The sequence below is a fragment of the Amblyomma maculatum genome, chromosome 7, assembly GCF_055883805.1.
Source record: "Amblyomma maculatum isolate TAMU_Amacu chromosome 7, ASM5588380v1, whole genome shotgun sequence".
Classification (NCBI taxonomy): Eukaryota; Metazoa; Arthropoda; class Arachnida; order Ixodida; family Ixodidae; genus Amblyomma; species Amblyomma maculatum.
The window spans coordinates 67265128-67337216 of NC_139350.1; the positions used below are offsets into that span (position 1 = coordinate 67265128).

A 72089-nucleotide genomic window follows, 5' to 3' on the forward strand; every position below is an offset into this window, starting at 1 on the left:
AAAAACGAGTTTTGTTCCATTCTGTGCGTCATATTCTGTGGATTTGCTCGACTGACGATGAGTCAACGTAAGGGTTTTGTGCTTAGTTTCATTGATTTGTGCTGAGGCACCAAATACAAGATTACTGGGTCTTCCCCACTTATCTGCTTCTTCTGACATGCTAATGATGTTTTGTCCACAAGTGGCGATCTTGTTTCCGAATTGCTTAATATTTGTTGTTCACACCTTGAGTTTTTTTTTTATGCTTCAATAGCTGTAAGTCACGTCTGTTTGAGCTTTGCAAATTAACACAGCGCAATGAAACAGGAAACGAGAAGAGGAGAACACACAAGACGAGACGGGTGCTGTCTTGTGTGTTGTCTTCTTCTCGTGTCCGGTTTCTTTGTCCTGCGTTAATATGTGAAAAAAAAAAAAACTAAGAATGAACCATTTATCTCAGACTAAGATCCTGATTGATTTCATTAGTCGTTGAGGAGGTGAGTAGGCAATTCCTCGCTCGTACGTCAGTGGTCATGGAGAAAAAAGGATATTTGAAGCACCATGGCCAAGGTAATGGCAACAAAAAACCCGTCATAATCGCGGTAGCAATCGGCAAGTAAACTTTTACTGCCCTATATCACAATGAAGATAGTTTCTTAGTCGTGTTTCGCGGATTGCTGGCGCTTATATATACCACTGGTATCTGATACCTTCCCGGCGTATATTATCAAGTTTGTTGTGATTGTTTCTGTAGACACCATTTTATACTCGTTTGTGCCGGTGGTGATCGCCATAGTGGTTTCATCGGTAAAGCAGGGATACCGATTCAAGGCTTGGGTGGTGGTGGTGACGGTCGCACCTCCTGCTACAGCTGCTGTTCGGACCGGCGCCATGGCGCCGCTGCGGGCCTCGGCTCACCGGCATCGGCGGGAAGAACACGTTGAAGACTGATTGCGCAGCTCAAACTCATTTAGAACCTGCAAGGGACCATGTTGTTCATCCTGAACCGCCGCTTCGGGAACAAGCAAGATTCAATGCATTTAGAGTATAATTCCAACACATCCTCAACTGGTATAGCAGCGAGCACCACCATGGAAACAGTCGCATTTCATCGTCATCTCCTTATTCCTTCCGCGAGTCTAGGAAGGAAAAGACTTAGTCTTCATCTTCTCGTGACAATATTCAGACCTGCCACTGAGGCTAAAGCCACCATGTGCAGTAAATCTGGCGGCTCTTAAGAAACAGCCTGCTGCCTCGAGACACATTATCAGTTCTGATCAAAAGTCTCGTTTCTAGCATTTTTAGCGAGCTTGCAGGTTTACTTTTATAATATAAATGTCGTATTAGAACAAAGAGCTCCGTTCTGGAAGCTTTAACATTTAGTACTAGAAAATTACGTCAGCTCTGTCGCTACTATCTAAGCTATTCTCAAAATTTGAAGGGGTCACCCTCAGGCAAAACAAAAAATGGTGTCTGAAACCAGAAAACCAGCTAAGTTCTATTACTAATGTGCATATACGGCTAAGACCAGTAGAAATTGTTGAAGCAGTTATCACCTTGACGATCCTGCTCTCCGGACGGTCAGAATGATGTCGGAATTTACGCTGGACGTTGGGAGTCGATGCCAAAGTTTTCCGTCAGATTAATTCGAAAGTTAGCACTACGATTACTGTCTCTTTGCCTGAACTCTTGTGTGAAGCTACACGAGCCGACAGAATGAGAGTAGCCTATATATTCTAGTTTGGCTACGCATTGAACATTCAATTTTGTTAGTCTTTCCTTTGCAATTTTTATGGTACAAGAATTGGATTATCTATTGAAGGGAGAAGGTCGTCTTCTGGACCGATTGCTGATACAGGGGCATTTTAATTGTGGCATTAAAGAGAAGTCATGAAATCGTTCTTTCTGCCTTACATGTATAACGGACAGAACAGCCGTGTTTGAAATTACTACTACCGGCTATACGGAAACTACGATCTCCAAGCCGCTGTGACTGACTTAGTGATGGAACTGCCGCTAAATGTCCATTGTTCCCTTTGTTTGCCCCCAAAAAGGAACAATCAACTCACTTACATATTCGACTATTCCTTCACACGAAGTTTAACCATGCCTTTTCAAGAACGGCGAAAAGCAAGGTGCCCGTGTGCTGTGCGATGTCAGTGCACGTTAAAGAACCCCAGGTGGTCGAAATTTCCGGAGTCCTCCACTACGGCGTCTCTCATAGCCTGAGTCGCTTTGGGACGTTAAACCCCACGAACCAAACCAAACCTTTTCAAGAACAGGATGCAACAATTGCGCTTGACATTTGAGTGGGAGCCATGCCGCTGTAATTCTTCTCTCCATATCACTATCCAAATAATTCCTTAGACACATATTTTCGCTCCTCATATTTAAAAAAAATGGTGACAGGAGAACCATTCTTAAAGGTTATTTCCAGTCGCTGTTTGCGCGCCGATGACTCAAGCGAAAAGAAACAGCGGCAACAAGTGTTTCTTGTCAATAGCAAAGAATACAAGGTGAAAACCTCAGGAGGACATTATGTCCGCATACCCGAACAAAGAAATCAATCGCGCTGCTTGTTTGCTAGCCCGAATGAGAAGCGAGTGGTTACAGCTGTAAGAATTATTATGAACCAACATAGTGTGGCTAAAATATCAGGCGCAGTAATCCATTGTCTTCCTGAGCCATCTTGACATTTGGTTTCGGATCTGAGAAGCACTTTTTATTTCCATTGCCAAATAAATGAATCAGAGCCTCATCCTGAATATATGCAGCTGTTATACGTTCATAACTTCCGATGGCTTCAGAGGTTCTGCACCATTTCTAGCATATTTCAGTGGCAAAAGACTCGCATATTTTAGGTTCAACCACTTCTTCATAGGAGATAGAGAAGTGTAAAGAGATGAATGCCAGAATAGCGAGGGACGCCCAGGAAGGCCATTTTCGGACTCCCTGAATCTTCTCGCTAAAGCCATTAAGCGAAACCCGCAGAAGCAGACATAACGCCACCGGTGCCGCATTTAGAGCCTGTATATACAAGGCCTTCATAAATCTTCTAACCACAATTAATGGACCAATGCTTGTGCTCTTCGGTATGCAATATGTATGTAACCGCTGCGAGCGCTTATTAGCTACGCAGAGTGGGCGACCGGAGAAGTTGGCTCGGCGTGTTCGAGCACTCGGAAAAACGGCCGCCTTCCCGATAATGAATTCATTTAGGAACGGTCGTTAATAAATCAACGGCCTCCACCTGCAAGCAACTTTATATAATGAAGTTAAACGAATTTCTTTTTTTAGCCCGTTTTGAAGAAAATAGTTTGAAAGAATACGCCAAACGCCTTGGCTAAACCAGATAAACAGTTTGGCAATAATATTTGCAGTCAGTTAAAGTGGCAACGTTCCCTCTCGTCAGCACTGCGCAAGTGTGCCTTCTACACCGTATGTTTCCTGTATTTCCCAACCAACCTAGCTCCCTTTGCGATTCAGTGGTTCATGAATGCGGGTGAGTCAGCGCAATACTGCCATTCGTATCGTTAATTTTTTTTTCTATTGTCACTGACAACGGAAAATGCAACCAAGACCGACGAAGACATTTTATTCTCGGCGATTTCACAAGGCTAGATTTAATACTGTCTCGAATTGCATTCCATCTGAATACACAGCATCTGGAGTCTATCTTGAACCTAGAGAAAGGAAGCTTTCAACCTTTCCACTTATGTCGATTTCGATCGCAGGCAGTCCCTAATATTCCAAGATGGCGACAACGCCGAAGCTTTTGTGATGACTGTTCGCGGGTTTAGATTTTTTGTTTTACGCCGTGTACAGGCTATCGACTATTGTTTGCTCTGTGTTACCCAACTCTCGACTGCGCGAGTTCAGCGTCTTGCGTCTGCTGCTTGAGCACGCAGACGAAATGTTTCTTGCATTTGCCCTTAGCACAAAAATGTTTTCGCTTACTCGCAGACATGCTTATCAAGGTCTTCCTTTCTTGTCGCGACAGACCTATTGCCACATTTCTCTGCAGCAACTCATAAGATGAGTTGTACGCTTTGTTCGCACTTCGCGTTCACACCGTCCGGGCAAAACTCATTGAAGTGAACGGACATAGATCTGCCTCCTGAACTCATGAATAATTAGGACACGAACTCGGATTTTTTTTTCCTAGCACAAATCTTTGTGTAACATCGTCCTGCGTTGAGACATTTGTACCCCCATGTTAACTATGTGCACTGTTTGTAACCAGCAATAACGTCGCGTTCTCATATTGATCTTTCCCTCTCGAGATCTCGAGATCTCGAGATCGAGATCTACCGCCGGTAGAGGCGGAGGAGATTGCAATAGCCATTGCCATTGCACGACCAGGCGTGAAACACGTCATCAGCGATAGCAAAGCGGCGGTTAGAAATTTTAGCAAGGGTAGAGTCAGCAATCGTGCTGCAAAACTTCTGAACGAGTCGTCTCTCGCCGAAAGCGTGACCATAATCTGGACCCCAGCACACGCCGGTCTCGCCGGCAACGAGGCTGCCCACATGCTCGCCCGCTCCTCGCTACCTCGGGGTGCTGCGGACGCCTCCACAACATCTAAAACCAAAGAATGTATAGGTACCTTTAGGGATGTAACGGACAACTTGAAGAAAGACCGGAGGATATATCCGCCACCGGTTAGATCCCTGAGTAAAAAGGAATCGTATGACTGGAGAAGACTCCAAGCTCGAAATTTCTTTTCGCCCCTGTGGAGGAGTTGGACGGGCGCCAGAGGGCGGAAGAGGGACGGTGCAGAAACCGAAATTTGTAAATTTTGCGGCCACGTGGCAACATTAGATCATATAATATGGAGATGCGTTCGTGCCCCAGGGCGCAACGCGATTAAAACTAGCGGTGAATGGGAGACCACGCTAAGAAGCTCCGACGAAAAAACACAGCGATTCGCCGTCCGCCTGGCGGCCGAGGCTGAAGACCTCTTCTCCTAGACGAGGCCGGGTGTCCTCTGGCCGCGGTGTGACAGACTGCCTCCCCGGACGCCTGCGTGCGGACTCGTAGGTGGCTGCTGCACCATATTCGGCGGAAATAAATGTTCTTCCTCCTCCTCCCTGCATCCCAGTTGCTTTGCTTAGTAATAAAAAAGGGAATTTCCGCCGCAATTATCGCTCCTAGATCTATGTACATAAATTATGCTGAGGCATGCAAAAGGAAAGAAAAATAAAGAGGTTCCGCCCGTGCCACAAAGTATAACGGGCTTAGATATATGTACAGGGCGAAAATTTCCTACCAGCCGTAACGTTGACGTGATACTTGAGCATGTTGCGCGGCCTCTTAGTGGATGACTATTTGAAAAGGCCGCCAAAATAAACAAAGGAACCTTGAAAGTTTTGTGTTAAATGAAAAAGACCACAATATAAGCAAAGAAAGTGACCTGGAAAGCAGATGAAGATCGTCGAGTGCGGAAAAAATACTCAGTTAGTACAGTTTACCTGGCTAAAAGCGAAGTATCTGCCCCATCCCTTGACACGCTTGTGAAGATTGGCTTAATGTTAGCGTTTCAGTCGCCCGAGCAGTTGTCGTGACATCAGCGTCGGCTCGAAGACTTTATTCTCTTAGTTCGGGCGTGTAATTAGCACGAGCATTTCTCAGAGCAGAGGAGACTGCTCCAAGACGGCTGCCTGTGATAGGCTCGACGCGCGACTCTTGAACGCTCACATCGGCGGGACGCCGCACTCCTTGATTGATCAGTTACACAGCGCGGGAAAGGGGCAGCTATACAAGCGTTGGTGCTCGGTTGCGATGAAAGTGTAGCGATCTGCAACAGTGTGCAGCAAAGTTGTTTTGTCCACGCCGAATTGGTATCGAAGCTTAGTCGAAATGAAATTTTTTTGTTTCATTTCAAGGTATAAGCGGATGAGTGAAAGCTCCGCTTCTGACCTGCTAAATTTTTGCAGGGATCTCCAACGCTATATACTTGTACCCCACAAAGCTACATATTGATTGTAACCTGGCTTGTAGTAATTGGCCGACCAGATCATGAACATAACCTCCGGTCATTTTTGACCGCATGGCTTAACCGCTGCTGAGAAGTTTTTTCTGTCAATTAGGTAATTACGGAATGCAGAAAAGTTGAATGCGATATCTGTGAAATACGATGTGTGCTGCTTGTCTTCTGTGCCGCAGATGCGACCCCACATACTAGCATGACGGGTATTTTCAGCTTAGCAGATCGATGGCGCCACCTGCACAAAATGGCAGCGACAATGATAGAACGGTCTATAGACGAACAAACCTAGCAGAACCGTTTGAAGCGGTGCCCTCGGTCGCGTATTGGTATGAATGCTTCATTGATCCATGATGAATGCACGGTTTTCTGTGCGCGTATCATGTGCACTTGATGACGCCAGTGTACATTTCTTGTAGTTGCTCGGATTTTTATTACAACCTAGCAAGCACTAATAGCAACGCCACCGGGTTTGTGTCACCAAGGGGTAAGTAATGCTTCCTCATTAAAATGTGCATTTGAAATCTGAATGCGGCATTATCCAGCTCGCGCATTCAAAAATTGGTGTCACTCGGCTTTGCGTTCTAGAAAATGGAGAATAAATCTCTGTTTTTCTAACGTAAATCAGTTTATTTGAATCTGGCTGCGATATTATGCGCAGCTGCATCTTTAAAGAAATGTGGCGCAGAGGGCTAACTCAATGGCATAAACATTGGCAGTGGTTCAGCTCCGGTTAAACCTAGTTTAGTTGCGAAAGCAAAAGCTGCATGGCTACGCTTAGGATAGCTTAGGCTACGCGCTGAGCAGCGGTCGGGCTCTCCTTTTCCATAGTTGGTCGATTCTGGCCGCGCGCTCCTAGCTTTATATACACCACACACATCTTTTCTCTACACAACCAACGGAGAGAGTGATCGCCCCTTGTCCGGCACCGGCGGAGCGCGCGGCCGAGCACGGCCGCGACGGCAGCTGCGACACACCAGCTGCTGCCTCTGACGTCACGCGGCTCCTCGCTCCTACGCAGCTTGGTTCACGCTGTGCCTCGCGGAATGGCTCGATTACTAGCGTAGTATTGCTTTCGCAACAAAATTTTTTCTTTTTCAACAACTGATGTTATGAGGTTCCTCGACAATGAAAATATTGGCTTAACAAGCAGCTTTTTTTTTCAGGTTCAAATGCTGTAAAATATAACCACATGAAGATAGCAGCATATAAATTAATCCACGTGTCATCTATGAACAACGAAGACCAGGAGTAAAGCACACAAGTACCCAATCTAATAAAAAAAGTTGGCTTAGGCCAGGTCATATCAAAGTAAAATAATTGAAGCAAAGAAACGCACCAGAGAATTTTTCGTAGCGTTTATTAAATTTTCCCTTTAAAAGAAGGGAAAGCTACCACTGCGTGCTGTATGCAGGTAGATTGTAGATTATATTTTTTATTTGTACGCGAGCAATATTAGTAATTAGTTGTTTAATTACCATGAATAGCTTAATAAGCAGTTTTTGTTAGGACTTTTTGTGCATGATAAGGTTCACTCCTAAATTCCACTCAGAGAAAATTGAAGAGAAAATGACGGGATCATTTGATGCCCAAATGAAAGAAGCCAACATTCGGCGAAGATTACAGGCAACATTAACATCCAAGTAAGTAGAAGGTTGGACAGCTGTCAATGAAGTTCAGTTGGTAGGAGCAGCGCCGCGATATTTAGAGGCCGTGGGTTCGGATCCATAAACGGCGTGTTGATTTTTTTCTTCCCTTTTGTATTCATTTATCTTTATTCCTAAAGTGATTACAATACTATTTCAAGTAAATAGCATAAAAAACGTTCCCTAAGCTTTCCTTAGTCTCGCTGACTGTTGCCTCCTTTCAAAGCAGGTAATGTTCAAAATATCAATTGTGAAAAATGCGTACTAGAAAGCTGTTGAGCTTGCTTTCTTGCTTTCGCAAAAATATATTGACGTCGTTATGTGTGGTAATGTCCTCAAAATCATGTTGCCTTCTAAAATATAACCAAATACACATACTAAGTCTGTATTTGTTTAATAAGAAATGCAATATACACATCTGTATCAATGTGCCAGAGCCGCAAGCTTTACAAGCATTTTACCTCTTGAGGTAACAGCGCTGAACACAGGACGGGAGCACAAGATTAGTGGGCGACACAACGAGCGCAGCGCTCGTTGTGTCGTCGTCTAATCTTGTGCTCCCGTCCTGTGTTCCGCGCTGTTACCTCAAGATGCATAACCAACATGCCCAAGCTGCTATTCAAGCATTTTACCGTTTAGCATTTTGAACCACACTGCCGGTTAAGAAAACTTCAAGACGAGATTACGTTTGAATGAACACCGTTCAACTTGGCAATAAAGCATTTCCTATTTTGTTTAAAAGTAAAGTGAACAAGTTTATTATTGAAGTTAGTTATGTGTCTGATCGTCAAGCTGTATCTGATTCATGATGTCCGCTGTGCTGCAAAACCTATCTGCACCGTCCGCACAGACTTATAAGTCGTAGTTTTAAGTCAAATACCTTGCCAGCGCCCTTCGATCAAAAGAGTCGTCGGCGTGCTGTGCCACTCTCACAGTATCAATGCAGAGGTTTTCATTGCGTGCAGTACGAAGAAAGTGGGCGCATGCGGAAATGGAGCGATGCGGCCCTTTGAACAAGCGTTCGTGAGCACCTGGAGTCTCGGTTTGTTGACGAGTTTGAAGGAGTCAAGCGACGGGCCGTGGCACGTCTTCCGGGGGGAAGCAGCGGGTCGGAACGTGCAAACTTTTGAAGAAAAGTGTGCATTGTTGGGGATTCCAGCGCGTGAGAGCTTTAATTAAGACAGTGTTTTGAGACAGTTAATCATAACGCTAATTCTACAGAAATTGGTCCAGCCCATTGCGGTGCTGTATACGGAGCAATGTACAGAGTCACCAGTGGTCATTGCGGTCGTGTTCATGCTTTTGTATAATCACATCTGTGCAGTCTTATGGCGACGGCCATTTAATCTTCAACTTTCATAGGTGTTTATATTTAGTGTGAACTACCCTTAAGGATGTTCGCCAGCCCCACCCTCCTCCACAACGGCGGATGTGAAATGTCGTGTTTTACCGGAAATGTCAAACACAGCGTGATTCAGCGAGAAATGGAGGGGGGGGGGGGGGGGGAGAAAGCTTTGTGAGAATCCTCTTACGCTACCTGTAGCTTTAAGGCCGTCAAATTCGAAGCCCCCGTTAAACTAATCAGCTAACAAATTCAGAGAAGATGAGGGTCTTTGTCATAACATGCATAAGACGGGAGCGAACCGCCCGCTTCTTATACACGTCCACACCAAAGGAGGAGGGTAGTGATGTCGAATACCCTCGAGGCCAGGCTACACGCAACATAAACAAAGTGGAAGGTTAAAGAGACGTTGGCGTACCTGTGTCGGTAGAGCCAAGGACATGACGTTCGGAGGTTCTGGGCTCGGATCCTACCGGCAGCATGTGGTTGTTTTTTCTTCCACTTCTAGTAAATTATCTCCGCGTTTAAATAATAGTTTACGTTGATAAAGCATTCCCTCGTCTTTGTTTTGTGTAAGCAGCTGTTGGCTCCCTTCTCATCTGTGTTATAACAAAATTCCTCATTTTCCCTGCAGTCCTTTTGCTAAACTACAAATTACTAAATGATTGAAAATCGCCCTGTATGTGATATTGCCATATTCGAGTAGGGAGCAGTACAACCGTCAGGAAGGCACTGAAGGTAGCGCAGTGGTTACGGCGCTCGACTACTGTTCCCAAGGATGCGGGATTGAATCCCGGCGTCGGCGGCCGCTTTTCGATGGCGGCGAAAAGCTAGGCGCCCGTGTGCTGTGCGATGTCAGTGCACGTTAAAGAACCCCAGGTGGTCGAAATTTTCGGAGCCCTCCACTACGGCGTCTCTCATAGCCTGAGTCGCTTTGGGACGTTAAACCCCACAAGCCAACCAAGGCTCCGAAGTGCTTGGAAAAGAAACAATTGGGCGAATTGCGTCCTGAAGGTACACTGTTCACATCGGCGGCTGCGAAGAAGAAAACGTGTTTGGCGGTCGTCACACTACAGAATGCATGCCGCTCTCGGCGGTCCGACGTTTAAAACTGGGTAGTACTTTACAGATAAAGACTGAGAAAGCAATTACAATAGTTTGGAAAGATGTGGAAGCACTAGCGCGTGGCGTAGATCATATAATATGTTATTCTGTGCGCACCTTGCGTTACAAAGAAAGTGATAAAGCCACATGTCACTGGCATTGAGCGTGAACAGACCGACAGATAAAAGGTTCCCGGCTTTATATATTGGGATATGCATTACAACATGGGCCTATAAAGAAGTATAATGTGGATTGTAGCCAATGCAAAGGCTAAGAAGTAGGCATGTGCCAGCTGCTTGTCTAACTCCCTTCCAGGAATATCCCCTTTATCTTCTTGGTGTGTTCTTCGCGATAGTGTGGACGTGTTTTTTTTAATCTCTAATGCTTTAGTAGTTTTTTATGTATGCGCAGAGCCTTTCCTCTGGGCACCATCATGAGAAAACGCACTGCTAGCTAAGCCAGCGCTCGGGCTGCGTAATGGGCGTCGTTTGTACTCAAGAGAGTCTCGTAAGGAGATTGGAGATGTCAATACTACCTTAAAACTACGTATCCGTTTAGAATTTTGCTTCAAGTTGGTTCCCCCACTTTGCAAACTTCCCATTGGTGACAATTTGCATGCGGCTCTCCAGTCTGCAAAAACCGTCAAATTAGCTTGATCTGGTATGCATCTATACGTATTTTTCTTCCCAGCTACCTCCGCTAAGGCATATTTAATGATTAAAGCTTTTGCGACTTCAAATTCATTGTCCGCGATTACAACAGTCACGACCTTCTCATTTACCTATGTATCCTGCCGCATTCTAAAACTCGACTCGTGGTGTTTTCGCAAATGTGTTTAGAATAACGTCTTGCTGTTCCTGTTATCCTTTCTCGGCGGAATTCGGGGTGCATGTTTCAGGATGTATGCAATATTTTGATTATTCTCCTAAGCCATTTGGCCACACTGCTTTTCAGATTCCGCTCTCATTTCTGGCATTTCCAATACTTTCTTTATGACTCGTGTCGTCCACATCCGCTGTATTTGTGCGAATAGATAGGTTAATTTTCTGACGAATACGCCGGCATGAAAATGTGCTTGCTTGATGCTGTAGCCAGCGTGTCGCCTGCTTTCTGCTGAACTTAGGTTGAGGTAGAGGATGTCATTGCAGGGAGAGGATTGCCCGCCCACAAGCGCTTGCGCTTCTGCGGGCACCTGCTATTTTTTTGCTTGTATATTTCTCGCAATAAAGTTCATGTAAGTATGTATGTATGTATGTATGTATGTATGTATGTATGTATGTATGTATGTATGTATGTATGTATGTATGTATGTATGTATGTATGTATGTATGTATGTATGTATGTATGTATGTATGTATGTATGTATGTATGTATGTATGTATGTATGTATGTATGTATATCTCCTAGGTCACTTTACGTGCTCTAGTATTAGTATGTAACGTTGGAACAGAAACTCTGGCCACCACGCTCGTGCTTCGCTTTTAGCTGCGGCCTATAAGAAGAAAGTTTGCTCAATTTGTGGGAAATAGTTTTCAAATGTTTTTTTTTTTTTTTTTCACGCAGTCTTTACCATCACAATATCAAGTGGGCAAGGGAGCAGGCCAGCAGCAGTGTCGGCAATTTGTGAACAACCTTTTTCGTCTAGCACTACAAGTTTTGTAGGCCCTTTATGGCGGTAAAGGTTCACAGTATGGTTCACATATGATGGCCCTTCGCTTGCGCATCAGGGGGAATCGACGTGGAAAAGTGCAATGAGCCGGAAACAGAAACAAAGGTACTTGATAGATGCCTGCTGATAGCAGTACCTTACGTTCCACAAGTAACTAGGTACTGCTTCATCTTTGCAATGTTACGTCTCATCTCGTGGCTCAGCGAGTGCCTTTGAAGTACCGTGCAGCATTGACGTTTTTTTTTTTCTGTGGGCAGGCCAGCAGCAGTGTCGGCAACATGCTCAGCAACAATTTTTGTTTTACACTACATGTCAGTAACTATTCTTCCATGTACTGTTACCGTAGCGATAAGCAATTTTTCTTGTTGCTGCCCTGCGCACCGTGTATCAAATCTATTGTAGTTCACATTGCATTATTGCCTTCTAACCTACTTCTTTCGAGTGATATTGAGACAAACCCACGACCTACGCAAGAGCAGTTAATATCAGAATTTGTCGACGGCCAAAAGAAAGCCCAAGGGACTATCGAAGAAGTAATCACAACACAGAATGAAATCAAAGAGCTGATGCTGACGTTAAACAACAGCACAGATATGGCATTGAAAAGCAATTGTCCAGTCTATACAAACTGACAAAACAAAAAAAAAAAAATTGCGGACACTTTGGCGACTAAAGTGATGAAAGGCGAAAGCCGGAGTCCTGCATTCTGCTACACGACTGTTGCCCATGTAGCGATGAATGCTGCTACGAGTAAAGCGAGCGACTACTCTTTCAAATTCTGCGAGCGCATTTATTCAGTGAATTCTGCTTGGCAGCGACGAGATCGCGCTCCTTGTATCTTCGCAATTCTACGTTTACTGTTGTGTGGTTGATTTCACCAAATGCTCGGCATTAATAAGTAAATAATTAAGTAGCTGGCATTAATTTATACTAATAATCATTCCGTCATTAATTAGCAATTGATTAGTTACTAGTAATGTGTAATAAATTTTCATTCATAATTATTATTATTTAATTAGTCATTACTTATGATTGCTAATTGATTGACATATGGCCATATAAGGCACGCATTCGCGCATACTCTGGTGGAGCTCCGTGATTGGTCGAGACCTCCATGACGTCATCCCATCTCGACTATTGAGAGCCGCCGCAAAAGCGTGACACTTTAGCTGACGGCAATGATGAGGCAGTAAAGACTTTCGCCTTAATATCAGAATTAACAATAACAGCAATAATAACAAGAAAGAAAAAGGAGCGGTATCTGTCACACTTGTCACGGTGCGTTTCCTTTCCTCTGAATCAATTAATATTATTACAAATATTATTATTATTATAATTCTTAAACATCACCTGTTTACCTTTTCTTTTTGAGCCGTTTTAATTTTCTGCGCATTTGTAATGAGGTAAGACAAATACCGGAATTCTTCAGTGTTTTTTTTTTTGTTTTTTTTTTCAATGATTGACACGAAACGGTCAATACACCATGAAAAAGTCTTTAAAAATATTGCTCAAATCACCTAAATTTGGGGTAGAGTTCGAAAAACTATCAAAATGAAATGATGAGATGTCTATTCTTGATGTATCTTCAGCACGCGAGAAGTTGAAAAAAATTGATTCTTTAGGATGTCTATTTATAGCGACAAAAAGACAAAGTAAGGGGTATAACAAGCTGATGATTCAGAATGCCTGCATGGAAAAAAATCCGCTTTGTCAAGTCAGCTGCGAAGACAAGAAGCACTTGACAAAAAAACTTAATTTGGTGAATTGCTGCCTTACTTTATCACCAGCGCACCAGAAAAAGTTTGGCATGCAATCGCCCCGTTTTTCAAGGATTCTCACGCGTTTGGAATCTTTGGAACCCTAACCTTTGACGAAAAATAAATATCCCCTACCTTTAACGAATACTTTAAATCTTTGTTCACTACTGATAATGACATAAAACCTTTATTTGAATCATCCTTGCCTCCCATGCCTGATCTGGTCAAGGTATAACTAAACTGCTTCTGAATCTTGATCCCAAGAAATCCCCCGGACCAGATAAAATACCAAATTCATTTTAATTAGGTACGCTCAATGGCTATTGAAGTACTTTCTATTACTTTTTCAAAGTTTCTAAACGAAGGACAGGTGCCGAGAGACTGGAGGACGGCCACAGTTCAGGTAATTCATAAAAATGGAAAGAAGCTGTGCATGAATAATTACCGGCCGATCTCACTAACATTGATAGGCTCCAAAATTATGAAGCACATATAATTCAACCACATTTCTAACTTTCTTGAAGAACACATTTTTATTACAAAATTTCAGCACGCATTCCAGAAATGTTATTCTACTTGTACCCAACTAGTCCAGACCATACATGATTTTAAGAATGCTATTACCGATGGAAACCAAATAGATGTTTTTTTTTTTTATGGATTTCGGTAAAACATTTGTTAGGGTGTCCCACAAAAGCGTCTTTCCAAAATTCATAGCACTCTACAAAATAACAAAATCATTAACTGGATTTCAGCGTACTTGTATAACCGTCAGTATTATGTGGCTTTTGGTGACCATTGTTCTGAAACTGTTTCTGTTGGCTCTGGCGTGCCTCAGGGCACGGTACTTTGGCCACTGTTGTTTATCATTTACATTAATGGCATTGTAAAGCACATTCCAGTTCATATTAAACTATACGCTGATGATTGTGTGCTATACTCTGAAATTTAAAGCATTTCAGATAAAATTATAATAAACGAAGCCTTTCAATAATTACATCATGGTGTGACACGTAGCAGATACCCATCAACTTACAAAAAAAGTCTATAAAAAACCACTCGCAAAAGAAAAACAAAAAAATCCCTTGAGATAATAATATTTTTTTTTATGTAATAATATTATTACCGATGTTTCATACTGCAAATCTCTGGGATTATGGATTACAAGCAACCATTATTGGACTAAACTTATTGATCAAGTTGTAATCAACGCAAATCATAAACTTTTTTTTTCTTAGGCGTGCCTTAAAACTCTCCACCCCTCGAGTCCGGCTCCTAGCGGCCAAATTGACTCAATATAAGATTATGCGGTAATAATCTCAGATCCATTCACAAAAACAAGCATAAATAAAATTTTAAAAATACGAAAACGCACTTCGTTTTGTCTACAACAGTTATAGACTTACATACATCTGCAAGTGACCTTTTAAATAGGGCTGGCTTAGTATCTATAACAGAAAGATACCGCATTTCTCGACTTAAGTTCTTATACCAATTAATCAACGGTCAATTAAAATTATTTTGGATGAACCAATATTTTTCACCACAGGTTATACTACCAGGCAACGACATAATATGATAATCGCCCCTTTTATCCAGCGTAATAACTGATTCAAATATTCATTTCTTTCCTTGCACCGTAAATAAATGGAATCAACTTACTAATAACGAAGTCCTGCAGAAAGGTCTGACTTCATTCATTGATCGGCAGCCTCAGTGTTCAGTAAGGCTTCAGTTGGATCGCCTTCCGGGTTCTCCCTTTTGTAATAAAATTAATCTTTATCACCTCGGTGTGTTTTGTTATGGGTACTACATTTTCTTTTGTTTGATGCGTGATTTTTAATATGCCTTAAACCTTAGTGTATTCTATAACTAGTGTAATGCTTTACTGCTTCACTGAACCCTTTCTTTGTTGTCATAGTGTTTTGTTATTTTTTCTTAATTTTGTTCTGTGTACTTTATTCTTTTTTCCTCAATATTTGTACTGAATTCTTGACCACTTTGCAAAAATCCCTTTCTGGGATTGCAGTGTCAATAAATAAATAAATTTATATATGCACAGTTCCTGCCTTCGCAGTCTTCTTCCAGCTATTTCCTATTCATTTTCAAATACGTGCTTCATTGGGTTTTAATGGCATTCTAATGTATTTTTTTTCCGGCAGATTTGCAGCATTTTTGTGGCAGTTATTGCCGGTCAAATATTTTTATACCCGTAAAAACGCAGCCAATTACTTTTATACGACAGATTCAGCTCTCACTACGAGCGTAGCATATTTTTGCACGCATCGGAGGCTTACACGATTCCCATCAACACATGCCTAATAGATAGCTTATGACAACCCATAATTACCTTACAAAAAAAAACGTCGCCCACAATTCTACCCTTCATGGATCACTGCCTTGTCGTGGCGGAGGGGCTTGAGAAACTCGATGAAGTCCTGAGCTCTGCTGTGTAGGGCCACACAAGATACAGGTGATGGCAGAGAGTTCTGACAAAATGTGATTCACTGGAGAAGGTAATGGCAACCCACTCCAGTATTTCCTGCCAAGAAAACCCTATGGCCAGTCACCATACCATTAATGATATGGCGCTGGAAGATGAGCCTCCCACATGTTACTGGGGATGAACAAAGGGCAATTCCTAGTAGCTCCAGGACGAATGAAGCGGCTGGGCTAAAGCCAAAAGGACGCTCAGTTTTGGATGTGTCGGGAAGCGACCGGAAAGTCCGATGTTGCAAGGAGATATATCACATAGCAACATGGAATGTAAGATCTATGACGCAAGGTAAACTGGATGTCGTCAAGCGAAAAATGGACAGATTGAACATTGATATCTTGGGTATCAGCGAGCTCAAGTGGACTGGAATGGGAGAATTTGACTCCGGCGACCATTATGTATCTTATTGTGGGGCACGAATCCAAGAGAAGGAATGGGGTCGCTCTCATAGTAAACAGAAGAATGGGCAAAGCAGTGCTAGGGTACAACCCCCAAAACGACCGAATGATTTCACTTCGAATCCAAGGTCACCCTTTCAACATAACAGTTATCCAAGTCTATGCACCGACCACTACTGCTGAAGAGGCTGACGTTGAGAGATTTTATGCGGACCTACAATGCCTTTCAGACCGCACCCCATCATCAGACGTCGTTTTTCTCATAGGAGACTGGAATGCTAAGGTCGGGAGTGAAGAAATATCCGGAATTATAGGCAAGTTCGATCTTGGCGGGCCAAATGAAGCTGGGCAGAGGCTAGTAGAGTTTTGTCAAGAAAACAACCTGACCATAGCGAATACTCATTTTGAACAGCACAAGAGGTGCCTGTACACATGGACTTCACCGGACGGTCTGTACAGAAATCAGATCGATTATATTCTTTGCCGGCAGAAATGGAGAAGCGCTATACAAGCAGTAAAAACAAGGCCTGGGGCCGATTGTGGCACCGATCATCAGCTTCTTGTTGCCAAAATTATGCTTCGATTGAGGAAAACACAGAATACTAGAAGGCCTTTCAGGTATGATCTGGATCAAATTTCATTAGAATATGCTGTGTGTGAGAAATCGAGTTCAAGAATTAGATCTAGAAGACAGAGAGCCCGAAGAGATGTGGACTGATGTTCATGATATAATACAAGAATTTGCTGCTAAGGTAGTTCGAAAGCAAAAGAAATACAAGAAAGCAAACTGGTTATCTGAAGAGGCTTGCAAATAGCTGAGGAAAGGAGGATGGCAAAAGTTATGGGGGAAAGAGAAAGATACAAGGTTCTCAATGCGGATTTTCAGAAAATAGCAAGGAGAGATGAGAAGACTCTTGAGAGTTCCTTGGACTGCCAGAAGGTCAAATCAGTCGATATTGTCGACTATAAACCCTGACTGCTCATTGGAGGGTCAAATTCTAAAGTTAACCCTTACAAAAATGGTCGTGAACAGTCTTTAGAATCTGTATTAAAACCTTATTGACTCTATCAATAATGTACGTACTTTTAATCTGTATGAACATGTGTAAATACGAAGTTCATACACTGTTACTTTTGTGTATTTAAATCAGTTCATATAAAGTTTGTACATAGCAAGTTGTTAGGTGAATATACTTCTCTGTATATACTCCTATCAATATACAGCAGGGGCGTAGCCAGGGCTCTGTTTCGATGTCAGAAACCCTTCCGAAAGTTTTTGAACTCCTTCTTTCGGCCTTTTTTGCAATTTTTTTATCGATGCCGTATAACGCCCTCGAAAATTATTTCTGGTTATACCACTCATACACAGCTATTAAAATATATTGAAGCAATTTAGCATGTCAGAAAAAATGTTCACATCGAAAGTATGTAGTATTAACTGACCGAGTGAATGCTATTCATTGCAACTCATATTTGAATTACATTTTTTTTAAGAATAGCATCTGTTAAAAAAGAAATGGAAATGAAAAATTGATACGATCAATTTGCATGAATTATAGATAAAACTTATAAGGTTATAATTTGAAAATTTAACTGGTTACAATTTCGCTCTTTCTTCATCGCGCATTTCTTAGTCAAGCGTCCGCTCTTGTTGAGGACGCACTGAGTCCTTTTATCAAGCTCGCTCGCACAATTAAATACAAAAACATCACAAATGGAAGGTAAACGCACCGCGCCGCCGACTTTACAGTGGAGAATGCACGCTGTGGGTGTTGTCGGGTTACATCACGCGATGCTGAGACGCACGCCCTGGACTCTCGGATCTACGTAGCTCATCCCTCAGAAGCTATATGGGCGAAACTTTAGAATTATATATTTGCATACACACAATGATTGGGTATATATGCACATGTACAGTAAGCTACCGAACGAGCCCCCCCCCTCTTCTCCGCTTTCCTTCTCACGCGCGCCGAAATTACTGGAAAATGGAGGGTGCATTTCCCTGGCAAGGACCAAATTTTCATCCGAAAAAAAAAAATGAATTTGTATTTTTTTTTCTTTATCGACCCGATCGTGTTTAGAAGTGTGCTCCCAGACGCATCCGAGCCACCCCGCTGTGCATAGCATACGCTCCTGTCCACCACTTATGAAAACAATTCGGCGCCCGCCGCCGACATTTTCTCTCGCCGCGCTCAGTATGTTAGCGATTGTCTTATTCTCTTATTCACTTCTGCGCCGCCGCTCCCGTCAAGGCAGCGGCCATATCTTAGCCCATCTGTTCCTGACCGCGCGCATTGTATGTTTCGCTCGCGGAGGTTATCCGACACCACCCAGCAGCCTTTGGACATGTGCGTCAATCGAGCGAGCGCTCTACAGGTTCTGCTTTTGTTTATGTTTTTGCTGGAGGTGGTGTCTGGATGAGGTGCTAGCTTAGGGCAAGGGTAGGGTAAGGAAGCGCGCTAATGGTAAGGGAAGGGGGGGGGGGGAAGAGAAGGCGCGGCGGCTGGGGAGGGGGGGGCGGCGAACTAACACACATAACGGCACAGAATGCGCCAGCAGAAACACGCATATTCGCTCGCAGCCTTCGCATAGCGTTCATGCAGCCTCGTGAACTATATCAGCGCGCAACCTGCGGTCCGCGGCACCGACCTCTGTAAATCAATTAAGCGCCCTTACGGCACAATTAACACGCACTTGACCCGAACCACGGAATATCGACCAGGTGTAGCTGAACATAATCATCCTTCCGCTGTGATCCATTGGGAACGTTATGCTAGTTCTAGTCGCAACCACCCTCTCGAGAGGTTGGCTGGAAGCTGTCCTTCAAATCCAATGCGCGGGAAGGATGCAAGGAGGCGCTTGGCCATCAGAGCGCGGCTTCGAGCTGGAGCAAAGCACACTGCGAGCAAAGCACACAGCAGTGCGCACGCACGCACGCATTCTTTTTTTTTCCCTAGAAGTGCGGGAGGTATGAAAAGAGAAGCGGGCAGGCTAGCCAACGTAGACAGCGCGCGGTATCAAACCTGTGACGGCTTCATTTACGCGCCCTTCAATCAATCAATCAATCAATCAATTTTTTGTTTTCAAATCCAGAGGACGGGGGGGGGGGGGGGGGGGGCACCTCAGCGAGAAAGCAGTTGCACACTGCTTAAGAGTGCCGAGGACCCTCGCAAACATCAGCAGGTGACAGCTCAACAGGAAGCTAGTTTACATGGAACACATTACAGGCATAAACACAGGCATAAACATTGCAGACATTACAGAGATGAACAGCAGCAAAAGCAAAAAAAGGAAAGAAAAGGAAAACAGATATGTGTTCACCGAATAACAGCGCAATTTCACGGTATTCCCGCAGTGATGTCATCAATACAGCAAAAAGGATGGGTTTAAAGCTTCACAAAATATTTACAGAGCAAAGTTGTCTCTAAGTAACAGTAACGAAATCAGCAATCAGTTTTTCGTGTATATTTAGCGCAAATGTATGATGCTCTCAGTCTTGAGAGCTATTTCTTTTTCGCCTCTGCAAAGCTGCATGTGTGTGAGCGCGCGTGCTTGCAAATAACTCATGCGCAGGCACTCAATATGTGCGGCTCCGCCCCAGGTAGCACAGAATGTGGGGCCCCAGTAGGTCCGATGTAGGCAAGTGGGGCTGGGGCAACCATCATAAAACCTGCATCGGTCCCCGATGGGGCAAAAGTGGGCAAGCCCCATTTGGGCTTGCCCCTGCTCCTCCTGCATGGTCCCATAGCGGCGTTTCTTGGGCTAATGCAGAGCACATTCCTGCATCCAGACCACAAGCGTCCCTTGCCGGATATTTGAGGGCAATCTCTAAATGTGGGCTTTTTGTGGGAAAGCCCTCATAGATCCGAAGTGAGGCCGCCCCCATTAAATCTTTGTGGGACCAACATCGGCCGTAGTGGGGCAAGAAAACGGACATACCCACATGCTGCCCAAATCGGCCGATTGTAGGTTACTTGAGGGCAGGTGAAATATGAATAAGGGCTCAATTTGGGCAAGCCCTCGTGAAGCCCAAATGAGGCAGCCTTAGCTAAACCGCTTTAGGTCCCACATAGGCTGTAATGGGGCTGGAAGGCGGGAGGGCCCGCATGATACCAAAATTGGTCCCTTGTGGGGAATTTGAAGGCACGTGCAACAGCAAGTGGGCTTTAGGTTCAAAACCAACACCCAGCCCAATTGGGGCTGCCCACACAAAACCGCTGTAGGTCCCACATCAGCCGTAATGGGGCTAGAAGGCGTGCGTGCAATAGCGTAATCACTGTTTCCAACCTTTATTTGCATTAAATTTTGCCCTAAATTACTATTATAGATGATTTGTATAACAGTTGTGGCCATGTTTAGTCGATTAGAAATTCACATGGCTTTAGTTCTCACACTCATGCGATTTCCGCTACAAATACTAAAACAAACTGATTGCTAACTGTTGCCTCTTATGTGGTTGCTTTGGACAGCCTGCAACTCGCAGCACAATATTACTGTTCAGAGCACACATCTCCATAGCCTGAACAAGATGTACATGAAGTCATTTCGGCTAGATAAATGTTATGAATTATTGTAAAATTTAATATGGTGGCTGTTTGGAAAGTGCAGACATGTATAAAATAATTACTTAATTATGTGCATAAATATTGATTGGGAAAACTTGGACTAGGGCTTTTTATCAATTTCCTACGTCGGAGCCCTATGAGAATAATGTGGGCAAGCCCAAGTGCGGCTAGCGCTATAGAACCCGCATTGGTCCTATGTCATTCACTCTAAAAAAAAAGGAGTTCTTATCGACCCCTTTTTGGGTAGTCAAAATTTGCCACATATGTGATGCCTTTTTGGGGTTTACCGATGACTCCCTTCGAGCAAAAAACATAATGACCCTCTACTGGCAGAAACAGCGTAAGTGCGACTCTGCAGAAAATTGTCCCATTGCCTCCTTTAGGGTGGTCACCAGGCCACTTTTCAGGGATTCAGCAGGATGCTCATTGTTGGAGTGAGAAGACTCTCACTAGGGAGTCACATTGCCGTCGTCGACTCCTTCGACAGTTGCTGTGTTGCCTCCTTCACGGTAGTCATCTGGCTGCTTCTCAGAGGATCAGCAGGACGCTCATTTTTAGAGTGAGAAGGCTCTCACTAGAGAGTCACATTGCATTCGTCGACTCCTTTGACAGTTGTTGTCTTGCCTCCTTCAGGGTGGTCACCTGGCTGCTTCTCAGAGAATCAGCAGGATGCTCATTTTTAGAGTGAGAAAACTCTCGCTTGAGAGTCACATTGCATTCGTCGCCTCCTTTGACAGTTGCTGTGTTGGCTCCTTCAGGGTGGTCAACTGGCTGCTTCCCAGCGGTTCAGCGGGATGCTTATTGGAGTGAGAAGACTCCTATTATGGAGGCATATTGCATTCACTGAGCGTCGGATAGCTCGCGTAAAGCTGCTAAAGGCAATCCTTATTCGGAGCCTTCATCTAAACCCCTAGGAAGTGTTTTGGTGACCCTTAAAAGAATGCTTCTAAAATCCACACTAACAGTATCCTCCATTTAACTGTTTGGCAGTTTCGTGAGTGTCTGCATAATGCAGTGTATGCTAGGTGAACATTTTTCTGCAAAAGACAAGGCTGCAAAAAACTGACAGCTTTATTAAATGATTATACATACTGAGTGTGTCTGACACAGCATATAGGACAAAAAAAAAACACATGAAAGCAGAATACCTTAACAAAGTTGCGGAGTGGTTGAGGATTATTCATGCCACTTAGTGTAATAATAAACCGGTGGCCCTGAAAATGTACACTGCACTTGTGCACTTCAATTAAAGCTGCAAAACACACAAAAAATTAGTCTCATTGCTTTTTGCCAGCTTGGGCTCTAAGTTTTGTTAGCAGTTTAAGGGCTCTTGCACCCAACTTTGCTTTCTTTATTTCAAGCAGGTGCTCAATCACACAAAACGTGTGCTTCAATGCTGGTGCATACTCAATGCTATATGCCCAGTACATACAGAAAACCACACAAAATCCCTCTGTTAGGTCAAGGACGTCAATGCAAATGTCTTCAAATGCCACGTGCATTGCTTCTGATGTAAGTGGGCTACTCCCATTGTATATCACTGTTGGGTGCAGACACCGCTTGCCAGGTACCTGCCAAATGAAAATGTATTACACTGTCAGTGAAATAAATTGCATTGGGTCAGGTAAAATAAGAAGGTTAAACATTGTTTTCCATGCACATTGACATCAATTGTTAGGCTGGTGCCTTTTGAGCCATCCATTCTTGCAAAAACATTAGGTGAAAACTATAAACAGAACATGTAGTGCAAGCATAGCAGTTAAGCTCATTGCACACCCAAAATTGCAACAATATAGGAACTGCTCTGGATGTTAGCAGCCTGCAGAGGCCTTCACCAAGTGTTAAAAAATAGCTAGCCAACATTTCCATTTGAGATGAGTCATCTCATCAGGAGCATTTAATGACAGTGGAAGATAAATTTTAGTAGTCATCATTCTCATGTTCTACTTTCTGCTGCCGCTACAATGTGACCTTTTTCTGCTGGTCACATCATGTAAATAGAATTAACACTCTAACATTCCAACCCTTAACTCTGTCACATTAGTTTCCAAAACAGCTGCAAATGCTTTGTGGTACATTTTAGCCATGGTACCTATGGCATCTAGATATATTTCTCAAACATGAGCATTTACTCTACAACTATGTAAGAATATACACACTGAAAAAGAAGAAATGAAAGACAATGATGAAAAACAAATTGTCAAAATACCTAGACAATATTTCACCAAATAGAGTTTTCTATTTCTTTTTGGTTATTGTGGCATTTGTGTAAGGATAAATATAGGTACATTTTCTTTTCATAAAAGTAACACACAAAAAAATTTTAAGACATTTTTTTACATAACTCTGTACTTACAAATAATATTTCCACCAAAGAAGTTATAGAGGTCGTGTGAACTGAGAGCACTATGCGTAGCAGGAAGTTATGCTAACATTCTCCGACTTTCTAAGCTGTCTACAGGTAACCAATACAGTACACTATGTACACTCTTACCAGTGGCGAGAATAGGTTTTCTCCTCGTTCGTTCAACAAGAGTGGCAACAAAATGAGGGCACCAACTCCTCTGGCATCTAAAATAAAAAAAAAGATATGCTTGCAACATGATTAAAGCAATTAAAAAACTGCTTGCTGTAGCTACCCTTGCCTATGACTACATTATAATGACAATAAAAAGTTATCAGTCAATAAACGATTACGCATTCATGTTAAGAGAGACGAATAGAACTGGGAATTTCAAAACTAGAACAGAGAATGAAGTTCACAGGAATGCAGAGCTCATTGCCGGATTATTATACATAAGGCAGCACATGAGACAGACAATCGAGGAATAAGCAGATGATTATTATTGGCCTGGAAACACCTGTGCGCTATGGGAGAAAAAAAAGAGGTCAAGGCAGAAAGATGAAGAGAAAAAAGGAGACCGGCTGTAAAGCCGACAGTGCCACAGAGGCTACCAATCTAATTCAATGTGACAAAAACAAATCATTACAGGATTGTTCTTAGCTAGTCTTAAGAGCTGAACAGTGGAAGCCTATTCAGTGTATTGATTTGACATCTCATTTGAATCTGGCTATTAAAGGCACTGTCAACCTCTATACCATCACAATCAACTTTAGCAGTCACTGTCTATTACTATAAACTAACTTTTATCAGTCACTTTTATCAACCTTTATCAGTCACTGACTTCCACTATCAACATTTGTCAATCACTATCAATCTTTATTATTCATTGTCACTCATTATTAATCCCTACCATCCTCTAACAATCACTATTAACCTTCATCCATCATTATAATCAATATAAATCACTACGAACCTTTATGAATCAGTTAACCTCTATCAATGATTATTAACCACTACCAATCACTATCACCATTTTCTTTCTTTAATCTGTCATCATGCGGCGAACACATCCGGCTGATGGACACTCCCGCAAACGCAAACTTCACCATGGGTCTACAAAAACTTTCACCTTGAGAGAAGGTAGTTACACTTTACTCTAGAAATAATTTTTTTTTCGAATCCGCATCCTGCACAGTTTTGTCCACGACTGTACATGGCAGTCAAGAATCAAATTTATAACTCTTATGTGCTGTGCAAATTAAAAGAACAAACATCAACAGTGCATGCATTTTCTTCCCTAAAGCAATGTATGAAGCATAAAAGATAATGGAGCAATGCATGAATCACAAAGCCAGGGCATTTGCTGAATTTTTTAACAACATTATTTAGGTGTTTCGAGGTAGTGTTAGTTGTCTGTCACACTTTTCTGTCCGAATTCTACAGCAGAGTTTGCCGTTTTACATACCAGCTACATCATGAACAAACCAACTAGTGTTCAGATCTCTCGCTGAAACCACCATCCTCCCATATTGCAACCCTGTTGTAAAGAAGTGCATTTACACTCCTTACAATCGCTTGTATCCTCTGGAGCACAACAGCAGTTGTTTCAAAGCTGCATATTGCTTAGTATCCCTTTGTCATTGCATATTGATACAAAATACAAAAAAAGCACTTGTAAGCTAGACATCCGGTTTTTGCGCACACCACTGGTACCTTAATTTCTTTGATGACAAAACATTACTTGCATTTTTCCTTCAAATATGAGGTTATTACTTACAGTTCTTGGCAATCCCCTCTGCGTTTCTGACTTCAGACATCACTTCGCAGTATACAGACAATGCTGACTGTTTGCATCTTGCCGCATCAAAAATACCATCACTGTGTTTTCTCAGTGCTTCCAGCAATTTCACATCCACAGGAATGCCCGTGAGGCGATAGCATTCATTGCAGATCTAGCAGAAATGCAAAAAAAATATATTGTTAACATCTATGGCGCAGAACAGGGGTTTATTCATATTAAACAGTCTCTTGAATAAGATCTGCCTAAACTGGTTATATGAAAATCACACTTAAGGAACATTACAAACTTTATTATTCATAACTTAATTTGCACCATGATTTCATACAATTGTACATATCCTGCTTCTTGTTAGAGCTAAACGTACGCTCAGCAGCTACATATTGACATATTCTGTCGACAGATCCAAAAAATACATGCCCAGTGTATTTGATGAATGACATTCAGGTTTAAATGATGCCAATATATTTTCTTTACTATCCAAAATACATTCAGAGCAAAATACCTAAATCTGAATGGAAAGCTTGTACTCAGAACTTGAATCTGCAAGAGGTTCCTCACCACAACCCCCATTACCTAAATTAACAGGCATACATTTATTTCCAACCAAAACATTGTGCAGCCTCAATACACTGCACTGTACAGCTAGACACCTCAGCACAGCTGACTTCCATTTTTTTTTGCGTTTTCAATACGAACGTGGTAATTCAAGTTCACATTGATGACATTACCACATTGCATTTTTTTGCACTGTCCCCTCATCCTACGTAGTGTTCTCAACAATGCTCACAGAGTCCTTAAAAGTAGGGTTATATGCACAGGATGGTACTATTTATCAACCACAAATATATACAGAAGCCTGTGCTCTAAAATATAAAATGAACAAAGGAGCCATAAAATTGCCCCTTTTCCTTGAACAAAATATTCGTGCACTGCTGGTTTAGAAACGTCACCTCTTTGTCAACCTTCAATGCTGGATACACTTGTAAGAAATCATTCAGGTTCAACTTCTCAATTTCGAGGGCTCGGCGCCTTGCAGGCGCAGTCCTATCCATGGCGTCTTTTATCAATTCCATATTAGGCGTCGTCTTCTGAAGTTCTTTTTTCATGAAGTTTACAGTCTGATTCACAAAAATGGGATCCATTTCAAATGTGGTTTCCACCACAGTCTGAAAGTAAAAGCATCATGATGCAACGCGTTGCCTAATGTTCTGTCAAAAGGCAGAAAGGTACTCCTGTGAAAATGTGCATACTGAGACCAGCACTACTTCTTCAGCATGCAAATAATTTTCCTGCATTTCAGAATATAGTCTTCAATGGTGCAACAAGAGCTGTAGGATGCCAGAGTGTGGAAGCATATGCTTCATGCAACAAAAATCATGCTTGGAATACATAGCTGTGTAAGCCAGATTGAAAAATCAGAAGAAAAATTTTGAGTATAGAATAATGAACGAAAAGAAGCCGTTCATTCATCCAAAAGTTTGAACATGCTGTTGTGCACTTATTACCTCTCTGCGGAATGAGTTCCCACACTGAGTGCCTTCAGCGAGCTTCCTCAATTTGACTTTCTCCTTTTGTGCGTCCACTTCTGGACAGCCAGGCGGCATTCTTTTTCGAATGTTTTTGAATTTGTTCCTCAGGGAGAAGTACCAGGAGGCCTGCATAAAGACGAACTGACTAGCACTCAGTTTTTCAATGGAAGGTGCCTTATTCTGAAATATATTAAAAAGTAATTAACAGATGATTGCAACAGAGGTCTGGTTGTAGCTTATATGAAGCTAAAATATACATCACCTATGCAATACTATCACTTCACGTATGACAGAACAGGTGACAGACCTAAAAAGGTGCACCGCACAACATAAATGACTTCAGATGATGAGATTCTGCTTGAACCATAACAGTGAAGGCCACCATTCTGAGTAACAACACACCAATAAAGTAATAACTGCGAAAACACTGACATCCCTAATGCAAATTCAATGTTCTCCAGCGTCTTCCAGTGCGAAAATAGTATATATTTCGCACTGGCTTTTGCTCGTGCACTGGTGGTTTGAAAACTTCACTGGAGCTGTGACGGGGAGGCACTGGTTGAGCTTGTACAATGGGATAAAACGCTTGCTTTTGCTTTACGACGCTGGGTGTGCCACTGGGAGAAGCACTGCATGTATAGTCTGTAAAAAATATACGGCCCAAGGGTTTTGTTTCTAAGCCCTGTAACGGTGGCTTGTAGCGCGTCTCCAGCATTCACAATCTCGCAGGTGACGCGACAGTCTTGTCCTCACCTTTCTCGAGCTTAGGAATTCCAGGACGCCTTTCAGGAGCTCTGTTAAATGGCTCAGAAGCAAACCCCTTAGGCCATATATTTTTAACAAAGACTGTATGTGCGTTGGGGCCACAATGGTCCCAACATCATTTTGGAAATAGTTGGAAGTCCGGAAACTGGGGAGCCGAGACCCAAAGCAAATGAAAAATATAGTCCCAGTAAGCGCCGTTTTCTTGGAATCCATTGCTCACTTAAATAAAAAATGAAGGCAGTTTCATTTTCTTTCGATTAGATAAGAGAGTCTATCTTTCTTAAGTGACTCCTATCGGTGCAGCCCTGCTTCTCATCACCCAACGCCGAATTACCTTACAACTGAAAAATGTAATGAACAATGTAGGCTACAATGCCAAACCTGAAATTATTTTTACGGCACTGAAACATGGTGATTACCGCAAAAAGTTTCACTGCTGGCTCAATTTCAGGCTTCAAACAAGGCCTATGCATTAGCGAGCGTATCCCCCACTGGCCAAGTAGAAACAGCAGAATGAAACATATTTCTCTGCTTTTGTGCCCTTGCGCTACGTATGAACCAGTCACGCCTTCGGTTATCACAAGGCTTCCTAAAGTGTTTACATATAACTTAGCTTTAGTTGGAAGTAAAATAGTATTCTTGCTACTCCATGTGCTGGTTGGGAAGCTTTGACAGGTTATCCTGCTTGCATGTTTGCACTGGACATCCGTGTTTAGCAACAATTAAGTGCGCGGCAGCAGGGCAAACAGCCAGCACAGTGAAAATTGTCAGTGCTGTAAAACATGGCATGTTGAAACGTTTTCCGTGCATAATATAATGCACAGACATCCAAAACATCAGTGGCAAGTCTCGATAGCCAGCAGCAAGCTCCAGTGCTCAAGAATGTGTAATCGTTTAGCGGCAAGCATAATCTCTACACATCTAAACATGAAGTTTCAACTCTAAAAATATCCAGGTGGACTTAAAATGCAAAAGTAATTATGCATCTCCCAGTTCTCGCCTTGGTGTAATGGCTGGCATCTCGAGCTCGAAAAAAACGCAGTGGCTGTTTTGAATCGTGCTGGTGCTTTTATTTTGGAATTTTTAATTTTTTTTCCAGCTTTTTTGCGCATGTGAGCCACTTAATTCCTATTTAGTCTTTATGCAAGGCTTTTTATGCATCTCCCAGTTCTCGACTTGGTGTAATGGCTGGCATCTCGAGCTCGAAAAAAACGCAGTGGCTGTTTTGAATCGTGCTGGTGCTTTTATTTTGGAATTTTTAATTTTTTTTTCCAGCTTTTTTGCGCATGTGAGCCACTTAATTCCTATTTAGTCTTTATGCAAGGCTTTTTTTTTTCGGGCGACCGGTGTCACCAGTACGGAGCGTGCTAGTATCCCAGTCTCCAGCGCCACACTGGTCCGGTAATCAGGTATGGCGTGGGGCGCTGGGCCTCAGCAGCACTGGTTTTTGCAATAGAGGCAATAATGCACAGCCCTTATTAGCACAAAAAAAACATGAAAATATGTGTTAAAGCTAGGCACATTTAGATAAAGCAGGAGGCTTGGCCAGCTGGCAATTGCATAGCAAAGCTCAATTCGTGCGAAGGTTAATGAACTAAGGGTTCAGAGTACTAAACAGATGTCTGCTAGACACCATTTTTTTTTTGCTATGGACGCTGCCAGTGTACATATGTGCAGTATTATTATGTCCTCTGCAATCGGTCTTGTACTTTTTGACGCTGAGGTTTTAACAATAAAACTAGATTTTGTGGAGTGTATACTCCATAGTTATTTTCTTTTTCATTGCTATGTGTCATTGCATAAAGCAGGTTATTCAATAGCTTATAAATCTCCTCTGCAACAAAACGTTGACGAAAATACTCATTCTATTCCCATATCAATGCAATATGAATATCGTTATGATACTGTTCATATATGCACTATTTAGATGATCCAAATTATGAGACACATTCAACCAGGGCTCCCTCCATAGCGCATGTATTGGTTTGCAATGTTAAAACTCCAATTTATAACCATGTAAAAGCAAAATTCTCGTACATAACCGTTCTCTGAGCTGTCCTTGAGCTGCGGATGGCTGTCGACCAGGCACTTTGCTGCTGCACTGTACAACTTCTTTGGGTACCTGGATGAAAGAAATATGATTGTAGGAATGCTAAAGTTTAGGAGTGCTTTACAAGGCAAAATAATGAATTCTTCCAATGAATGCAAAGCAAGATAAGAGTTACTTAAAATTACAAATAAAGGGTTTGCATACCAGTATCCAGGTATTTTCACCAAACATGACCAAACCACTGGTCACATGAGAAAAGTGATACTGTGAAAAACCATTTTAAGATATTGCATACATGCCAGTGGTGGCATGGCAGCACTGTTTAATACCATTTCCTCTCCACATTTCATTCTCGTGGGTACTCTGCTGATAGTTGCTGGCAGTATGAGGGGCCATTGGGATACAAAGGGCTGAGAGCTGTAACTGCTAACTTGTCGAGAACATAGATAGTGAGTTCTTAGCATCAACAACATAGTCTGATTATTCACAAACGTTTGAAGAAATGAGATGTAGTTTCACCAAGTGCACCTTTGTGGAGCTACATTTTTAACACCTTTTAAAGATACAAAGAGAACTTAACCACTTTAAGGTAAAACAAAAAACTGAAGAAATCAGGAAGCTCAAAATAAGAAGAAAAGTCACTTTACTACACTTTAGACTTTAAATACCGAAGAAATGTGTCCTAAATGAGTTGGGTAATAACATGCTTGCTCATATCTGAAGAACTAATGCACACAAAAATTTGACTTTTCCATTAAACATTTTTGGCAACTACGGCAAATCCTTTCTTGCATGCCATGTGTATACAAAACTAAACTGCTGTGCCACGCATAAACTGCACATGTGCTAGAACAGCATGTAAATAACAGCAAAAATAACCTTACCTATGCTGCATATTACAGTTACAATGCAATATTTCAAAAGCTTATTTTTACCAGGTGACATAAATAAAACTAAGTAGTTGAATTTGCATCCTCTATTTGTTATTACAATCACTTTTACAATGCACAAAAAACGTTCAGTCAAGTGTAAGCAGTACAAGATGGAGGTGAAAAAAGTTTGAGGTATTTGATTTGCATTGAATAAATTAGGCTGAATTTTAAATACCTCAGTTAGAGAGTTGCATGCCTTAAGTGGCCAATGTTTAATTACCATCTGCTTACAAGTGCACATCTGAGGCCTGGTTTTGGCTGTCATTAGTCCTCGCTACATGCCATACTGTTTCAGACTGGCAGTGAGTTTTGATTTTCAGCTCTGGTTAGGTTGTTTTCTCCCCACTAGTGACACTAATTTCAATATTTTATTCAACTAACCAAATCCGCTGAATCACAAGAAAGCCAAAGCGCACAGCAGGCATGAGCAACATATCACCAGCTCAATTCTGGGATGTTACATTCCCAATGCAGCAGGTACTCTTTAAGCGATCTGTCAAATAATTTCTTCCCAGTTCTTTCTCTTTGAAGTAATGTTATATATAAATAGACATCTTCGAAAGCACATTTTCAGCTCGTGTGCATAAAAAGGAGGAAATCACCTTCAGGAGGACGTGTTATGCAGGGAAACCCAACTATCTGTTTTGGTAACGGAGTGGATTCTAGGCCAAGGTAAATATAACTGAGGCAGCAGTCAGTACAGGGGAAGGTAAATACAATTGCGGCACCAGAGATTCACCACTTACATTAGATGCGTGGACATGTCAAAGGCAATCCAGTCAACTATTTTCTTCCTGAGTTTGTCAGGCACGTCACCCTGCTTTACGCTTCGAACCTCTGAAGCTATATGTAAAGGCATTTGTGGCAAAGTGTATTGGTCCACACTTTTTGCACCGTCCTGCCTATTCTCTGTCTGAGGCAAAACTTGGAGTACTCTGTTGGTAGGCCTGAAATGTGATAATAAAGATACGTCATTGCACTAACTGAGAAGATCAAAAACAAGGCTCAAGCAAACAACTCCAGATTTCTAGGCTCCCCCAAAGCTTAGGAGCAATTCATTTGAAAAGCAAGTCACCAGACAAGTAATTACACTAGCTCATGAAACATTATCCAAAAGGGAAATACATATTTTGTTTCAAGTTACCCAACATTGTGAAATATGCACTTCTCGAAATATTCCCTTCTGAATTCAGTACACAAATCCTAGTTACTCTCAGAATGGATAACTTGATACAAATGTCAATATCTCCCGCGACAGTTTCCCTTCAAAAAAGAGTGCATTTAAAATATACCTTTCTACAGGCGGGCCATGATGAGCTTCACCAAGAAGCAGGTTAATCCGTGCCCCGTCCTCCAATACTTTCTCAGGGTCAAGGTCTACAAAACACTTGAATCGGTCATTGTATACCTGAAAATGAGCACTGATTATGGCGAGCTCATAGGATGACACCAAAAGTATTACCTAAATACTGATATCAGGCTGATGGGGGTTGCCCTTTCTGTTGATCTTGAAACAATATATGGCCCTCACACCAACCATGAAACAGCAGTCCATAGCATATATTTTAGGTTGCACTAATATTTTACTAGACATTGCTTCCTTGCTGCCACAAGAAAAAAAAGAAAAAATGTTTTAAAGACGAATGAATTGAAAATTTTACCAGTTTCGTTCCAACCTACACCAATTCCACAACAAAAAAGCAGCATCAGCATAGAGTGAACACACACACGAACGCACGCCCGCGCATGCAGAGAGAGAGAGAAGAAAAAGGTATGCACAAGATAAGCTATGATAACAACCATTAGCCATGTGTTGCATTTTATTGTTCTGAAAGTGGCAAACTGGCTTTCAACAAATGGCTTGCAAAGCACGCAGTATGCACGTGCAATAAAATTGAAGTATGTGCATAATTTTGTGGGCATGAATGCATTTAGAAATTGCAATCTGCAGTTGCATTTTTACAATTCCATCGCAAGGACAGAAAACAACAATTAGCGTGCGGCGCTCATGCACACAGTGGAAGAGCAACGCGTACGGACGCGAGGGAAACAGCGCCTCGGTGGACAGCGAGCCGGAATGGAAAATGACGCTCAGATTAGCGTTTAAAATTCGCGTAGCTCGGCTTCACAGGCTGGCTGATACACGGCTGATGGTGGCCATAGCCACGGGCACGAAAACGAAGCTCTGAAAACGAAACTATGCGGGAAAACGAAACTATGCGGCTTTACTGTTTTAGGCTATATACAGGCGGCGGTTCCCCTATCATCCTCACGCCTTCCGCAGAGGTTCGCAGGCAGGAGCATGAAGATACGAACGCCAAGCAACACCTCGACGATCGAGAGTGTGCTCCCCTATTAGCGTGTACAAGCTTCTAACCGATGCGAGTCCAACGGCACCCGAATTAATGAGCGCCCGACGCCATCCTGAGTTTGCGATAAGAGCGTACGCTGGCGAAAAATCACGTTTCTTAACAGACGGAAGGGGGATTAGCAAACTAATTTTTTAGTCTATATTAGCGCAACCCGTAGTGCACAAAGAAGGTATCGCAAACATTCATCGTACGCGTCTAGGTGCAAGTGTGCAGGAAAATATTTCGTGCGTTATAGGCGCATACACATCAAGCTCGTACACCCGTCCACGACTGCAACACGATAATATGTCAGTGATTGGCCTCAAATCATCACTCCTCGACGGTTAAGAGTACATGTTTATTGCTCAAGGGCATGATAAAAAGAACATGCATGGCCACGCGGCCGATTAGCGAGTTTTAATTAGTGACGACCGTACATTGTGCTCATGCGCAAGCATTAATCGGTCTGCAAAACACGGTACCACGTTCATTCTTTCTTTTTCCGTACAGCATCTCTCTCTCTCTCGTCAAACGTATCATGGTTTTAAGTGTCGCCCGCATGTGCTCACGATTTGAAAAAGATTCGGAACACACATCATGCACAGTATGCAAAGCAAGCACTCACCTGAATCAGCAGGTGCTCATCCACCAAGTAGGCGAACTCGCTGTCAAGAAGGCTTGCGCGCAAGTCAGCGAGCCTCTGGGTGCCTGATAATGTGATTATTTTTCTCGACTCTCCGTACGACACCAAACAATCTACCTGCATGGGAGTTTGCTCGGCGTCATGCCGCGCTTCATTGTTGAGCGAATATGACATTTGCCCCGCTTAGTGCGCGCCCGCACTCCCACAGTGAGTCCTACAACACGCCACCGCCGAAAATGGCGACTGGTGCGAGCATCCCACGGCTGACGCAATGTATTCGCGCCTTTTCGTTAGGGAGAAAGGGGCAGCTAGGCAAGGAGGTGTTTGCTGCGCATTCGTCCTCCTATGATTCACGCGTGCTCTTACTCTCCTCAACGTGATCACATCCTCCACCCCTCTCCTCTTCACTGCGGTGGACTTTCAGCCCGGTCAGTGCCTTGGCATGGTTTCGACTTTCACCAGAAGCGCGTCGCACGGTAGGCGAGCGAGGAGATCGCATGAACAGGATGCGCTGATTTTCGCGCCGCGAAAAGCTAGAGTTACGACGCACGTTTCGCGCTGTTCGCAGACCTTGACTTTACAGCTTGGCTGTGATGCTAACGTGAAACCGCGCGGAAAACGGCATTCGTAGGCGCCAGTCTTATCCGCGAAATTGCGCCAAGCCGCGCGGTGCTCGATTTTCCGCAGGTGTGTGTCGGTGGCTGTTTGCGTGGAATAAGTTCGCAATTGTGTGCCCTGCGTGTTCGCCGCCGATGTGCTGTTGATAACGTTCAGTGACTATGATTTCCGCTTGTTGTTTTCGATGCCCTGTGTGCCCATTTTCGGCCAGTAAGTTCATAACTGTCGTGTGGCATCTCGAACATAATCACTCATCGGATCCAAGTTTCATTATCGCGTGCGGCATCGATGGTTGTCAAAAACAGTATAAAGTTATGGCGAGCTTCCGAAGCCACCTTTATCGCAAACACCATGCATGGATTTCGTCCGGTGACCACGAAACTGCAGCGAAATTTGAACTCGGAGAATCGAGTGGTAGTGCTGATGCTGCTGACTCGGACACCTCAGTGGTGGCCAGCGATGAACGCTCTGCCAGTTTATCTTCTCTGCAAAATGAGCCATCCTCGCCGCAAGGTCCAGGACGCAAGGAGGTGCCGGAGTCGTTGTCTCTCCATGGCTTTGTCACTTCTCTGAAAGAAAACCTTGCTAAACTCTTCTTTGATATTGGCGAAAGTAGGAAAATTCCTCACTCTGTTTGTGAAAGCTTGTTTAGAAAAATCGAGATCATAATTCAGTCGGCCCTGAAGCAATTTGCTGATCTTGTAAAAGGTGAACTCGTTAAGTGTTTTTCTACCGTGCCAGAATGCATGAGTGGAGTAGTGGATTGCAGTTCATTTAGCGACCTCTTTAGTGACATTCGGTCAGCGCACCAAAGAAAATGCTATGCTAAGGTCAAGTTTCCTTTCACCGAAGCAAAGCAATTTGCCTATACCGAGAGTGACCGAGCTTCCTTCCAGTACATTCCAATAGGCAGTGTTCTGCATAATTTTGTGCAGTGCAAGGATGTTGATGGAGAGCTCATGAAGCCTGATGTTGTCGAAACTGCTACACTATGCAGCTTTCGAGAAGGCAGAATTTACCAGCAGGTCATGCATGACATGCCAATAGACGTCAATCAGAAGTTGCTCTACATTCTACTTTACTCAGACGAACTTGAAGTAGTTAATCCTATAGGAGCAGCAAGGGGTGTGCACAAGCTTTTTATAGTCTACTACAGTGTGCTCAACATACCTCCGAAATACCGTTCACAGTTGAAGATGTTGCATCTTGCATTAATAGCAAAGAATGTCGATGTGCAAAAGCATGGCATAGAGCTTGTGCTCAAGCCATTGGTCTCTGAGCTAAAAGCATTGCAAGAAGATGGGCTTCCTGTCACAATCGGTGGTAAAGAAGTGCTTCTAAGGGTGGTTGTTTTGGCATTTTGTGGTGACAACCTTTCTATGAATCGCTTAGGCGGTTTCACTTGTAACTTTTCCCGTGGATCTGTTTGCCGCTTTTGCCTAGCCCAGAGCACCAACCTTGGAACACTCACAAAGGAAAATAAATGTCAAATACGAACAAAGCAGCTTCACGAGAACCACATGGCAGCTATTGAAGTAAATCCAACCCTCTACAAGCGGCTGTATGGTGTGAATGAGCGGTCAGCTTTGCTGTTCCTTGAAAACTTCGATGTGACAACGCAGTTACCTCCAGATATAATGCATGATCTGTTTGAGGGAGCACTATCATTTGTGATGCAACACGTTCTAAAACGGCTATTTGAAGACAATATCTTAACGCCATCAGATATACAGAAAATCACCACATTTCAATACGGCCGGCATGACAAGGCTAACAAACCAGTACACCTAAGTGAGAACTTCGTACATGGCAGGGGCACAATGAAGGGCACTGCATCGCAGAAGTGGTGCGTTTTTCGACTATTGCCTCAGATTTTGGGCTCAAGCATTCCTGAAGGCAATGAGGATTGGGAGGTTTACCTCCTCTTCAGAGAAATTGTTGATATTGTGTTGTCTGACGAAATTCCATTGGAAGCACTTCCTTACCTAGAGAACAAAATTGAAGAATTTTTGTGCTCTTTTCTAGATCGCCATCCATCCACTCGTCTGATTCCAAAGATGCACTACCTTATCCATTATCCCCGCATGATATCCCTGTTCGGTCCCCTGAAGCAGTTCTGGTGCATGAGGTTTAAGGCCAAACATCAGTATTTTAAAAGCCTCGCAACTCGAGTAATGAACCACAAGAACATCTGCAAGACTCTAGCATACAGGCACCAGCTTCTGCAAAGCTACCATTTCAGTGAACCTCTTTTGTACAGTGCACCAATTTCAACAGGTGTAAAGCTTGTAGAAAGACATAAACTGCACCCTTGTGTTAAAGAGCTTCTACCAACTGGCACTGTCTTACAGGTTAGATCAGTGAATGTGCAGAATATAATGTACCAAGAGGGAGATGTGCTGGTTATGCGGAAAGGAAGTGACCCACAGTTTTGCCAGATTGTGGGTATCTTTTCTGTTGGCGACGAAATAATGTTTTTGCTTGAAAAGCTTGAATTACTGGAGTTCAGGAGGCACCGTTACGCCTTTAGGGTGGCCAGGTCCGGCATAATGTGCACTGCGCGACCTGGAGATGAAGCACTGCCCGAGTGCCTTGACCTCTACTTTGGAGGAGAAGTGGTTCCGCGGTGTGAAATTGCATTGTTTGATTAGACGCTTTCTTTGCACTGTCGTGGGAAGCTTTTTGTTTAATTAGTGTTTTAAAGCTCCCAATGCCTAATTTGTATCTCCATGGCCTTTTCATGTTTCTGCATCGTGATGCTATCGTATGTCTTGCGTGGTTATGTATGCTGCTTCTGCTGCTTCATTTTTAGTACGGCACCATCTGTGATTCTTTACGTGCACTGTAAATGAGAACCCATCGGTTACGCCGACGGCAACGCACCGCAAGCCAAGAACGGGCGCATAGGAGCTGCATTCCAAAAGCAAGCAAAACCTAACAATGTGGCAAGACAGCGGAAAATAAAGCGCTTTCACAAGTTTTTTTTTTTTTTTTTTTTTTTTTTTTTTTTCAGCAGCCGTTTTAATCCCCGCCCGCCGTCTATGGCTGTGACTCCGTTAGGACCACGTGGAGAGTCAGACGCCCGCAGTGGAGAGGGTTGCAAGAACTGACTCCTTTTGGTACTCCTTTCGTACAGAAAAGAGTCGCAAAGTGGCAGAAAGGAGTCAAATTGCTGTGACTCCCCACGCTCGACTCTCTTTTTTTTAAGATTATCTGAGGGGCTAACTGAAATTAAAAGAAAATGTTCCTCCAAAGCGGCTGCCCAAATCGGTCCAAAGTAGGACCATCGCGGGGAGTTGGCGGGATGTGCCCTTTTAACAATGCCGGAAAAATGTGGGCAGCCCCGCAAGGGCTGCCTGCATCGGCCCCTAGTGGGGCCCATTGGGGCTTTGTCGACAGCCCCCTTCGGGCCTACGTCGGCCCCTCTTGCAGCACCCACATTGAGCCCACCGGGGCTGTCCTGCATTGCCTACATCGGGCCCACCAGGGCCCACCCTTCAGAGCCCACTTTGTGCTACCTGGGGCATACGGTAAGAACTCAAGTTTTCATTGCAATGAAGGAAGCAAATACACGATCGCTGAAGTGGGCTCGCCACTCCGAGTCTCTGCGTCGCCTCGAATACCAGCTACCCCACAAAAACACCGGAAGAAAAAGAACGAAAGCACAAGATAGCGAACGCACAGAACTGACGCTCGCTCGGCGTTCCACTAATCCCGCCTTTCGTCTGAGCAGCGCGGCGCGACAGCGCGACTGGAAAAAAAAAAAAGAAAGCGAACTCCACAAGACACGTGATGGAGCAGCGCGGCGTGGCAGCGCGACTGGAAAAAAAAGAAAGAAAGAAAGAAAGCGAACTCCACAAAACACGTGATGCAGCTTCATGTGTCACGTGATTGCGCACCGAAGATCTGCAAGAACGCCCGTGACTGAGAGGCGGCGTTTGGCTGTTTGGCGACGTCGAGCGTGGAAAATAGTTCTTTCTGCCAGAAATCTTCAATGTAAGTTGACAAACTTTTTCATTCCTTTCTTATAAACGCTTTGCGCATACTCGCGGATAATTTTGTGTTTCAGAAGTGAGCAGCTTTTACATTACCAGCGCTTATCCATTTTTTACTTTGCTGCATACTGCACGACCAATGCTCTAGGAATATTTTTCATTGTTTAGCGTTTTTATCACCTAGTTAAGTTTTAAAAAGTGATCCTCGATTGTCCGCGGCCTCTTTCCGATCATTTTGCAACATAGTTCAGATATTTAAGGCGTTTTTTTGCGGAGTTATTACTAATTCTTCAAAGGTAAACAACCGCTTGGCCTCGCAGCCATAACCGTCAAATTTCAAATATTGAGAGAGGCCTTGTACTGCGTAAAAGCTATGTAGACGTATAAAACCTGTCATTTTTAAATTCCATCAGATGTGTGCGATCGCTCGCTTTTATTTATAGCGTTTCTTCGTTGAGCTATTTGCACATGGAGCCGGTAATTCGAGGTTAAAGCGCTAACCGCATGAGGCGACAATTCGCGGCGACATGCCGCGCGACGCCGTCGCGCGACGGGCTTTGCCGCCAAAGCATTGCCGCTCGTCGCCGTCGCTCGGTTTCTGGGTTTTTAGAAAATTTCGCGTGTCGCCCGGAAGCAGCTCGCGAGGCAGCCAATCGCAGAGGGCTTTAGGGTGCTCAACTTCCGTTCTGGCTTTCTTTTTATTGCGTGTAAAGTTAGTTTTCCTAGTCCGGTTTGGGCGAAGAACCTGGTGCCTTCACGCGCTCACTTCGTCTGATCCGTGTATATATATGAGTGCATCGAGATAATTCAGTAAAAGCTTGGAAGGGTAATAAAAGAAAGAAAAAGGTTAGCGTGGCTTGATATTGTTAATTTCCGAAAGGAGCAGGAGAAAGTCGCTGCTTGCAATGCAAGTCTGCATCGCAGTGTATAGTAACGCACCGCTGCCCTGTGACCCTTTAAAATACGATGCGTTACAAGAAATTTCATCAGTGTTTTATCGTACTTCATGCTGTTTAGTGTTGAAATTGGGATATAGCGTGATTGCATTCCCCTTAACCGAATGACGAGGTGGCGGTAACAGAGCAACGCTGAAAACGCGCTTCTGCCGCTGAGCGCCGTCGCTCCGTGCGGTATGCACCAGCGACAACGACAGGCGTTGGCGGCGGCGTCGCGCGACGGATCGCTAGGGGTTGTCGCCTCATGCGGTTACCGCTTTATTGGAACAGTCCATAAGCAACGACTTTCCGCGTAAAATTAGGTTTTTAAGCTTTCCTTTAGAGTAAGCACAGATTGGGGGGGGGGGGTGATATATAATTTTATTTATAACAATTCGCAGACTTCAACGCAGTAATAGTTATATTTATATCCTTAGTAGGTCAGTACGTATTATTTTAGTACAGGCCCAGTGTTCTTTTTCTTTTTTTTTTAACGGAGGCGTGGCAAGTTATGTGGGTCAAGCTAACAATTGGCTGTGAATTAAGTGATTAGAGCTTTCAAACTTAGTCTTCTGTTTTGTTTAATTTCTAAGAACCTTTAAGCTTCACAGAGAAACAGCATATTTTGAAAAGTGAATTTCAACTATGGAAGTTCTTCGTTTATTAATGTTTGACATTGCTGACAAGGGTCAGAATTGAAACATGATAGGATCGAGTTTTTTGGTAACTTATGGCATGTGACCTAGAGCTGCTAGGAATTCATTTTCTGAGACAGCTTTTCTTTAGGAGTGTAGGGAAAGTAATGGTATGTTATGGGTTTTGAGAAGCATGGATTTAATGAAGTCTTTCTTTTACTGCATTTACGGCTTGTTTGGCAATAATGCTTGCAGTCCAGCTGATGCAATTGTATTGTCACACTGCTTTTGCAGCAGATTTCATCTGCCATCGAGGGAGGGCTGCCTGAATATGAAGCAGACAGCGTCATGAATCTGTTGAGGCAGTTTATTCTATCAGCCATGGGTGCCCTGCCCTAAAGCATCCCTCCTGTAAAGGAGACATTGAATTGGTAGGTATCACATGCTCATGTTGTTTGCATTCATGTGTTTGCTTTATAACTGTATAATTTTTACTGGTTCATGCTTTGCATTTATTGTTTTCTTTTGAGAGTATAAAGGGCGGATGTGTAACAGGCTTCATTAAAGCAAAGCTTGAAACCAGCTCGGTGTTGTTATATCATTCTTGCTGTGTTTTTAGCGCGACTGACATGTTGGTGAATCTTGCTCATAGTCTGCACTAAAGAAAATTTTTCATGGCCTCTTCAGAGCTTTAAAACAGGAGATATACTTAGCTGTTTTATTGCAGTAGTACCTACTATTTCTAGTTGAGGCAAAATTGAGTAAACCTGTGTTTTAATAGCTCAGTGACAAACATGGTGTCATAATATAGCGGACTGCACTGTGCATATGTGTGCATGTTCATGCTGACATTCAGTTACTGTTTATTTAGACTGCCTCAGCATATGTACACATAGAGTGATGTTTCACTTGAACAAAGTGCAAGGGACCTTAGGAAAATGTTTTTTGAAATGAAAGTTCAATGGACTGAAATAAATGCGTGGAAGATTGTTTCCATTAGCTTCAAGAAATATTCAGTTCAGTCGTGTCCGACACTTCGTGACCCTATGGACCATGTCACGCCACGCTTTCCGGTCTCTCACTATATTCCTAACATCACATAACTTCATCTGCAGTGCCTCAAGGATACCATCTAACCATCGCGTTCGCTGCCTACCCCTTCTCCAGCGACCCTCAACCTTTCCCAACATCAAATCTTTCTCCAGCAACTCCTCTCTTCTCATCAGATGACCAAAGTAGCTGAGCTTTAACTTTAGAATTTGACCCTCCAATGAGGAGTCAGGGTTTATGGTCGACAATATCGACTGATTTGATCTTCTGGCAGTCCAAGGAACTCTCAAGAGTCTTCGCCAGCACCACAATTCAAACACGTCAATTCTTCGGCGGTCAGCCTTTTTCACAGTCCAACTCTCGCATCCATACATCACAACTGGAAAGACCATAGCACGAGTTATACGGATCTTGGTTGGCAGACTAATGTGTCTGCTCTTTACTAGGCGGTCAAGGCTGACCATTGCTCTCTTTCCCAGAAGCAGGCGTCTCCTAATTTCATGGCTACAGTCTCCTTCCGAGGTAATCTTGGAGCCCAAGAAGAGAAAATCTGTCACAGATTTTTAGGTTGTTCAAATCTTATCTGAGCCCATTTATTTGTCACTGCGCTGATTTGCAAGTGAAGAATGCGTAACCTTTTGCAGCACTTTTGAAAGGACTACAGTGGTTTTGAACTCGATTACTGTGCAAGCTCCTGAGAATCTTGCCTATTACAATGGCCTGCTGAGGAGACAAGGCTTTCATTTTCTCCAAGCAGATCATGGTTAACCAAAATGCACACATTTGCAATTCTTGGAGCTAAAGGGCCTGGTAGGGCTGAAGATCTGGCTTTGACTGGCTATGACTGTACATCTAATTAAGCGTGCAGACAGCTATGGGTTCATCTGGTTACAAGCTAGTTTAGGCAGCCAATTCACTTTAAAGCTAAATAACGGCCACTTTTCTTCACGCGATAATGAAGAATGGTTCTTAACATAAAAATATGCTACAAAGAGTGCAGACTGTGCTTTTTTAAGCGCTCAGTATGACTTTGAAGACACCGGATAGCACCGCGGAAAATGTTCGTTGAACTGAAATGAGCAACAACTGAAGTTTGTTAAAATGAAGTGCGTTTGCATAGTGTTCAATAGAGCTTCTTCAGTGGGGGGATTTAATAAAGTTCGTACAACTGAATACATCGTCGAAGTGACGTTCGTTCAAGTGGTATTCTGTTTTTCTGTGACTAAATGAGAACATTTACTTTGCTCAAAGCAACATATACACAAATATTTACTTTCTTGCTAGTCACCAAGATTTGCAATTAACTTCCGAACTCATTTTATTTACAACCTAAATAAATGCATCGTTAACCCTAGAGCCAAATAGTTACTAGCAATAACAAAAGTAATATGTTGATATTTATCTGTTGGAGAATATTTTCTGTTTAATTGTTTTGTGTGTTTTTGAGTTCTGCAAACATGAGGGGGCTTGTTACAGAAGGGGTGAGCTGCAAGACGAAGGGAAGTATCAGTGTGACGGCCCTTTTGTGTTTATCAAATAATAATGCATTCTAACATGTAAAACGAATGCCTTTACAACCTGCTAAAAATCTTTTTAAATTGCATGTTTGGGTTCTGCCTGGATAAACATAGATGGCAGAGAGAGATCTTTCTGCCATGGGGTGTGAACTGTATTTTGTGCAGAAAGCCAGAGGCTGTCGAACATGTGTTATTGTTGATTGGGTTTTTGGGGGGCAATATCCTACAGTGAACTTTGCTCAAAGATGTTCCTTTAAACCCCCATGGAATTTGGTTCTCAGGTGTTGAAAATTACAACAGTGTTCTGTAAGATATGATAAGGCTATTAAGCTTGCATAGCGCATGGAAGCGCCGAATGGCTGTTCGCCATGCTGATCTTTATTATCAGACCTATCCAAGAGTATAATGAGGGTTTTGTCCAACAGATGATGTTTTGAAAGCTCAGCCATGTGTACCTATGTTTATCAATGTATTTGAAAAAGTGATCAGTTTGAATGTGATAATTAGAGGTATTGTACCTAAGCTACCTCTCGGCCAGCCTATAGTGTTTGTGAAAAGGCAAATGTGACAAGAAGGGTGTTTTGCTAGAGCTTTTAAGGCTCTTAAATCTGTGCAGCTCTGCTTTAGTACATGCATTGTCTCCTGTACATGGCTAGTTAAATTTCTGTTCATTTTATTACAAAAACTCATTCTAAATCTTTAGATAAGCTTGCTCACCTCTATTGTTTGCATTGTGTTCACGCATGCTATAGCTGGAAATGATGCAGTATTAGTTACAAGTAAATAAATAAAAGGAGCAGCAACTACATTTCCTTCATCCGCACATTTTTAAGAGAAACATACATGGGCTCATTAGATTTTAGTGTTATTTGCAACTGTGTTTGATAGTGAAAGATCTTCCTGTCATTGCATAGAAATCTTTCAGAAACCTCTGAGATAGTTTGATACCTGGGGATGTGGAGGTTGACTTCCCAGACAGTAATGTATTCCTATAGTTCATACTGCACCAGCCAAAAGATGAGACACAGCAAAGAGGAGGACAGGACAAGGCTGGACTATCAACTGAATCTTATTGATAAGAAGAAAACAACGAAGACTCCTTCCGAAAAGCTCGCGCACAACCCAACCGGTGGAATGGCAGGAAATTGGGAAGAAGATGATGAAGAAGAAAATTCAAAGCCAATTCCAAGTCAAGGCCTAACTAACGACTTTTTTAATAGATGAAATTCCTTACAATGAAGGCTAACCGACGCCTTAGCCACACACTTGTCCTCGGCTTTAGCAATGTAAAATGCTTCAACCAACTCTGGAGAGTTGATTACCACTGCTGTAAACTACACCCGTATTATTGAAGTCAGGTGCACAAACGGACGGGTCATGCTCCGACTTACACTCTCGGGATTGCACATGTAGCGCAAGATTAGAACTCGCCTTCCCTCCCAGAGAATTGGAGTGCTCCGTCAGGTGCACATTTAGACATCTGCCTGTCTGCCCGTTGTATTTACAGCGAGAAACAAGATAGGAGCCTTGTGCGCTAGAGTTAGAATGGGGCTCGACAGTGTACCTCGTGATAGTTTTCGTTGTGCAGTGTCACATAAGAAAAAGTTCACCACCTGCAGAAAGAATGTGGTCTACCACGTTCCGCTGAATTGTGGCCGGTGCTACTACGGGCAGACAGGCAGATGTCTAAATGTGCGCCTGACGGAGCACTCCAATTCTCTGGGAGGGAAGGCGAGTTCTAATCTTGCGCTACATGTGCAATCCCGAGAGTGTAAGTCGGAGCATGACCCGTCCCTTTGTGCGCCTGACTTCAATAATACGGGTGTATTTACAGCAATGGTAATCAACTCTGCACAGAGTTCGTTGAAGCATTTTACATTGCTAAAGCCGAGGACAAGTGTGTGGCTAAGGCGTCTGTTAGCCTTCATTGTAAGGAACTTCATCTATTAGAAAAGTCGTTAGTTAGGCCTTGACTTGGAATTGGCTTTGAATTTTCTTCTTCATCTTCTTCCCAATTTCCTGCCATTCCACCGGTTGGGTTGTGCGCGAGCTTTTCGGAAGGAGTCTTCGTTGTTTTCTTCTTATCAATAACATTCAGTTGATAGTCCAGCCTTGTCCTGTCCTCCTCTTTGCTGTGTCTCGTCTTTTGGCTGGGGCAGTATGAACCCATACCAACGTGCCCAGTCGTCAACCTTGTTGTATTCCTATAGTACCGTTGCATGCACAATAGATAAACGTAACCCCTTGCATATATCACTGAATCTTCCACTCTAGAAGAGAATTTTGTGCACAAGCATTTTACTGTAGTTTGCCTCTGTGGAGCATTGTATTTCTAATTCTGTGCTTTTTTTATGCTGTTACTCAGCAACATATGAAGTATTCCTTGTTTGTTTCTGTTACTTGTGCATTTGACTTTTCCTTTTATTATTCGAAATAACTTTCTTCCTGCTGTTCTGACTAGTGTTTTCGTATGCATATGCAGTCCTCTTGATGCTTCATTGAGCCATATCTGGAGACTTCCTGTTGCCGTGGTCTGTGCCGACAAGTAAAAACTAGGCAACCTGACTTCCGGGACAAGTAGCAGTGGGACGTAGCTGCATGGTTTCTTCAGCATCCATGTGGATTTCTTATAAAAGACAGGTATTTCTCCTATATTTGACTTTCATATGTGATCAAGATTTTACCTTGGTGACAAGCTCTTGAAGGAAAGGATGGACATTTATGGCACTTTCTTAATTTCTTACTCTCGGGAATACACTATTACGACTTGTTAACTGCATATGTAGCAAAAATTATGTGTGACTGCATATTCCAGCAGTAAGCTGCATGATTTTTTAAGGATGAAATAATTTTGCTCCTATTGTCGGTAGCCTACTATTGACGAGCCAAAGCAGGCATTATTAGGTACCAAAAAGTGATTATGCGGGGCCGGGTGGGTTTTAATGAGACAAGCTCTCCACGTTTTAAGCCTTTGTACAGGGCCAACGTGTCTCCCTGAATGTGTCTGGGACACATGCAAGTCTTGTATCCTCAAAAGGACCTTGTCTAAATTTAAATAAAAGTAGCGCCAACCTATTTTGAGTACGACCAGTTCAGCAGTAATCTCAAAATTGAAGCAAAAAGGCATTCATGTCCTGTGCGATGTCAGTGCACGTTAAAGAGCCCCAGCTCGTCAAATGCTCTGAAGTCCTCCCCTACAGCATCTCTCATAGCCTGGGTTGCTTTGGGATGTTAAACCACATAAACCAAACCAGTCATTTTTTACCACCCCATATGACTTGTCTTTCCACGTATCTCCAAAAGATAGTGCCTACATAAGACTTGCCACTATTCCTGAGATTACCTAGATTATTATGTATTTATGTATTTTATGATTATGTAATTTTCCTCAGTGGAGCATTGCATTTTCAATTCTGGGCTTTTCATGCTGTCACTCAGCAACCATATGAAATACTCCTCCTATGTTTCTTTTACTTGTGCATTTGACTTTTCCTTTATTATTCAAAAAATCTTTCTTCCTGCTGTTCTGACTAGTGTTCTCATATGCACATGCAGTCCTCTTGTTGCTTCATTCGACCATATCTGGAGACACCCTGTTGCCGTGGTCTGTGCCGACAAGTAACAAGGCAACCTGACTTCCTGGACAAGTAGCAGTGGGACCTAGCAGCATCCATGTGGACTTCTTATAAAAGAAAGGTATTCTAAATTTTGCTTTCATATGTGAAAAAGATTTTACCTTGATGACAAGCTCTTGAAAGGAAAAGATGGGCATGAGTGGCACTTTCTTATTTTCTTACTCTCTGGGAATACACTATTGAGATTTGTTACCTGCATATGTAGCAAAAAGTATGTGTGACTGCATATTGTAGGCTAACTATAATATACTTTATCATTCCCTATTATCGCTCTTGTATCCCCTAGGTGCTTGGTGTAGCTGGTCTCCTTCAGTAATTATGTGTGTGTGTCATCTGCTATGGCAAACATAGCCATCACTCAGGAAAAATGGGAGCAAACAGGCATAGTGGCATCACTTGCTGGTAGCATGCACCAAAATGTATGTATACATACTGATACGTTGCCACTCAACATGTGTATTTGCTTGATGCAGCAAATGGCAGAGGAGAGAGTATCTGATGACCAAGCATACTGGCATGTAAATTTCACTCCTTTGTTTCCTGGGACCCTATTGTGATAAACTAATGTCGAATGATATAGAGGATCAAAAGGAATACAACTAAACACAGCAATAGTCTCTATCTCCTGAGGGTGTTTTGCAGGTACTAGTTTGTACAGAAAGTGGTTGGAAACCAGTTAGCATATTTTGAGGAAAAACAGGCATCTGAGTGAAGAGAGATGTGTGTGATGCTAGCACAAAGCGTGCGAAATTGGCAGAAAAATTTTGAGCATGTATATTTCTTTTCTAGGTGACACCATGATAAATTTTGATATGGCTGGTACATCAAACACACAATGTCGTTGCCGTCGGAAACCAAGTGTTTCTGTGTCAAGGGTTTGTGCAATAAAAGAAGGTATGAATTTGCATCTGTTTCTTTCGCCACTCTCACTTTTCACGAAATATTACATGCATGTGAATAGTGAGTAAAATACACGTTATTATTGGACACTTGAAATATAGTTAGCATAACACAAGGTATTAATACTTTGTATGAACACGATTCTTTAAAATAACGGTGGCCAATTATCGGAACACAGTCGTTACAGTGTCCATATACGCTATCAATAGGGTAATCATAGGAGGTATAAATACGTTCTATGTAAATACATTCTATTCAATCCCGGTGGCCAATTGTCGGAAGGGAGATCATACATAGATCATACGTGTCCTAAAGACTTTCTTTTGATGGTCGATAGCTTCTATAATCATATTGTCTAAAGACGTTGCATAAAGTGATCATAGACATTTTTCTAAGGGAAAGCTCAGCTACTTTGGTCATCTGATGAGAAGAGAGGAGTCGCTGGAGAAAGATTTGATGTTGGGAAAGGTGAGGGTCGCCGGAGAAGGGGTAGGCAGCGAACGCGATGGTTAGATGGCATCCTCGAGGCACTGCAGATGAAGTTATGTGATGTTAGGAAGATAGTGAGAGACCGGAAAGCGTGGCGTGACATGGTCCATAGGGTCACGAAGAGTCGGACATGACTGAACGACTGAACTGAACTGAACCACAATTCTAGAACTGTAGTGCTATGACATCTGTAGCGTGATTTCAAGGGAGTCCCTTGTGTCTCGCGGTGAAAATATCTGATGCATGGCTACGGAACGCCCGTCCGCGTCAGTGGCGTGGCGGTCCTAGCTAGTCTTCTGTTTAAGTAATTCTTGTAGATTTTCTGTAAGACGCGATTATGGTAGGATACTTTCACCGTGCGTTGCTGATGGCTCCAGGACAATGGTGACGATGTCAGCCTCCTTCGGTCTGCCCTCTCGGCTCTCGGATAGGTATGCTGGCGATCTCTTTGCAGGCAAAACCGACTGCCGCAACAGTAAGTGATACCTACGAGCATAACAAGTCGCGTTCACGTACACCTCAGCCAATCTACCTGCCATTCATTTCCTCCATTCTTTGCCTTCGCTCCTCATCTGCTTAAGTGCAGCGTCAGGCCATTTCTCGGGAAATCGAAAGGGCAATGCAGGGTGCTCTAATTTTTTCCAGGGTGTCTACGACTTTTCCGATCTTCTCAAAGCAGTATCAATAGATAATGTTTTAGTGCACACCTCTTCAAGAAGGCAGCAGAGCTGCTCCTCCTGATATTTTATGGGTAGCTGTTCGTTTCTCTGTTGTCCTTCTTTGCTCGAAGAAGACAACTTATAGCCATTTCAAAGCAGCGCCTCTACCCGTTCACTTTGTGACTGAATGAGGCATAGAAGACTATGCATGGTGGTGAGGATAAAAAAGCCAGTACTATGCTCACCTTCTTTCCTGAAAGGCTATTTTGTAAGTTACTCTGGAGATCACGAGAGCTGCTTAGGCCGTGGCTGATGATAGGGTTATTATCACTTGACACTAGCCACTTGCCTAGTATTTAAGGAGTCTGGACATTCAGAATGAGTTGCCCGTAAAACCTGAGCCTTGAACTTGGAGGACGTTTTTACATATTCTGCAATTGCCCTAATTCTTTCAGTCTTTTTAGGCGAACAGTACGGCCACATTAGGAGGCGTACTAGTTAATGCGGTTTTGTTTAGGCTGCAACAATAAGAGCTCACGATCTTTCCTCCTTTTGCGACGGCAAAATATTTTATTCGCTCAGCTGTGAACATGCGCCTTTTAAGTATTGTCCTCAGCCTTGACCTTGGCACTCTCGCTGTATAAACAACAATAAGCGCTAAGGATGTCTATGGTATTAATAACTTCAAACCTCGCATTTACCGCACAGCCAAGCGAATTTGTTATTTTGTGCTCAATGCACTAATTATGATCGAATGAAAGTAAATAAGCACTTTTTCGAGAATTTACCTCGGCCTTGTACTGCACCACAATTATTGGACATTAAAGTTACGGTTGACAGCGCATCTAACGTTCAGAGCCTCGACAGTTGACTACTAAAGTAAATGTTGTTAATAGCTTGCAATGTCACACCTGCTATTGTAACAGATACGTAGCGCAACTTGAACAAGTTGCGCTACGTGTTTGTTACAATAGCAAGATTTTTTTTTTTTCAGAAGTGATCGTTCCATGTTTGCTATCCGCCGGGGGGGGCACCTTTATATATACCGGGTGTCCCAGCTAACTTGAACCAAGGGGTACAAAATAATATATTTGAGGTAGGTCAGTGAAACCAATTGCATTCAGCTGCCAGCCTCCTTGCGCACTACAGGCAATTTTCTGTTTTGCAATTACTTAATTATCTAATTATATTAATTTATCTAATTTATTAAATATCGACTTTAGACCAAACATGTAAATTGGAAAGTTGTAGAGCACCTTCAGAAACCCCCATTCCATTAATTGCGATAAAGAAAGTCTCACGTGTATCTTTTTTTCCGGGCTCAGAAGAAAGCCCGCGAAATACAAATAATACCACATGACTAGTGCATTTGTGCGCCGCGATTGTGGTGCTCTCAGTCGTGATTTGAGCGAACGAAATCAGCTACGGCCGTGTCTTCTTGGCCCGTTAAAGCGGCAGGCCGATATGCCTGCGATGGCTTCTTCGCCCGCGTCAGACAGCCGGCCCACATGACGGTGCAGTAGCAGCGAGAGCGGCGAGCCGACACCACCGACATTCTAACAAGGCCTCGTTCTCTCCCATCAGCGAACGTCACGACAAACGAATGAGCGATAAGGTATCAGCCACTGAATCTGCGCATAAAGGATTGGGTAAACGGGCGAGATGACATCATGTGACTCGACTAAAATTAGCGCTGCACCTTCATTTGCTGGTTCTTTATCGCCATCCCCTTGTCGTGATGTAGGCTACAGCGGTGCGCAGGCCTGGCCAAAATCGCAGTGGCGACGGGCGAGCTCGAGCTTGCTCGAACCATCGCCAACATTTCTGCCTGCCGCTGCAACGGGACCATCGGGTCATGGCCGAAGCTTATGTCGTTCGCTCAAACCACGACTGAGAGCACCACAATCGCGGCGCACAAATGCGCTAGTCACGTGGTATTATTTGTATTTCGCGGGCTTTCTTCTCAGCCCGGAAAAAAAGATACACGTGAGATTTTCTTTATCGCAGTTAATGGAATGGGGGTTTCTGAAGGTGCTCTACAACTTTCCAATTCACATGTTTGGTCTAAAGTCGATATTTAATAAATTAGATAAATTAATATAATTAGATAATTAAGTAATTGCAAAACAGAAAATTGCCTGTAGTGCGCAAGGAGGCTGGCAGTTGTATGCAATTGGTTTCACTGACCTACCTTAAATATATTATTTTATAACCCTTGGTTCAAGTTAGCTGGGACACCCGGTATATAAAGGTGCTTCAATTCACGGCTCTACTCCATCGCAGATGCTGCTTCCAGCATTACGAAAGGTAAAGACTACCTGCGCCCACCACAATGACTCCTAGATTAACATTTTGTGTCTTATATGTTCTACCACTGCTGACAAACGCGTAAGAACAATACTATTTAGTGTGCCCTATCCTGATTGGCTCAGGTCGCGCTTCGGTTGGCAGTGCGGTAAAAAGATTCCCATTCTATAGAATAAAGCGGCGACGCCTCATTTTAATTACTGCTACCACCTTTCCTACAAGCCTCTAAAGAAGTCTTCTACATTTCCTTCACAACCTCCATCGTAGTACTTTAGGCCAGTCAGGGATTCTCTCAAAGCACGGTGGTCGCTAATTTCCTCGTTCAGAATGCCGCATCAAACGTTTACTCCCAACCTTTGCTCGCGTTCGCGAAGTCATATCAGCACTTTTTGGTCCTTGGGAACGTTAGAATAAGTGCGGTAGAACTAATTTTCATCCGTTGAACTCTTCCTGTTTAAAAAGCTGCGGACTTTGTCGAATTGAATCAAGGCACAATTACAAAATTCCATGCTGCTTTCAAAATCCGTCGCGTTCAGCGTCCACTGCTGGCTCATACGGAAAGGGCCCATGCAGGGCGGGAGTATGGATACAAATGTCATGCTGGCAACGGCGCACTGCACCACTTGTCCGTTGTGGATTTGTAGACTTCTATTTCAGTAACCTATGCCCATGGGTTTAAAGCTCTTTATCCTGAACACGCGCCTTAGAGCGGTTTGCTTACGCCATGAAATTAGAAGAGGAAAATTTGTTGAAAATTTGCGCACATGCGACGTCTGGGCAAGAAGCCGGCACACGGTTGCGTGTCAGTTTAGAACAGCGCCACCCGACGTTTCTTCCGCTTCATGATTACATATGCGGCAAGCATGTCTGCTCATTCTTGGGCGGATAACCTCCCTTCACTTAGCCATAACATTGCGAAGCCGTCGCTGTCACAAGCGAGGATTGCCTGAGCTCTTTCACTGCGGCTTCCGCAAACTGCCATGGCTCCGCAGTCGCTTTGACGTCGAATCGCAAGACGCTTATTGGCTTTCGATGCGGCGGCAATTTGTGACAGCACACTGACAAGCGAAATTGGCAGCCATACCAGCGGCCCACTCATCCGGGCCTCTAGTGACGTCATCACTGTGATGCAAACGGCAGTGCAGAGCGGTCTACGTCAGAGGCACTCGCAGCCGCCGTATGAGGCTGTGAAACTGCCAGAGAATAACTTTATTTTTGCACATAAACGCCCATTATAAATTTCTTCATAAATGTTTATTCCTAGCTAGACAATTTCGAATTTCCTCAGATAAAACATGCCTCCCGAAAATATTACAGAATTAGGTCACGTGTTTAGTTAAATAGCGAGATAATTCAAGCATTCTGCATAATATTCATGCCCCGTCGTAGCCTGTAATATATGGTGAGTGCTATAACATATTTCAAGGAAGCAACTTATTAAATATTTTGGGCTCTGTTAAAACAACGCCCGTTTCGTGCAAGTTAAATAGCTTTCTATAAGTCTATATCCTGTAACCCCGATTGTGTAAATCTATTTTTTGACAATATTTTATGGTGGTCAGATTATCACGCTCTCCTCATGTCAAAAAATGCAAGCCCGGAGACCTTGCCCTACAACATTCGAGAATATTTATTTATATTACGGGACTAACTCTAATTCGTTTGTTCGAATGCATTATAAGGCACCCCGCCGGGGTGGCGCAGTGGTTACGACGCTCGACTACAGTTCCCAAGGACGCGGGATCGAATCCCGGCCTCGGCGGCAGCTTTTCGATGGAGGTGAAAAGCAAGGCGTCCGTGTGCTGTACGGTGTCAGTGCACGTTAAAGAACCCCAGGTGGTCGAAATTTCCGGAGTCCTCCACTACGGCGTCTCTCATAGCCTGAGTTGCTTTGGGACGTTAAACCCCACAAACCAACCAACCATTATAAGGCGGGAAGGGGGGGGGGGGGGCAAACATCGAAATATTATAATAAAGGTTTATCCACAAAAGCACTGATAAAATTGGCGGACTCGCATGAGCTATACACGAGCTTGAGGACTGAGTACCGTAAATAGCGGCAATATGTGCACAACTGAGTGCGCGGAAACGACGACGCAATGCACAGTAAAACTATCACAGCGTTATTAAAAGAATATCAAAAATATAAAAAATTGCCTCTCATATAAACGCGTTTCCGGAAATCTCACAGGAGAATCCAGATGTCGTTGAGTAAGACGGCCAACAGTTCCTTTAGGAATCCATTGAATCAGGATGGAATACAGCGTAGCTTTGCCATATACAAAATGTCCCATTTATGCACCGGAAGGCTTTCCAATGTGGTCACGTACCTACCCTCAATAACCGAAAGCGGCGGCATCCGACAACTGTGAAAAAACGCGTACAATTGCAGTTCTGCACTCTTGTGCACGCCAAACCTTCTCTTGTGTAGTTGCTGGCCTCTGGAAACGTGGAATTATGCGCGTACTTTTTTGACATCTTTCTGGCTCATAATAGTTTTATATAACACCGTCTTTCAGGTATTTTTAAACAACGGCACTGAATTCTGTCATTCTTTACTGCTTCCATTTCCCTTCAGCTTGGCGTGACTTTCCGCTTACTTGTGACATGGTGCTAGGATGAGCGTACATTTGTTTTTTATTTGTTTATTTTCATCATATATACACGCGATTGGGAATTTCACGCTTTTGCCAGTCGTGACCATCTAATACACTTGTTGCCAAGTGACCCATTTGAAGTTAGTCACCTCACTTGCTTACGCGGTCCACCTCTTTTGTCTATATTGCCACTGAAACCCCGCAAAAGCCATGTCTATGTCCCAAACATTCTAATTTTTGTCCTTATCCTTCCCTTTCAATGAAACAACCTGTATATCAGCCCTCCATGTTACCCAAGAGGGTCTCAGTACCGCTCATTTTCTGGCTCATTGCTGTACTCTACTACTAAACAAACAAAAACATGTAGAACTCTTTCTGTCTTTATTTCTCATAGCAGAGATATGTCTTACATTATTTGTTCCACGAAAGGTCAGCTCCAAGAACATATGTTACATCTCATTCTCGCAGTATTGCAAGAACATTGATCCTTTTACTAATTTACCTATATCTTGTTTTAGTAGGTATTGCTAGAGTATGCTGGTGTGGCTTTCAACTCGTCAAGCAGGCGAATCGCATATATTGTTTTTAAAATAAACTTCAAACCTATTATCCGCTACAGCAAATCATCAGTTCAATGTTAGATCAACTGCTGGCATCATGCATAGAGGAACCTTCAAGGTAGCCTTCAAAGTTTTGGAACAGAGTCATCATGGTCTCGTGGACAGGGCACGAATTCATTTTCGGCGAAGCGTGTATATTGCATATTATTTATAACGCACATGATCCAAATAGTTGCAAAAAGAAAACACAATGGCAGTGGCATAAAGTTAATATGTGTTGCAAAGAATATGTGCGCTTACTTAGCACTGACAAAACCTAAGAAAACTACATGTGGAACAATTAAATAGCAGCGAGAACAAATACAAGAGCAATGACCTAAAATAAATACATATAGCAAACTATACAAACTATCATATAACTAACAAAAGCAAGCACTCTCTTCAAAATGTTCTCTGTATAAGAGGTGTGAAAGTTTCGTATTTTGAGTCTTTTTTAGTTTTCCGCAGCCTGCAATACCGCTACATCGGCCCAGTACTTAAACATTTGATTTACGGTCCTTCAGCTAGCGCCTATTACCGAAGTAATGTCAGTCTTACGTAACGCTTCTCCAGCATGCTTGCATGCATGCCTTTCAAGTAGGCGTCAAAGTAGTCCAATTGCCCCCCTCTTATTAAACAAACATGCATTCGGGTTATTACAGAAATGAAAAAATCGGTAGTTCGCTTCAATCTATTGACGTAACAGATGCTGCAAAAAGCAAGAAACGTTTCCCCAACCATATTTAGACATACCATGAACAGAAGACATGCATTAATGTTCTCCTTCCCCGCACTTCGTTCTAATTTACCTACGGAGGAAGCTAAACTTGGCGCTACCAAAGTGCGTGTTCGAAGCTCTCAACTGGTATTGACTCTGTGAAGAGGCACCGCTAGCATGGCATTCCTTTACTGAGATATCAAAGCGTCTATAAGAAATAAAGACTGCATCCACCTTGCTTCGGCGTTCGATAGCCTCGTGGGCGTAAGTGTATTGGCAAAGATCTATCGGTGCAGGCCGTGAGCGCGCTGGTATCCAAACTCGAAACGCTGGACATAAATGAAGGGCAATTGTTTCACTCATTATGGTACAGCCAAGCTCTGCAACAAATTATAAGAGGCGAATCCGCAGCGTTTAGAGAAAAATTGCTTGCACCTAAGTTTGAAAAACTCTAGGGTTTGCTGGATCGAAAAACATGCACGGCAGATTGCGACAGAGCAGAATTATCGATTGAAATTAGTATATAAAATTTCAAGGAATTGGAATAAATGAGAACTAGCAGGCATAAAATAAAGAAACGTAAAGGTTGAACAAGGTCATTATTAAACTATGTATAAAGAATGGATGAACAGAGGAGCGGAATTTCGCAAACAGAATACTCAATGGGCACTTCCGGTTTAAACAAGCTGTTTGTATAAACAATATTTTGGTCACATTTATAGTCATTGTTATCGCTTTATCGCTCAAGAGGAAAGTATACAACAGTTGCATCTTACCTGTACTCGCTTATAGGTTGAAACGTGGAGGCTAACAAAGAGCGTTCTATAAAAGTTGAGGACAACGCAGAGGGCTACGGAAAGCAAAAAAGTTGTGGTAACATTAAGAGATAGGAACCGTGTAGAGCGGGTCAGAGACATAACTGATGACATTCCAGTAAAAATCAAGAAATGGACATGGACGGGGTGTTTAATGCGAAGTGAGGATAAGCGATGGTCGCTCAGGGTAACAAACTGGATTCCAAGGGAAGGAAAGCGTAGCAGGAGGCGGCAGAAAGTTAGGTGACGGATGAGGTCAAGAAGTTCGCAGGGGTCAATATGGGAGAGGCTTTCGCCCTGCAGCAGAGGTGGGCAACCTCATGAGGTTTCGACCTCATGAGGTCGACCTCAACCTCAAAATGACCTCAACCTCACGGAGTGAGGTGAGGTTGAGGTGAGGTCGGTGACAGCTCGAAATTTTTTAGTGAGGTCACGAAATTGGACCTCAACCTCACGCGTGAGTTTGAGGTTGAGTGAGGTCGTCATTGTGTGAGGTCGAAATTGTGAGGTCCAGGCTTTTTGCTGTTGCCGCGGCTTTCTTCGAAGAGCGCCCCTTTTGACGCGGAGCTCGAGCGTACTGCCGCGGTGTGCCCGCCGACTCTCGGTGTTTGGTTACCCCCCAATCGGACGACCGGATGCGGCAGCCCCTGCCCAGCTTTCGGCATTCCACCGTAATGTCCGCAGCCCGAGACCGCTTCCCTCTGGTCTACTTGGAATGAGATTTTTTTTTTTTTACTTCACGAACTCCTCATGCCCCCTGCCAGCCACCCCCGTTTCCTCTGACTTGTTTGTGCCGATGCTTGCGGCAGGCTCAAACACCCAGGAGCGCGCAAAGCACATAACTCACGTTGACCTGCGGTGCTTTTGTCGGAGGCCGCAAAGAAAGCAGCAAACTAAAAAGCGAAGCAAATTGTCTTTGTGCAGACGGCGCGGAGCAGAACTGTGTCTTGTGCATGCCCGTTTCCAGGCGCTATAAAGGCTGCTGCCTTACATTCGATAAAGGACCCTGCTGTACATTACACGGAAACTTAACAGAAAACGGTGCAGCGAAATTGTTAGGGGACGTGATACTGACAGATAAAAAAAAAACATGAACAAACCAGAAAAACCGGCACAATACCATCTGTGCACTTTATCGAAGTCCTCCCTTTCGAATTTTACGTCATCGTTCTATATTTCGGTCCTGTAAATTTATATTCTTGTATTTTCCAGAACAACCTCTCTTGGTCTTGTGCTGCTTGTTTCTTATACAGATTCAAAGGTGGCCCCGAACAACTGCAATGGGATGAAATGGACGGCACATCTTATAAGACGCAACTGGTATACAGGAAAACGCATGCGCATGTTAACCATTTGCCGAGATAGAACAGACAAAAAAATATATGGGGCTTGTATGCAGTCAAGCGCAATGAAAAAAAAAAATGATTTCGCTCCGCTAAGGCCCTTTATTTCTCTCTCAAATTCTATTGAAATCAAGCAATGCAGGAGGAAGGAGGAGAGTAAGGGAGTCTTAACTTCATAATATCAGGTTTTTCTTGAAATCTCTTATTCAGGCGCAGAAAAAAAAAAAAGAGAACAGCGTTCTCCTACATGTTTTTATGAGCTAGAAAGTATTGAGATGGTTTCCGGCTGGACATTTTGGTGTCTAGACGGACGAATTGGTGTGGCGAACTGAACGTGTCTGTTTTGTGCTCCCGTCTGCTCGAGACGGACAAATCAATCGGATGAAAATTTTTGTGGCCAGATGTCGGAATAATTTTTTCAGATATTTGTTTTTTTCTTTAAAAATCAATTTTAATGTACGTGATGTGAAGCCAATTACATGCTATCACTGAGGAATGCCGTATTAAGTCGATGTCTCAAACCTTCTGTAAGCTCTGGGAAGCGCAGTTCTCTTCTGTTTTTAGTGTGCGATATTTGTTATTACTTTCGTCAACATGGTATTTATTTATATATATATATTCTTGTATGTACATTAGGTTCGTACACTGCCGAAAAGAGAACAGGCTTCTTCCCTCACATTAGGCTCTTTTTCAGAAGCCCATAGCCCAACCCTCCTTTCCACTTACCCGCGCGGTCATTTAGTTTTTTTTCTTTTTCTTTTGCAAGTATTGAAAAGCGCGATCTAGTCTCTGAAAGCGGAGCTGGCACACATACGCCATTGCCGTTTGGTGTGTATTGGTGACAGTTGGGCATTCACCGCATGAGCAAAACCAGATGCCTACAGACCATGCATGGCAAAATTACTTTTGAAAAGTAATTAAATTACATTACTCATTACTGCTCCTAAAAAGTAATGAAATTACATTATGAATACTTCTACTGAGAAATTAAATTACTTTTAAATTACTTTCTAGTTTCCATCCATGCAAAAACAATCAAAGCTAATAAGCAAAACAAAAGCTTGTTCTTCGGACGCGAAGGACACACATTCTTTCGTCTTCCCGCCAAATTCTGTCCCAGAGACCTATTCTTTCCCTCTCTCCTACAGCACGGGCCATTACAAAAAAAAAAAAAAAAAAAAAAACCACGTGGTCGAACAGTCGTGAAATGACCGGCGAACCCAGCGTCTTGCTGGCACGGAGCTGTCTCCGCCATTTGAAGGGCCCGAAGAAGCTAGGTTATTTATTGCTTCCGCAGCCCCAGAAACGACGTCGGCACATTTGTGCTCACTGCTCAGTAATGCTCAAGCCACGGTGCCTCACGTCATGGACCCTTCCGCCTATCTCCCCCAGCCCCAATCCTCCCTAGCACCGTGATGTTGAGTGTAACCAGGCACCACTGTGCACTAGCCGACGCAGCAGGGAGTGCCGCTGCGCCGCGCTCGCAACTAGTTTTCAGCTCCAGCCTTTTTGCACCATTTCTCCCTTCGGGATTCCCTTGACGCCTTGTATCCTGCTACTTGGAGAATGGTTGCCCCCTGCTACACACGAGGTCTCAGACGCACTGTTATGCTTAATCTGTCCCCATTTGCCGATCCGTTACGCTGGCTTCGCTTGCCGCACGTCGTTCTTGCTTTCGCGGCACTCTACTTCGTTGACTATTGAAGGAGTAGTGGCGCACTTAAGTAAAAGTAATTTCGAAAGGAATTAATTACTTTTGCTGCGAAATTACTGCCAAAAAGTAAATCATTACATTACTAAATTACCAACCCGAGAAAGGAATTCATTACATTACAAACTACCGAGAAAAGTAATTCAATTACAGTACTTTCATTACTGTAATTCAATTATTGCCATGTATGAGAGATGGACGGCGAAGGGAGGAGCGCGTGCACAGCGGGGGGCGCGGTCCCTCCGGGCTGCTTGCTCGCCTCCTTTCTGTTGTTCTTGCCTTTATTTTACGTTTATGTGCTGTAACTATAAGACAGTAACGGGGAAACGGTTTCTCTAGATTCACCTACGGTGCATGCGGCGAAGCAGCTTCGGAGACACCACCGTGCAATTTATTAGTTCATTCTTCAAAGGAAAACAAGTGAATACCACAAAGAAGCTCGTCTGAGAATTGTTGGCGAAATGGCATCCAGTATTCGGTTCGGACGTACAAGTATTTATATCGTGTGTGTGTGTGTGTGTATGTGTGCGTGTGCGTGCGTGCGTGTGTGTGTGTGTGTGCGTGCGTGCGTGCGTGTGTGTGTGTGTGTGTGTGTGTGTGTGTGTGTGTGTGTGTGTGTGTGTGTGTGTGTGTGTGTGTGTGTGTGTGTGTGTGTGTGTGTGTGTGTGTGTGTGTGTGTGTGTGTGTGTGTGTGTGTGTGTGTGTGTGTGTGTGTGTGTGTGTGTGTGTGTGTGTGTGTGTGTGTGTGTGTGTGTGTGTGTGTGTTTAGGCGGGTGGGAGTAGGACATTTTGCTCCGGCGAAATTTGACGGGCGAGCCGATGTTCGCGACAGCAAAGTGGTTCACGTTTACCCTTTTTCCTAGCAGTTCCGACCCTTGTAATTTTTTTTATGTAAGCGTGGTGTTCGAAGAAGCAATTTCGCCAATTCTTGCAATACGCCACGGGATCACAGAATTATAAACTAACGCCCAGGATTGGCCGGTTGGAACCTCATAAGATAAACAGCATTCCTCTTCGAAATTTTCTGAAGGTTTATGCGGCGTTGGCCGAGTTTTATGATTAATTGGTGTTTTGCTGTCTTTTCCTCTTTTGTTTGTTTTGTTGGGGATTTAGTCTTCACAAGTCGTTTCATGAGTGGCTTTTATGGAAAATTTATGCCCCGTTAATATGACATCCGTTAATACGGACGACCCGAATTATGGACAGTTTTTCTAGGGGCGAAGATTTTTCAATGTATTTATGTCTCGTTAATATAGAAACTCGCTCTCTGAACAATGGAGATGGGATGAATGCACGCAGCCTATTCGGCCCATGTATTTGTGTCTCGTTAATATGGACATCGTTTGAAAAAAGCAGAAGAGTCCGAACGCAAGTTGGGTACGCAAGCCGGGAACCTATGCGACAGCCGATACGGTCGGATGCCTGAACGAGTCCTGTGGAGTTGGAAAGAACCAAAGCGGGCGTGTCGTCGTTTTAGGAGGGAAGGGGGGGGGGGGCGCAAGAGCGGGAAGGAAGGGAGGAGGAGGAGAAAAGGAGGGTGGATGACAGGGATCGTACACAGCAAACCGAGGGTCAGCTAACTAAGAAAGACCCCAAAAGGAGGGAACCGGGAGATTTCTGGGTGCAGCGGCAGCGCCGCAACTAGAGGCCGCAGTCGGGAAAACAGCAACATGTGGTCGCAGAACAGAAGAGAGGCCGGTAAACGCGTAAGAAAGAAACAATAAGAAGAAAGACAAGCGCCAAAATTGGGGGTGGGAACTGAAGTTTTTCTATCCCAGAACACAAAGTGTGTTCCATGAAGTCGTTAACGCTTTTCGGTCAGGGTTAAGACACACACACGAAGTAGAGCGACAAAAAAAAACGCGACGACCACGCAACCAGGACCGGGCGTCCCGTCCTGGACGCCCTTCCTTCTCATGCTCCTGGTTTTCGTCACTGTTGCGCTGCCGAACTACCAAATTTTGCACTACAGCGATCCGCATGTCGGCTTCGCCTTGAGTCAACGATGCAGCCTTGACAAGGTCTGAGCTCTTCGTAGTCGGCTAGTCGTCAATCTAAACTGTACTTCAGCTTGCAGTGTTTGTTTCATAGAAACACATACAAACGGCACAGGAAAGGGCTGTTTGATAGCCCTCTGTATAGTAGCCTGCCAACTTGGCTCCCTCGCTTCCTTACAAAAACAGTACAAGGCAAGAAAGAGAATCAGAAGAATGGAAAGTCAGGGAGGTTAACTAGGGAAAAAGAGTGCAAAGGAGCAGGAGCCTGTAACTCTCAACTTTAGTCTGACTTTTGGCACGGTGGGAGTTAAACGCAAAAGAATGGAGCTGAACTTAGGCGCGAAGCGGGAAATTTGTGAATACAAGCGGCAAAAGCAATCTCAGTCCATCTAAGCCGTGAAAGACTGGACCCAAGTTCAACTAGGCCTCAGCCTCGTCAGGTCGACGGTATACCATCTATATATACTACCGGACTCCGATAAATGGCTCAACGTCGGCATCACAGCGTAAGCCACAGTCCGACAGCGCCCAGCACAGTTCGAAGAAATGGAGTCAGCCTTTTTCATGTGGTTCGGGAATGTGCTCGCGAATGGTGCTGTCGTGAGCGATGAAATGCTTCTAGAGAAGGCTCGCTGCCTCGGCAACATTATGGGTGCTTCTTCTCCTCCGTCTTGATAGGTTTTACCTGTGATGACTTACGGAATTTTTGTTCAGTAAAACAGGGAGATGTTTACTGAGAAATATTATTCTACGCTCTGTCTAGGCGTTACTGACTTCAGCTACTTAAGAGAATGGCTGACAAGGTTTAAGAACAGACATGACGTTTCGCGTCGACGGATTTTTGGAGAAGAGGGTAGCATCGACATCTCGGCGGTGTTTATATACCCAAATTAATTAAAACAGCAGCCATTAATTATAAATTTTTTCTCAGTTATATACTTTTCGTTTTTATTCATGACTCGTTATTATGGATGACTCGCTTTATGGACAGCTTTGGTCGGAAACCAAAGCGTTCATACTAACGAGGCACGACTGTATTCCTATTTTTTCTTAATTTAATGTATTCTGTCGCAAAACAATGTACAGTGTATTAAAAAAAAGCTCGGCAATCATCAATTTTTTTTTTCGAATTAAGAAAAAGAGCAAGGATGAAAGCTCGGGCGCGTTGGTGTCGGTTTTCTTGCCTCATAGCGCTAAACAGACAGGGACACAGCCAGACATACGGGACGGGCGATAACAAAAAGCGCCGTCCCGTGTGTCTCGCTGTGTCCCTGTCTGTTTAGCGCTATGTGGCAAGAAAAGAAAAAGAGCATATCATCGTTGTTGTCGTCGTCACTAGGGTCAACAGCATTTGTCTTTTCAGTTTGTAGTAAGAACTGGCTTGCTTTATTTCTAATACGAATCTTATTCACGTGAGTCAGATGGGATAAACTGTTTGTATTGCATTATGGGCCTGTGCGTAGTAACGTGGTACCCATGTAGGCCTTAGATTGAAACTGACCACAAAAGGGTAGGCGAGGAGGGGGAGAGGATTGCCGCTTTAGTGCAGAGTTGGACATGTAGTGTCCAGAGTTTCTCTGCTTTTATCCAGGATATTAATTGTAGTATAAAATTAGGAGTAAAATACAGCCTTCATACGACAAAATTCTGGCTAGCCTATATATACCCCAGGAATACCGAGAAATGTATATTTGCTTTAAGTTATGGTTTAATTTAATGATTCTTTTCTTTTTTTTTGAGGTTGAGCGCCTGACCTCAACCTCACATTTTGAGTTTGAGGTGAGGTTGAGTGAGGTCGTCAATGGTCACCTGAAAAGTGAGGTGAGGCCGCCTGGGGGACCTCAACCTCAATTGATGAGGTTGAGGTTGAGTGAGGTCGCCAAATATTTTTTGAGTTTGAGGTGAGGTCGAGGTTTTTGAGGTCAAATGCCCACCTCTGCCCTGCAGTGAGTATGAAGCCGCCTGATTATGACGATGATGAATATTACACATCGCAGAACGCACCATCGTGCTTTGAGACCCTGGCCTACAACCATTTCAGGTACTTACCTAACACGATTTCGAATATTTTAATCTTCTCTAGTCTTTATGGAGGAGCAAGTTACGCAGCTTGCATACACAACCGTTTAAATAAGATGAGTGCCAAAAGTCCTGGCCCGCAGCTCTCTTCCAAGGACGGTTTAATATAAGCGACCGGGCATAATGTCCGCTGATGGACTTCGGCTCTTGTGAACTTCATCTGCACGCCCGAAATTCCACGAAAACCTACCTCGCCATATCTGACAGAGGGTCCAAATTGCCCTGGGCGACCGCTAATCGCGTTGAGTACCAGTGGTTACCCGAAAAGGGTTGTTCCTAGTGGATACATTGCCGTAAGAGGCCTCATTGGTATTCGTGAATGTTCTCACGAACGTGCTTGCTTTTTAATACCGTATGCGCTTTTAACGACTCTGCAGCTTCTGAAAGTTACAAAGAGTACCATCTTCTCACAGATATACATCGTTAACGTGCAATTAGACTTTTTTGTGTAAAAGGAACATATAATTGATGAAGAAAGCGAACATATATTTTAAAGAGACTTAATAATTGAGCAACTATGAGGAAATGTTCGTCATAGAGGCTTATGGCGGACAATTAGGGTGAGGACGTAGGATTACTGCTAAGCGCTCGGTCGTGTGGCTCTGGATGCATACTGGGAAAAAACTTTCTCTCCCGTCACCTAGCGTTAGCCTGCCGCAGTGTACTGACCTCTTGCAGTAATGCCAAGCTTCGAACACGTCAGCTACCCGAGTAGGTTTCCTAATGAATCCGAGTTAAGTGAATGAGGCGCGCCCTAATCTATATGAAGAAAACTTTCTGACATTATCATGTGATAGAGCTAATTACCGAAACGTCGATAGCATTGAAAGAGCGACCTTAGGTAAAGAAAGTGACTGTATGAGCGAGCACTTCTGCTTGAAATGTATTAATATTATCTAGCGGGAGTTATAAATTTTGAGCAGCGGCCACATCCCCCGCTGAAGTGCATTCTATCCTGCATGACCTGATCAGCATCCCTTCCGTTTGTAAAAGGAAGATTATTAGAAAACATCTATCCCTTGGATTTTTAGGCTGTGCCGTAGCACAAGCAAAGAGATTAGAAAAAACTGCAAGTTGTCAATCGTAAAAAGTAAGACTATTTCCCACCACCTGCCCAGAACGATTAAATTGAAGTTTATTTTGTTTTTGTTTTCATAAAGAAAACAGGAAGAATAGGAAATAAAGGTGCCATATTTAAACGAGGAGTTCTACGAAGCGAGGCTTAAACATGGAGAATACAAAGCTAAACGAGTTGTGATCGAAAAGACGCTAAACCAGCAGCGTGCAGACGCCTAAACTCAATTTAAATGTCCATCTTGTACATTCTGCTTCTCTAATCAGACCTCGAAATCAATTCGAAGTACGATTTCCGGGTTCTATTTGGCACTAGCATGAATGTATCGCTTTCGCCGTAATTTTAATAGGCCTTCACGTGTCGACACTGGAACTTGCACGCTTTGTTGCTTAACATTTTATAACTTGGCCGGAACGTTCTTTGACATCTTATTCTATAATTGCAGGCCTCGGGGGCGTATCTCCCTTAGCTTCAGCCTTTGTTAAGGCGAAAGCATTTAATGGCCCACTGTTGTTTGTCCGCTGGCAAAATCTTTTACACTATAGCTGTCAATCATCCTGTGCCTTTCCTCTGGCGCCTCCTGGAACGCCGCATGATTTGAACTTTAAGAAAAAAAAAAACGCGTTCCAGCGGCAGTCGAACTCCGTGGCCATTCGACCACCAGGCAAGCGCGTTAACAGACTTAGCCACGGCGGGCACGTGAGAAATGTAAGTTCTCCTTGTCTAACGCCAGGCCAAACCGGTTTCAATGAAGGCCACTGACGTTGACGTCGTGGCGTATCCTAACAACAATGTGACGTGATGGGAGAAGGCAGTGGCGCGACAAGTCCTGGGGAGTGAGCGGTGGCGCGATGGGAAAAAAAGACCTAGAATGGTCGCGCGTGGAATTCACTTCAGGTGATTCCACCGAGATATAAACGTTTTCGCATCCCCGTACTTGTGATCAATTCATCCTGCACAGTTTCTGAACGTGAAATAAAGAACGCGAGCATACAAGGAAATAAAATCACCTGAACTCCGCATTACACCCGGTATATAGAACGTAAGAAATTATGTGCGAGACAAGCCACCGATGGTAGTCTTCATTTAATGCCACACGCATGCGCCGAGTATTATTAATAGAACCTGTGAAATAGCAAAGATGCTGGCGCGCGTAAGGCTGCGGGCAACGACTAGGATCGATTCGCAGATGCATGGCGACTGGTCGTGTCAAAAGCGCGCCCTTATGCTCCCCTTGCGCCCGCCATAGCATAAGAAGCGCAATCGACAGCAAGCATTGCGAAGCGAGCACTCCGTTTCGGGAGATCTTATCATCGTAGCGAAGCATCTAGTTCAGTAAGTTGTCGTCAAGCGGCGCTTGCAACTTTGGACCTCAGACCCAATGTTACTAAAACAAACTCAGTTTCACAGCTCCGCCCGTAGAGCTGTCTCTGGTGAGTGTCGCATGAACTAACGGCGCTGCAGTCGACTCTTGCTTAGGGTTTAGGGTGCTTCGATGTTGCCCGAGAGCCGCCGGCGGCGCGCGGGCAACATCTAGGCACCCTACTCTTGCTCCTCGCCGAGTACATCTCTGTTACGCGCGGCGCGGAAGCATGGATCGGCCGGCACACACGTAGCTATTACGTGCTGCCGTTGCACTCTAAATGGCTGCAGTGTAGTTATGACTGCATTGCGAGAGTTTTGTCTTCGACGGCATGATTTCCTCATAAAATTCGTTTGTGTGATGCGAAATTTAATGCCGTGAAACAAGTGTGACAGCGTTTTCGACTTGCTCGCCAGGACGAACATTCTGTAACGTTGTCTGCTTTTCGGATTCATTTCTTTTTATTATGCGATATCGTACGCAGCTCGTCCAGGCGAAAAGGCGTCACGATTGCCGTCACCGAGAATTGAGAAAAACGTATTCGAATAATACGCACGTCATTTCGTATTAAATTGTGGCGTAGCCGGTAATTGCGAAGCGTTCATTGTGGTACCATGCAATTTCGCTTCGTATTTAGCATACACCTTCTTTTCCAGTTTCAGTCCATTTTGTGACAGGCATTCAAGCCGCCGACATGTGTGCCTCCAATTCTATGCCATTCACTAGTTCTCGCGAAGGCCACCTGGGACACACTTCTCCGCTGGAAAAGGCGGAAAAAAGTAACAAGAATCAAAGATAGCAGGACCGGATTCAAGATAACGAGGGAAATTGTTTGAAGGGAGAGAACGTTGTGAACTATATTACATCACTTACAGCCGAGCCATTTAAGAGCGACGATAGGGTAATCTCCGCAAATCAGGTAGCAGCAAAAGATAGCGGAATACAAAGCAGCTGAGAACTGACCAATCTAAACTGGAAAAAGGCGGAAAAAAATATTCCTAAAAGCACATCTACCGGAATAGATGAAATTCCGATCAAGATGATTACTGAACTTGGTCCAAGAAGTAAGGAAACTTAGTTAAAAGCTTTGGAAAGAGTCATAACGATTAAGGAAATTGCGGACAGCTGGTGGCAGGGTGAAATGAATTCCGATTTATGAAGGGAAAGGAGAAAGGTTGCACATGAAATCCTACAAGTTGATTCCCAAACAATTCACCCCAAAGAGCTGATCACCAGGCCGGGGGAAAGCTTGCACCTATTGAAAAACAGGTGGGTACCCGGCTGCACCAGGGATCGAACCTGGCGCAGCCCCCGAACCCGACTTCATGCTCTACCACAAGGCCACGCTTCGGTGCATTGGTGCATTCCTTTCTGCCGCACAGAATACGGACGCTCATTGCTGTGCTTCATTGTTCCGCAGACACCAAATAAATTACTAGGTACAGGAATATGTGCGGAAGAAAGCAGCCTGCGTGACATTCGTAATACTTTAATGGTTTGATCTTTACGCCTTCCACGTCTGTACTGGTCTGTTGGTTTCTGTTGGCATAATGCTTATCTGTCTTGTTATTTCATTATTGTTTCCACAAAGTTAATAATTATGTTTTCCTGACTGTAGCATGCCAGTCCGCGAAGTCTTGATTGCAATTTTCTTGTTTATTTACATGTTCATGCAGTATTATTTTATCTTGTAAACAACGTAACCTAACTATTTTATTAGCTCACCTTATGCTCTTCCTACCAAATTAACATCGACGTTGTTATCCAGCAATTTGTGCTGCCTTGTACAGGAGGGCTCGGACTGCCTTCCAGTGAAATCTTTTTCACTTTTATGCCCGGGCCTACCCACTTAACTTGACTTCACTTGACCATAACATTTGTTATATACAGGATGGCCATGCAGGCAGTGACATTGAAGATATAATCATGGGTAGAAAGTAAGAAGATACACGAACTTTAGAACAGCTTTAGAAATGGTGGGCGCCTAGATGATAATGCTTACCCAATGCATCGAAATATCTAGAGTGGAAAATAGACCTTTGCATTTGGCCTTCCTGGACATAAACGGGGCGTACGACAACTTAGACAGGGAACTCCTGTGGCACATATTAAAAGAAGGAGGTATCGAGCATGAGATAAGAGATTTCGTAAGGAAATATACCGGGATAACAAAGTAGAAATTACATGGGATGTGATAAGAAGTGGCCGGGTGAATAAACCGGCGGTGGAAACTAGCAAAAAACGAATGGAAGATTGGTGGCTTAAAAGCATAAAAGTAACATAATATTAGTAACGTAGAAACAAAATTCAATAAATACAATGGTGGTATAGTTAACCGATCTAAAACAATAAATAAGATATAAGGGAAAAAACGTGCATGGATAGCAACTGCTATCACCCATTTTAAAAAGGAACGCTCCTATATTCCATCCATCATCCATCCATCATTACGGGGAGCTGTGAAACTGTTTGTTCTAGCAACGTTGCCCCCACCCACCAACTCTTGCTCCTTTATCTACAGTGAAGAAGGCGATCCGACTGAGCCACAAGGCGCAGCCAGTTAGTGTAGCATTTACGAATCGCGGCTGCCAGAGGCAGCACGTATTTGAGGCGTTTCTACTGCACGCCTCGCACGCGCACTATATTTCAATGCATACACGATACTCGCGCTATTTAAAAGAACCTTATCGGCTGGAGGTAATGTTTCTTTACAGAGCCGCGCACCGAATTCTGTCTTCAGGAGCGCCGGAGAATGATGCCTTCTCCCTGCTGGGTGCTTTTCGCCAGATGCAGCACCAAGTTGTTTATTTCCAGTCAGCGTACAGTTATGCGGTTATTGCCGTGCTCAAATGCACAAAACGTTCAAGACATCTGATAAAGGAACCAGTCTGGAGTTGTTTCCGAAGTGAATGCACAAGTTAGTTCCTGGGCATCGCCACTCCTCAGCCAGCTGAGCTGCCGATCATACAACTAGGAAACGGAGTTGGCGACAAGAGGTTGTTAAACGGTTCTTTGTCAGACGAGGCCGCCTGCCAGAGGAGACTTCGCGGGGCCGTCTCCATAGCTGCTCGAGCACACGCCACGTGTTTCTGCGTTCGGACATTGGGTGATTTTGACAGTAAGTGCACGAAAGTTCCTTACTGCGTCTTGATAAGAGTTTAAACAAATATAAAACAGGCATTTTAGTATGTTGCAACGTTTTATTGCACGGCCTGAACCTAGTGATACAGTGAAAGCTGGGTGAATTGCAGCGATTGCCGCTGTACACCACCCTTTGAATTAGCCTTTTTTTCACAACTCTTTCCTTTGAGTTAGACTTTGGGGAAAGGAAGCCGCCTTAACTTTTGTCTGGGCACCACGGAATGGTGGCGACTCACAGCTAATCAGGGCAAAGGTCACGTTTTCACGTTTTTATTTTGTAAATTGTATTTTTGATTTAGAGTAAAAGAAAGGCGCAGTAGGGAGGGGGGGGGGGTCAGAGTTCTCGCGGACACCTGCATCTTTCCGGGAGGGAAGGGAGGCAAATGGGAGTGAAAGGACAAAGAGGGAAATATATCCCGTAGTGGAGGGCTACGGAGCAATTTGGAGCCCCTGGTTGCCTTTCATATGCACTGCCATTGCAAAACACAGGACTGCCGCTCCTTTTAAGTTAGGTTTTCGAGAATGGAAGGCTTAGCACACAGTTGGGTGGACACCATGGAATGGTGGGCTACTACACTTAATCGGGCGAAGGTCACGTTTTCATATTTTTCCTTGAATTTAGGCTATGAGGAAAGGAAAGCACGGTATACATTTGGGTAGATACCATTAAATCCTGAACACCTACACTTAATTAGATCGGTCACACAACCTTATGAAGGTCAAGCAGGCACGGTTTTTAATGAAGCTAAGGAAGGGAGGAGAAAAGCATTCGCTTTAAAATGCGCAGCAGAGATCTTCATAACTGAAAGAGACCTGCTCTTTTCTGAAGAATTGGCGCAGGTGGAATTACAGTGCAGTGGCTTCGGCCATCACTTGAAAGCAGCATACTGTCCGCAAATGAACTCACTCACTGAACTTCTCAAGAAATGGCTCTGGGACGTGCCATCGAAGAATGTGGACATTTACAACAAGGCCTGGTGTAAAATGCTGCACTGCGAGAGACTACACACGTGGCAATGTTCAGTCTGATGCATGGGGTCGATAGAGCGACGATGCTCTAAGGAATGGTTCTCCACAAAGAGAAATACGACTTTAACACCGATGTGGCTGTATAACTGTAGCATCTTAAAGAACTCGCGAGCTGCCATACTCTTGACACACGTAGCGAAACGACTCGACGGGCAGCACAATCACTTTCTGGATCAGGTTTGGTTGGATGCTGGCTGGACGTAAAGGAGGCTTCAGCGAGAAGCTGTTATACGACGCTGCTTTGGACCATACACGTGTTCGCAGCCTCCTGAATTGCGATGCACTTCGCGACACGCGCGACCACCCACCCTGATATCGTGTTCAGGTTTAATGTGTAATGGCTACGACCTTGCTATAAGTGACGGGACTCATTGAAAGTCTGGCGTATATGGTCACTCGACGACAACAAGGGGACGTAAACCTACGTCACGGCTGCATGGAGGCGTCCTGATCCTCCTGCCCTCTCGGCAGGTTTTTTTTCCAGTCTTTTCTCCCGCATCACTATCGACCGGGTGGTGTGGGTGGGGAATGAAATCTGAGTTGCCTCTTGATTACATGGAGGAAGCGTACGCGACGGCTGCGCAGTCTTTGTTCCCGTTTGTAATTCTTCCCTTTTTTTTTGCGTTGTGGTTTTTCTTTTTGTGTGTTTTTGAGGTGTTTTCGTGTGTCTGCGAGGCATCCGCCTCGTTTTCAGGAGGTACCAGGTTCGATCCCCGGTGGCGCCGTGTACCCACCGGTTTCCAATATGTACAAGATTTTCCCCGCCTCGTTTTCGGGAGGTACCAGGTTCGATCCCCGGTGGCGCCGTGTACCCACCGGTTTCCAATATGTACAAGATTTTCCCCGCCTCGTTTTCGGGAGGTACCAGGTTCGATCCCCGGTGGCGCCGTGTACCCACCGGTTTCCAATATGTACAAGATTTTCCCCGCCTCGTTTTCGGGAGGTACCAGGTTTGATCCCGGTGGCGCCGTGTACCCACCGGTTTCCAATATGTACAAGATTTTCCCCAGCCTAGTGCTCGGTTCTTCTGGGGTGAAATGCTTGATAAAGTGGCCACAGGTCCGAAATAGCTGCACCGAAGGGACAGTGATCCGTTCCGCCATCGGACAACAATAGGTCCGCCTCGAATAGCAAAATTCCATTATGTGGCCCTTTTCCCAAGCATTTCTGCCACGAAGAGCCGAGCACCAGACCATGGAAAATCTTGTACATATTGGAAACCGGTGGGTATCCGGCGGCACCGAGGATCGAACCTTGTACCTCCCGAATGCGAGGCGGATGCTCACAAAACCAGGGAAGGGGATTCAAAGTGTTTTGCGGTGTTACGACCAAGCATCCGCATTTGCGCGCTCTATTGTTCGCCTGTGGGCATGGAAAAGTTTTGTGAATATGTGGTGATGGTCCATTGGCTCTAAGTGAGCCTGTTTCCAGGAATCCTGTTTTGTAAGCATGTTTTGCTTTGTGGACAACCTGCAAATGCCAAATTGGCCCTGTCAAGAGAACGTCTGGAAAAACACAAAGAAACGTCCCCCTGCGGGAAATAGCAGGAAGTGCTTTCTTTTGTTCACCCTTCCAGTCGAGAAGTGCTATCCTCCAGTGATGAATGCCTCCTATCCAAAGGAGACGACAGAGTGACATGTCCGCTGACGTGCAGGACAAGAGAAGAGCATGACTCATACGGCCATTAAGTGATTTCCCGGGAATGCAGGAAAGATTTGCAATTGTCGAAAAGGGACCATGTTGGGAGCCCTATGCGGCGCCACGTGCACTCGGGTTTCTGAGAAGTAAAACCCCCAGAACCAGCCTGTGGTTTCTTTGCTGAAGAAAAGAAATGTACCTCCTCTCCTCGCCGTTCCCAAGCTTTTCCCGCCAACAAGTGATCACGCCCAACGAATGAATGCCGGACCAGTCAGTGCTTCAGACCATCAGTGCAGTGATGTGTTCGATTGGATGCCGATACCTGAGGGGCGTGCCCTGGATTTGGTTGGTCAGCATCTTCAGAGAGGGGCTGGACATAGGGGGTTTTTAAGGACGCTGCAGAGCACGAAATGTCGCTCTGGGCCCTGGGTAAACGGCTCATCCAGTCGCTTCTCGCTATGAACTCTTAACGCTTGTCATTTTGCTGATGTACCCTTCTTCTTCATGTAAATATTCTTGTAAATACGTTTTCTCAAAGTGCCAGTAAACCTGCTTGTACATATTTTACCAACTTCGAAGATTCAGTCCTTCTTCAACCCGGAGTCTCTGCACGCTACCAAGTGAAGGCCGGGTCGCCATAGCCCCAGCAGCACAACGACTGGTGATCAGCGGTGGGATCTGAATCTACAAGCCACAACATCTGGTGATTGGAGGTGGATCTGAAGCTACAAGCCACAACACCTTGTGATCGGAGGTGGCATCTCAAGCAACAAGCAGGAGCAACAATCGGCCAACAAGAGGGCAGCTCGGAACATCGATCGCATGTGTGGGTGAGTGCTTGGCTTTTCTTCTGATGTGGACCAGGTTCTAGAACAGGGTTAGATTTTAGAACTGGTAAAGAGAGTGTGGAAACGCCTTTAGGTTTGGTAGTTTGCACTGTTGTTTTGGAAGTAGCCGACACTCGGAGCGATCATGGACCTACAAAAGCTGCAGAAACCGGAACTGTTGCAATTGTGTGAGGAATTGGGAATTGATACAAGTGGTTTGGCACGAAAACCTTTGATTATAAAGGCAATCACAGATTTGGGAGCCGATGATGAGGAGCTCAGTGAAGCATGGAACCTCATCGGTCAAAAAAAGGAACAGCTCAGACAGCAGAAGGAGCGGGAAAAAGAGCAGAAAGAGCGGGAAAAAGAGGAAAAGAGGCGTGAGCGTGAACTTGAGAGGGAAAAAGAGGAAAGGGAGCGCGAACGTGAGTGGGAAAAAGAGGAAAAGAAGCGTGAAAGAGAAGCAAAAAAGCTGGACCAAGAAATTGAGCTCCGGAAATTAGAACTAGAGTTGAGCAAGAGGTCGGGCAATTGTCCCCAGCTAGCGGTACCTCTTCTCAACAAGGAGGCAGATTTCAAGATGTCAAAGTACATGCAGCCATATGTGATATCAGGGGATATCGGTCTGTATCTGGCTAACTTTGAGCGAACCTGCGAAAAACTGTCCTTCCAGCGAGACACTTGGTCTCAGAGATTATTGACGGTTCTGCCCTGCGAGGCAGCGGAGGTTGTCGCGCGGCTAAGCAAGGAGGACGCGGACAACTACGAGAAGGTCAAAGCTTGCCTTCTGAGAAAGTATAGGCTTAGCGCCGAGGCGTTCAGACAACGTTTTCGGAAAGCTACTAAGTCCAGGGACGAGAGTTACCCTGAATTCCTGTACAATTTAAGAGTTAATTTGGGCGAGTGGCTAAAGAGCACAGATTCCTACAGTGATAGGGACGCTGTAGTCGAGCAAATTCTTTTGGAGCAGTTTTATAACTGCCTCCCAGAAAAAGAAAGAAATTGGTTACAGGACCGAGGCGAAATTAAGTCGGCAACTGAAGCTGCCGAACTTATTGA

At 43.9% G+C, this 72089-nt stretch overlaps 2 protein-coding genes and 1 long non-coding RNA gene across 4 annotated transcripts; 2 read left to right on the top strand and 1 right to left on the bottom strand.

Moving 5' to 3' along the window:
* Positions 1–22013: 22013 nt before the first annotated feature.
* LOC146183587 (uncharacterized) lies at positions 22014–33741 on the bottom strand. Of its 2 annotated transcripts, XM_084608722.1 has the most exons (9): positions 33341–33741; positions 31657–31772; positions 31111–31311; positions 29420–29504; positions 26594–26743; positions 26039–26254; positions 25065–25239; positions 23438–23514; positions 22014–22514 (listed from the first exon to the last, which is right to left on the bottom strand). In XM_084608722.1, the coding sequence occupies exons 1-9, from the start codon at positions 33530–33532 to the stop codon at positions 22221–22223; spliced, it is 1506 nt and encodes a 501-aa protein (XP_084464848.1). In that variant the 5' UTR covers positions 33533–33741; the 3' UTR covers positions 22014–22220. The 2 variants fall into 2 exon arrangements, with proteins under 2 accessions (XP_084464848.1, XP_084464849.1); XM_084608723.1 differs by lacking the exon at positions 26039–26254.
* A 549-nt stretch (positions 33742–34290) lies between these two features.
* Positions 34291–36627, top strand: LOC146183588 (uncharacterized). Its single transcript, XM_084608378.1, has one exon. The coding sequence runs from the start codon at positions 34291–34293 to the stop codon at positions 36625–36627; it is 2337 nt and encodes a 778-aa protein (XP_084464504.1).
* A 1135-nt stretch (positions 36628–37762) lies between these two features.
* On the top strand, positions 37763–46833 carry LOC146183589 (uncharacterized). Its single transcript, XR_014708780.1, has 4 exons — positions 37763–37972; positions 44591–44748; positions 45664–45804; positions 46533–46833. It is a non-coding gene; the product is annotated as an uncharacterized LOC146183589 (long non-coding RNA).
* Positions 46834–72089: the final 25256 nt, after the last annotated feature.

Coding starts and splice junctions, on each gene's coding strand:
- LOC146183587 (XM_084608722.1), bottom strand. CDS start 33,532: ATGTCATATTCGCTCAACAATGAAGCGCGGCATGACGCCGAGCAAACT. Junction 31,773..33,340: donor ATGAGCACCTGCTGATTCAG/GTGAGTGCTTGC, acceptor GCTCATTTTCAG/GTATACAATGACCGATTCAA. Junction 23,515..25,064: donor AGAGGGGATTGCCAAGAACT/GTAAGTAATAAC, acceptor TTTTTATTTTAG/ATGCCAGAGGAGTTGGTGCC.
- LOC146183588 (XM_084608378.1), top strand. CDS start 34,291: ATGGCGAGCTTCCGAAGCCACCTTTATCGCAAACACCATGCATGGATT.